This window comes from Schistocerca serialis, chromosome 2, assembly GCF_023864345.2.
Source record: "Schistocerca serialis cubense isolate TAMUIC-IGC-003099 chromosome 2, iqSchSeri2.2, whole genome shotgun sequence".
NCBI classification, from domain to species: domain Eukaryota; kingdom Metazoa; phylum Arthropoda; class Insecta; order Orthoptera; family Acrididae; genus Schistocerca; species Schistocerca serialis.
The window spans coordinates 153,803,364-153,875,452 of NC_064639.1; the positions used below are offsets into that span (position 1 = coordinate 153,803,364).

At 41.4% G+C, this 72,089-nt stretch overlaps 1 protein-coding gene across 1 annotated transcript; it reads left to right on the top strand.

The window, feature by feature from the left end:
- The first annotated feature begins 632 nt into the window (after positions 1 to 632).
- On the top strand, positions 633 to 38,712 carry LOC126455816 (uncharacterized). Its single transcript, XM_050091577.1, has 5 exons — positions 633 to 748; positions 4,551 to 5,284; positions 17,922 to 18,036; positions 29,678 to 29,803; positions 37,799 to 38,712. The coding sequence occupies exons 1-5, from the start codon at positions 737 to 739 to the stop codon at positions 38,432 to 38,434; spliced, it is 1,623 nt and encodes a 540-aa protein (XP_049947534.1). The 5' UTR covers positions 633 to 736; the 3' UTR covers positions 38,435 to 38,712.
- The last annotated feature ends 33,377 nt before the right edge of the window (positions 38,713 to 72,089 follow it).

Sequence of the window (72,089 nt, forward strand, 5' to 3'; positions counted from 1 at the left end):
AACATCTGAGGTCATCAGTCCCCTAGACTTAGAAGTACATAAACCTGACTAACCTAAGGGCATCACACACATCCATGCCCGAGGCGGGATTCGAACCTGCGACCGTAGCAGCAGCGCGGTTCCGGAGTGAAGCTCTTAGAACACGGTCGGCCACAGCGGCCGGGTTACATATATGTGTATTTGAATATGCATGCCTGTACCAGTTTCTTCGGCGCTTCATAGTCTATTTCACATGTGCATTTGCCATCATGGTACTTCCTAGGATGTAACTAGCAACTATATCTTTCATTCCTGTTGCCCGTTATAAAGGTGTCATACCAGCAGTTATTTATAACAACGAAGGTACTACTGACTGACATTCAGCCACTCTCTCTTTATACGTAACACAGTGTCTAGCAGCTAGCCGATAAATGAGACATTCTACGTACATACTGTAAAAACTTGTAATTAGGAGAAGGTGAGATGACGGCCATCCACCGTTGAGAATCTCCGAGGTTTCATTATCATAAGCGTGTCCACGACGTTTTGCTCGTCAGCGAGAGAAACGAGCAGACGCAGCCAGGTGAACAATACTGGTCCTCTGGCGCCTGGAGGCAGGCGGCGGCATGTAACAACAGGTGCCGGGAGAAAGCGCGCGGAGGGACCGACCGCTCTCCGCCGCAGCTCCTATAAAAGGGGCGCCGTCGTCGGAAGAGGCATCAGTCATTCGTTGCATCCGGCACACACACGAGCAGCGATGAGGATCGTGGTAAGTCACCGGCAAGTCAGAGTCTAAGAACTGGCAATCGACATGGTGCATGTCGTGGAGTAGCCGCTATTCATAGGAATTATCACTCTGGACATCTATCAAAAGTGTAGCAGAACTTAAAATACTAGAGTTAAAACCCACACGAATCATGAGATCGTAGTTTCTCCATATGGGTGCAACGTCCAGCTGGAGTGACTAGAGCTCGATAGAAATGCTAAAAAAAATGTAATTAGTCTTTAAGCGAAAATCCAAAATTCATATAAATCCGTGATAATAGGGATCGCTCATGTAAAAAGGTCGCACTTTTTTACGTTTTTGTTCCCAACAGAGAAAGAAAGAATCGTTTGGCAATTTTGATTGGGGACCACGGGTGGTTGGTTGTGTCTCGTATAGAATGGGGTTTTCTTCGTCCGCGCACAACTTCCACTTTGCTCGAGGTGTGTGAGAGTTGTATCTTAAATGTATTTGTTGAGCGTAATTGATTGTGATAGATTTTAGTATAGTGTGTTTTAATGTTTGTGGTTTATCACGATGACAATAGAAAGTATGTGAACACTGTGCTGCCACGTAGCCTATTCCTCTCGAATGCCGCGAAGGAGACCGCCAGGCTTCGCCATTAACAGAGTCACATGTGCACACGAGACGTCGGGCTTGTTTCGGATTCAGTCCCGGGCGATGGCGTAAAGACTAGTGACGAAGAATTTTACGCCGCTGTCTCCCTTCCGCTTGCCCGCAGCTCGTGGTCTAGTGGCTAGCGTTGCTGTCTCTGCATGACAGGGTCCCGGGTTCGGTTCCCGGCCGGGATGGGAATTTTCTCTGCCAGGGGACTGGGTGTTTGTGTTGTCCTCATCATATCATCATCATTCGTGACAGTGGCTAGACTCGACGGTGTCAAAATTTGCGCTGATGACCGCACAGCTGAGCGCACCATAAACATCATCATTCCTTCCGCTTACTGGCTGAAGAACACCGGTGGTAAAAATTTCTTCCAGCACAAGGAGTTATAAAATGTCAAATCAAAAACACTTTCAGCCTTCTACATCACCAGTTTTATATCATTTTTGCGACCGGTTTCGGCGTTTCCATACGCCATCTTCAGGCCTCCTGACCGATGTGCAGGAAGGATCCCGACTCATGAATAATCGAAATAGGGACCACAGTAGAGACACTGGTGACCGTAGACTTCGTTTTTAACAACGCGGTTCCTTCTTGCATCAAACGCAATTTCAATTTCCCTAATGTTTTGCTATACTTGTGCCAAGAATGACTTAACAAAGCAGTATGTTGTGTTTGCCGATACTGGAGGTTTCCAGATGAAGTAGATATTTTTTGTAGCACATGTGAATTCATTTTCTTCAGCGGATAACAGTAAATAAGGAAGCGACCTTGTTACTTGTTCCAAATGTAAAGGACGCTGAGATATTTGCGATGAAACGCTTGCAGAATTATTCAAATACAGGGCAAGGAATAGGCCGAAGGAAATGATCCGGAATTTGTCTGAGGTGATGTGGGATATCCCAAAATATGCAAACTAGACTAACCGGATATAAATATGAATCTTTTTTCCTCCCCAACACATTTTAAGTATCTTAATCACAACGCCGACTCGCTTAGTACACATTTCGAGATGTTTTCCGCCAAGTCGCTTCGAACATCTACATCTACACTGCTTAACGTGTTGCAGAGGGCACTTTGTGTACGTCTCTTAACTTCCACCCATTTCAATTCCACTCGCGAACGGCATAAAGAAAGAAGGTTATTACTAAGACGTGTATGAGCTCGAATCTCACTAACTTTATTTTAATGGTCTTTTCGCGAGATATACCTGAGAAATAGCAATATATTGTTTATTTCTTCTTGGAACGTACGCAGACGGCACTTTAACTGTAAGCCACTCGGCGGTGCGGATCGTTACTCTTGAAGCGGCTGACAATGGAAATGGCTGAGCATCTCCGTTACGCTCGCTGCCCTTATTTCTATTTGCTCTATAAACCCTATATTGTGCGGATCCTAACCTAACGAGCAATATTCAAGTATTCATTAAACTAGGGTTTCGTAAGCTGCGTCCTTGTGGGTACCCTACACTTCCCGAGGATTGTTCTAACGTATCTTAGTCTGCTATCTGGCCGATCTATGATCGTATTTAGGTGGTCGTTCCACTTTAAATCTCTCTGTACGTACAATATGCACATTTTGTTGACGTAACTGCTTACAGATACTGTTCTACAATCGTGCAGTCATACAATAAACGGGTTCCCGGGTTCGATTCCCGGCGGGGTCAGGGATTTTCTCTGCCTCGTGATGGCTGGGTGTTGTGTGATGTCCTTAGGTTAGTTAGGTTTAAGTAGTTCTAAGTTCTAGGGGACTGATGACCATAGATGTTAAGTCTCATAGTGCTCAGAGCCATTTGAACCATACAATAAAGGGTTTTCCTGTTATTTTTTCCCGAAGACGTTGCATTTACGTTGATGATCAAATCCAATTAAACAACGTAAGGAAAGTTCAAAAGAATTTTTATTAGTTTCTGAGAGAAAACATTAGTCAATAACAAGGAATTTTGGTTTTGGAAATAGAAAGGACAGTTAGCCAAATTAGTTGGGCTATTTTTTATTGACCGAACCACTTACGGAAATGAACCGGAAGCCTTAGTGTGACTCGCCATAACGTATTTACGGTACACACCGCTAATTTTTTTCAGCCAATGAAATAGTAATTTTATAGATGATGCCGACACGATCAGGAATGAATCATCTTTAAAGGAATCATGTGTCGTAAGGAATTACAGGTACACGTAACAAAATAACCAAAAATGACAATAGCTTCGGCGAGGAAGGTTCCCCCCCCCCCCCCCCCCCCCCTCTTCCCACAAAAATATGAAAACGTGATACGTCGCATTACATTTTGGCACCATTCATAAATGAAACCCTTTTTAGTTTTATTTTACGGGATTACAGAGCATCAGCAGCCTCTACGTTGTCTGCCATGAGTGACAATATTCCATATATTCATCTATGCGTTCAGTATAATAAATTATCAAGTAGCGAAGTAGCGCCTTTTAGAAAGATAAATTTTCTTTACTTTATTAACTAAATAAGTTATGGTACTGTTGTCGTAACTGAACATATGCCAGCATGACTGCTGAATGCGTTAAAATCAACCTAAGTCTTTCAAGGATGATTTCATTTTATCCGTTACAAAATGGTTGCCGGAAGCCTTCATTGTAAAAAAAAGAAAAAAAATCATTCACCTAATTTGTAATAGCTGCGACTCTTTATTGCAAAGACTTCCGCTCTAAAGCTCCTTTTATTGAAGTATGACTCATATATGTAGTACCAATTGATAATTTAGCCCAGAACTGGTTTGTAGCCCATTTTTCACTCTTACTGCGAGCTGTTGTCACAATCGTTAGGGTACCTAAACACACTTCCAGAGCCTGTCTCAGATTTGTACTGCCACTGAATTTTCCCCATACGATTTACACTGTTAGTTCCATGCGGTATTTTCTATTGTCGTACACATATTCGTTACTTTCGAGGTTCTGTAATCTTAGCGGTCAGCACTGCCATCATTTCATAATGTTATTTCATTCATTTCATACCCACCGACTTATTAATTTCAGTGTATTTAATTCATTTCACTTCATAGCGCCTTAAAGACGCCGCTCGTAATGGAATTAATTTCTAATCACATTAAAAAATGTTTTGACGGTGAAAACGAATCAATACGAAGGAATATTATTTCTTCCAAATCTTAATCTACGAGTATTTCTACATCAATTACATCTTTTCTTCTTTTGTTGCAGTCGACTTTAGTTTTTCTGGCGGTGTGTACCGTGTCCCTTGCAAAGGAAGATGGCACTAAGAAAGAAGGAGGCAAGGCGGCGAAGAACGAAAAGCGAGGGCTGTTCGGCCTGGGAGACGGCGGCTTCGGCGGCGGATACGGCGGCGGCTTCGGAGGCGGCCACGACTTTGGAGGCGGCTTCGGCGGCGGCGGCTTCGGAGGCGGACACGGAGGAGACCTGGGTGGAGGCTTCGGAGGCGGCTACGGGGGAGGACTCGGCGGAGGCTTCGGAGGCGGAGTTGGCGTCAGCGAAGGCAAGATCAAGGCCATCACCATCACCAAGGAAGTGCCCGTGCCTGTTCCACAGCCGTACCCCGTCACAGTGGAGAAGAAGGTCCCCTACCCTGTGAAGGTCCCCGTGAAGGTCCCCGTGGACAGGCCGTACCCCGTCCCTGTGCCGAAGCCGTACCCTGTCCCTGTTGAGAAGCCGGTGCCCTACCCGGTGAGTGTACCCAAGCCTGTCCCTGTGCCCGTGCCCCACCCTGTGGTGGTGAAGCAGCCTGTGCCAGTCGTCGTTAAGGACAGTGGGTACGGAGGCGGCTTCGGCGGAGGTTTCGGCGGAGGTCTTGGCGGAGGCCACGGCAGCTTCGGCGGAGGATTCGGAGGATCGTCTTTCGGTGGTCACGGAGGATACGGAGGTGGCGGCTTCGGTGGACACGGAGGGTTTGGCGGTGGCAGCTTCGGCGGTCACCACTAGTACAATGTCAGCAGATCACCCTATCTGCTGGTAGCGACTCATCATCTAGTCTTCTTACACTGACCAGAAAGGCTTGTAAATTTTAATATTTTTCTATGAAATAAATGATATTTACAAATGATTTGGTGTTGTAATGCATTCCACATCTTACAGAGCCACGGTCCACATTATGTAATTCATTATGAATACCTCTTCTTGCCTGTTCAGATGAATTATTATATAACTTGTGCACATCATCTGATGATGACTGGCGTATAGGACGAAACCTGTGTGGCTACTGTGACCCTGGCTTGAAAAATATAAGAAAAAAATTTTCATTCCATATCTTTCTGTTAAGATACGAATTACTTTTAATATTACTTCTTTTACGTTTACCATTAGCTGGCAAACGTCTTTCGGTTGACGTATGGGAACATTATCTCAAAAGCAGCAACCAACCAATAGTTTTCGTTACTCTTTGTTCATCAACGGTGCGGAGACAGTCATCGGTTTCAGATTTGAACACAAGAATAAGATTTTCAGATTTATTGGAAGCTCATCTGAGCAAGGCTCATGCTTTGTTCTTTTAATTATACAAGGCGTTTAAAAGAGATGTTATATATGTAAAACAATAAATGGTAGCCAAGATCGCAGGAATTCTTGCGACCTTGGCTACCAGTCTATTATTTTACAACCATCTAGATCGCTCCCACATGAGCACAATGTGCTCCCTACAAAAATTGTGTTATATATACCTACAAGAGGCAGCATTGGTCTGAAGTATAAGCAAAGTATTGTATTGGTATGTCCGGAAACAAACGCCTGTTGACGTATGCACCAATCTGACCTCTCATTCCCGTGTGTGTGTTGCGCAGAAGTACTGTAGGCAATGCTGCGTGGGGTAGGACGTATCCTCAAAGATCCTTCATACCTTCTTCGCAATGAATCAGGCACTCATTCAGATATACTTCGCTCATTTCGGACTGCGTCACAGCCATTGGTCATACGCTACTGTAACGTCCGCGCATTGTCTATGGGTTGAGCATTCACCAATGCCTTTAAATTTCTCAGTGACCAGAAATCCAACAGATTCGTTGTTCCTGACCTACGTATGAAATCCATCTCCCCTGAAAAGTTGCGCTGAGTTAATGTCGCACGATACCTAAAGATAGAGTTGTTTCCCGCCGTTACAAAGCACAGGGTAACGTTCTCCAATAGCGCTAGTAATTCATCGCACACAAATCGGCGACACGCAGCACCTATTAATATGTTTGGTAATGCGTATGGTTCTATGTTACCGACAATTCCTTTCATACACTGATACGAAGGCGATCCTGATGCTTTACCACCACGTCTGCTTGAGGATTTGCGCATGTCCACGCGTGCGACTGTGATAATTTTCTGTGCAACCTCTTTTGAATCCTGTCACTTTTGTAAGCAAAATACACGATCTTCACCCCGTATCTCAAATGGAACTGGTCTTCGGACAATTATAGGTACTTTTCTTCTAGCGTCGACCAATATTACGTCCTGTAGCAATATGCGTCAGTTTTTTTAAACGCCTGGTACTGTACCCTGAGATGAAAAGTCTGAGTGAAATGACCGGCAGTCGAAGTGTTATGCGCAACACTCACGATTGTTAATTGAGTGGCGTCACGTACGTAAATAAATAGTGGGATATCAGGATTGGCTCATCATAAATGTTGTGCAAAGTGCATAATTTATTAAACATTATGGTTCTATTAGTACAACAAATTATAACATACGAATTATTCCATGATGCCAATGATAAATTACTAAAGCTGCAGAATTTGTGATGAAGCAAATCACTTTAGAGCGTCAGTTTATCGTTACATGTTGGACTAGGGTATCTGCGTGCAGCTCCGTTGCTGTATTGCAGCTTTCTCTACATGCAATGGATATAGCGAAGTAGTTGCTTGGTTATATATATCATATATTCAGTGTACTGTAGTAGAAAAGATTATGGCATTAAAGAAACACTCACCTGTAGAACTCGTCTTTCGTCTGCGTAATAATCAAAAACTGCACTGGTTAACACACGTACAGATGATTAAAAAATGACTCTGAGCACTATGTGACTTAACTGAGGTTATCAGTCGCCTAGAACGTGGCGCTAATTAAACCTAACTAACCTAAGGACATCACACACATCCATGCCCGAGGCAGGATTCGAACCTGCGACCGTAGTGGTCGCTCGGCTCCAGACTGTAGCGCCTAGAGCCGCACGGCCACTCCGGCCGGCTACAGATGATTCAAATTCGAAACTAGTTTATATGTTGTATTTTATCTGATACTTGACGTAGTTCCAGAAGAATGTACTCAGGTCACCGAACGGGATGATTTGGATACAAAGGAAGCACAATACACGAAGAAAAATTCAATCTTGTTTTAGTACAAGATTACGTCTTTCCGTACCCGAATAATGTATTTAGTGTTTTCTACAACGATTTAGCATTGCTGAATGCAACTACTTTTCTTGACAATGTCTATTATGAAGTGTTTCACTGTTCTACCTCTTCCGATGACGCTCATAAATTACTGAAAGGTCGTCGAAACACTTTACAGAACTACCGAATATATAATACGTTAAGAAGACGATTTATTACGAAGCCGTTCCGATATGTGGTAAGTCTTCTATTCAAGATTTTCCAGAGTAACCACTATCATACTTTTACCATACATGTAGCCGCCACTGGCTATTGATGAGTAAGTGTTCTACCTCGTTCGTAATTGCATGTACTGCTTTCTCTTAAGGAATACTTGTCATATGTCATTCATTAGGTGCATGAGACCTACAACGCTAGAAAGGTTAATCGCAAACTCTATTATTCTTGCTCTGTGCTTGTTTGTGATATAAGGAACAGTCTGTTAATCTATCCTCAGTGTGACAGAGGTGGTATACTACACATTGAAGAGTTACTGAACTCGTCTTTCATTTGAATAATAATCGAAAGCTATATTGGCTAACACACAAATCGATGATTCAAATTTTAAATTCATTAATAGATTATATCTGATCTGATGCTTCAAGAAATAACACCAGTTTTCTTCTATCACGTCTAATTTTTAGTAGTAGAACGTACGTCGCGTAAAACTCTTCACTGTGAAAATGTGTAACAGTTTGGTAATTCCAACATGGTGCCTAAATAAATAATTTTTTCTTGTTATAGGAATCATTTTGAAAATCAAACAATGGTGCAAACATTTATTTCATACAAAAAGCAAGATGTGTCCGATCAATGAATGCGTCGATAGCTCCACACAACGCCTCTGTTATTTGAATCCTCTTCTGCAGTATTTCCACGTCATGTGAAAGGTTCATCTTGCTCACCAGGGTTCCCTGGAAAGCGATTTAAATGACTATGCAGCCGCTCTGCATCTGTGTTGATACTAGGGCTACATCATTTAAAATGAAAGAGCATGTATTCAGCCTTGTGAACATACGTGGCTGCCTTATCATTCGGAAGCAAATTTTTCAAGACAAGAGCGTCTCAAATATGTAATATATGACTAAAAAATTAATAAATTACTTAATGAGTAGCTTCATCAGAACTCCTTGCAAAATTCTAGCTTTCTTCTTTTTTTGACATATATTCAGGTTGTACTGACCAGTTTAATCCAAACCTTTCCACAAACAGCTGAAACTTTCATGTAATGGCAACACGTGAACTTGAATTTACTATCCTCTTTGTGAAAGAGGTGGTATATTGTATAGCAAAGAGTGCCTGTGCGACGATAGACAAAGACTATTACACGACTGAATATTGTTTGGTGCCTTTCAGTTGCTGTATTTTAATATCTTCACTGAAAATTAACCGTTATCACTACCATCTCGGAAGGAAGTCGCTAACTGAAACAGTTTTGTTAACTTGTTACTGTATCTTTGTTTTTCCTTTCCTAACTCACGTTAGCTTCTTTTCCTGTTAATTTCTGACGTCATTAATACTGAAAGAACTTACTATACAGCCTCTCCTACGCTCTTTCATTAAACAAGTGGTACTGTGGGAAAAGTCTCTACTATGCTCGGGATCTTTTTTGCACAGATGGTGGTAGGCTTTTGTAATTATCAATGGAAATTTTCTGTTTCCTAAAGTTAAGTCAAATAGTTCAACATGCATTTACAGGTGCTGTCAGAACATTTACAACAACGAGTGGTTCCCAAAACTAAATAGTTTAGGATTTAGTTCAAATGTCAAAAACACACTCACTGTAGAGGAACTGAAGCAATAGTTTGCGGTAAAGGAAAATTATTACTCTCCCGCTTTCATCGCAGGTATACATGGAAAACGAGCCTTTCTATTAATTATTTTTACTACTGTGAAACAATGGCGACCGAATGGGAAACTAACACTGACCAATGTAAACCTTACCCAGTTCAACCACAAAAGTTTCGAAACACCCGCATTACCGAAGCGATTCTCTTCTGCTCTTAAGAGCAGGGAGGGGTGGAGGAGATGCGTCGAGTTTGAAGTGACCAACCAAAATCCCTCACTCCGTCCTATCAGTTACATCCGCGTCCGAGCAGTATCTTCTGTTGTGTCTTCCACCACACTGCCAGAGAACGGTTCCTGCGTTTAAAAGGCAGAAATGTCCAACCACTGTGTCGCTCCAGGTTTCGCCTTTGCATGTTTCTCATGGCCTGTTCGCTTCTCTGTATCAAACGAAGTTAAATAGAGAACGATTCCTCTGTTTAGGGAAGTACGGAGCAGGGGCAGGGGCAGGGGGCGGGGGTAGTGAAATTCAATGAATCTCAAACTGCCGTTGAATCCGAAACTGCCAACCAACTCTCTCGTCCCGTTCTTGTTCTGGCCCATTCCCTGCTCTGTCTCCATGCTACGATAATTTTCAAACACCCACATATTAATCGACAATCACTCATCGAGAAAAGACCAAAGAAAATTCAAATAGCGTCCATAAGAATAAATGAAATGAGATCCTTAACTGGTTCCATCTTTCACACAGCTTTCAGTGTACGTGTGTGGTTCGAAAATCACCAGGATGGGTTTACCGAGCCGACGGTTGTGGCCGAGCGGTTCTAGGCGCTTCAGTGCGGAACCGCGCTGCTGCTGCGGTCGCAGGTTCGAATCCTGCCTCGGGCATGGATGTGTGATGTCCTTAGGTTAGTTAGGTTTGAGTAGTTCTAAGTCTAGGGGAGTGATGACCCCATAGTGCTTAGAGCCACGAGTTTACAGAACTTCTCTTGTCTCCAAACTCCATGGATTTAAGCCCAGTTGAGAATGTGCGGATCACCACGATCAGACTCTTCGCGCCGTAGATCCTCAACCGTCAAACTTAGCGCAAATGGCTACGTCACTGTTGTCGACATGGTTGCACGTCCCTGTCATTACCTTCCAGTACCTGATTAATTCTCTTGCACGTCCACGCCGGAAAATATGGTTATTTACAGTTTAGACAGGTTATCACATAAATTTGACAGGGTAGTGTATCTTTCATATTGGTTTATCTTTCAGTTTTGGTCATGTTCGAATCTCTCTTTCACTTTCGTCATTGTGTATTTGAAATACAGTCCAAATAACAGTGACGACAAACTGTGTCTTTACCTTACAACTCACTCTTTGTTTCTTGATTTTCAATTTTTTTATAACTCTCGCTATTTTTGAATACTACTGCACATATACGAATAGTTTTATCTGTATTCTTCATGAACATTATTGATCTTTCGCACAAGTATGTAGAGGACATTTCATACATCAGTAAATGCCCTCAACGTTTTGGTTTTGCTTCCAAATTTGCTTCGGGTAACCGACTGGCTAATGCAGATAATGTGACCGTGAAAGCGACAGTGCGACCGGAACGCAGCGCAGACATCCTGCTGCAGATTTACGCAGCGTGCCGCTGCCGCCAGGCGGGGAAAGCGCGACCGTTGGTTACGCGCTCTGGTGTGTACGCAAGTGGTACCAACCGACTGCACATCTAACACACCTGCTGCCTCTCAAAGATGTGTGTCAGCGAGCGGGCTGTCCACAGCGACACGAGTAGGGCCCACTTCACACTAGTCGGGCACGACACGGCCGTGGTATCGAGAGCCAATTGCTGGCTTTCACATCTAGATTTCCACACGGAACTTGCTTTGAATATGTTCGAGAGATAATCCTTCTCACAACTTCCGCCATCAACTATGGACGAATATCCTTTGTAGTCCGAATACATCGAATTTGATGGGTTCGCAGTTCGAATATGTTTACCATTAGTAGCTTGGGGCAGCGTGGAAAATTGAAGACAGCGTATCGGTCCATAATGAAGAGTCTGTTGATATTAATTGTGACACTGTCGCAGAAAGACATGTATCTTCATCGAAGGGAAGAGAACTTTCGTAAATGGCAGTCGGTTTTCATGCGACGAATCCACTGAAAGTAAAAGTTTAAAACTTGGACATTTTATGTATTTATCACTGTAGGCATAGTAACATCTTTAAATGAAATCCTGATTTTGTCGTCTACCATTGTTCATCTCGAACAAGGAAGCAATTCAACAGAATTTGGAAGCTTTTACAATAGTCCGTCGAAAGCAAAGTTTAATTTTACATTCATTTATTGTCTTATTCTAGTATCATATACGATATGTATATACTGCTTACTTATAAGACATGAACTGAATTAATTGTTTGCCTTTTATGTGTGGGCTGCTGCAGGAACATAGCAGATGACTTTCCAAAGCAAACGGTCGCAACTGAGGGAAAATTCGTATATATTGAAGCTTTCTGTACGTTGATGGTTAAAATAACACGACGGATTGATACTAGGCCTGCAATGATCGCTAGTAGGCCGTTTTCCTATCCTATAGTGTTTGACAGTAAGCTAAACTGTCACGAACTCCCTCGGATTACGATCGCGGCATTGATGCCATCAACAACTCGCATTTACTTCTGAAAGAAGACAGCTATCACTGTCACCACCACTCAGAAATCTATGTTTTCTTCTGCCTCTATTTCACTCGCAGCAATGCATTGTGTAAAACTTAGCAAAGGGTAAGTAAGCTACACTCCATCACACGTTTTCAATACCAGATTTGAAAAAAAAAATGTTCATATGTGTGTGAAAACTTATGGGACTTAGCTGCTTAGGTCATCAGTCCCTAAGCTTACAGACTACTTAACCTAAATTAGCCGGCCGATGTGGCCGAGCGGTTCTAGGCGCTTCAGTGTAGAACCGCGCGACTACTACGGTCGCAGGTTCGATTCCTGCCTCGGGCATGGATGTGTGTGATGTCGTTAGGTTAGTTAGGTTTAAGTAATTCTAAGTTCTAGGGGACTGATGATCTCAGATGTTTAAGTCCCATAGCGCTCAGAGCCATTTGAACCATTTTTGAACCTAAATTATCCTAAGGACAAACACACACACCCATACCCGAGAGATGACTCGAACATCCACCGGGACCAGCCGCCAGATTTGTACATGAAATGCAAATGCTTGAGAAATGTCATTATTTCACAGTGACTCTTACGAATTATGAAAACGTATATGGTTTATTATGAACCCAGGATTCCATACTACCGCACGTGAAAAAAATTTATTTCTCAACCGAATACATTCTTGAAAATCGGTGAGAAACATTACCTAACTAATAAACTCACGTGCCTTTTCTGTTTTGTCAAGGAAAATAATGAAAAAATAGGTTCATAAAACGATGTGGCCTAATCTTATATACCGTCAAGTATTTGTACAACTTGAAAATGGAAGATCTCTTCCCCCTTCACCTTCAACCCCCCTCCGCCCTCCATCATGTCGTGCCTTGCCGTGTACAACAGTAGCCTGGTAAGTGCGGAACTGCCACGCGGCATGTCGCGTTTTGACGGCTTCAAGACAAGTGTGAAAGGGGCCTAACTTTCCGTGAATTTCCGGCACATTATGTTGCCTCAAGTGGTAGTAAAGTATAGCTGGTGAACCAAAATACACGACCCGCAATTAAAAATCCAATAGCAAATAGACGAGTGAAAATCATTTGTTGATGTTTTGAGTATATAACCCGGCTGGTTCATCGAGTCGAACTGTGCATATTCGGCCCATACCACTTCAGTTCCGTTCCAGAGTTCGTAAACCATAGTGGCACGGCAGTTCCTCGGTGACCCTTGGGGAGATTTCCGAATGACCATTTTAAATATCCACCGTAGGCTGTCAGATTTTTTTACAGAAAATGTACCTTTTTTATACAAGATGTACCTTTACGCTAAATTACTCGCCAAAATCGGCCTGTGGCTATTTTCAGATGCCTCTATTAACAATACCAAGAAAATAAAACTGTAAGGAACCTAATTAACTCGGCACATTAAATTTGATCTTTCATTACTTACAGCTGTGTTGATGATATTGTAGAGCAGAGACTTTTCTCTGGTCTACCACAAGGCGCGCAGTAGAAACAGCTGGTACGCTGTTCTGTCTTCTTGACAAAGAGAGACTGACGCTATAAAATATAATTCGTACTTACAATGAGATTCATATTTTACGCATACTTACGAGTCGTTTGACTGATGTCTCTGGTCGCTCCGAATAGTATTCCGGAATTAATCAGTAATTCAAATTCGTGAAACAAATTTGTCCCGGCATTTGGAGATCACAGTAGGCTCCCTTATCAGTGGTCTCTTGTCTCGTGTGGGCGGAGGAGTTTTCCGAGCCTTGATTTAATCTTCATAGTAATTCGCAACATGAAGACTATTCACTCGGTCTAAGGCGCTGCAGTCATGGACTGTGCGGCTGGTCCCGGCGGAGGTTCGAGTCGTCCCTCGGGCATGGGTGTGCGTGTTTGTCCTTAGGGTAATTTAGGTTAAGTAGTGTGTAAGCTTAGGGACTGATGACCTTAGCAGTTAAGTCCCGTAAGATTTCACCCACAACAACAACACAACTATTCACTAAGGCTCGTCGAGTTATTAATTTGAATTTCTCGTCACGGCTTCCATGAGACGCAGGGACGTTAGATGATCCCATCATTCAGGGGACCCCAGCCTCTGAACCGTGAGACCAGACCTTACTGGCCGGAATAGATCGGAACTTTCCCCTCCGAACTTTCCCCCTGTTTAAGTTGACCATGGGCCTCTGTTTCTGTCGGTCGACGCATGCTGATGTCGTAAAGCACTTATTTAATGTCATCACACTTTGCATATTATAATTGCTCTTACACTCTTACGGTTGTTTCGATGATATCTGTGTCATACTCATAAACTTCATTCTGCTACACTGGAGCAGACCCTCATCAGCTTTTAACTTTAGACCTCTCCTTACTCTCACTGAACACCTTTGTTCAACTTATACCATCTGCAAACTTCAATAATCTAACTGCATCCCCTCTGATTTCCAATTCTAGTACGTTGTCGCGCCTCTACGGAGACATTCCGCCACACCTCCACGACTTCTCCCAAAGGAATTCCAGCCCTCTCCCTCACCTAGACCATGAAGTCCGTCGACACATTTACACGTCCTACCCGCTATAAATTCAACATCCATTCCGCTACATCAGCAGCCTCTTCCCGTTCCATACTTCCATAACTCTTTTCCCCTTCTTCCCCTTACTTCCTAAATCCTTTCTCTCTTTATTGACACCGTTTACTGCCCCTTCCTTCTTGTCTCGCAAAATCCACTCCTTCTCTGTCGGTTTGTTGTTGTTGTGGTCTTCAGTCCTGAGACTGGTTTGATGCTGCTCTCCATGCTACTCTAACCTGTGCAAGCTTCTTCATCTCCCAGTACCTACTGCAACCTACATCCTTCTGAATCTGCTTAGTGTATTCATCTCTTGGTCTCCCTCTACGATTTTTACCCTCCACACTGCCCTCCAATACTAAACTGGTGATCCGTTGATGCCTCAGAACAAGTCCTACCAACCGATCCCTTCTTCTGGTCATGTTGTGCCACAAACTTCTCTTCTCCCCAATCCTATTCAATACTTCCTCATTAGTTATGTGGTCTACCCATCTAATCTTCAGCATTCTTCTGTAGCACCACATTTCGAAAGCTTCTATTCTCTTCTTGTCCAAACTATTTATCGTCCATGTTTCACTTCCATACATGGCTACACTCCAAACAAATACTTTCAGAAACGACTTCCTGACACTTAAATCTGTACTCGATGTTAACAAATTTCTCTTCTTCAGAAACGCTTTCCTTGCCATTGCCAGTCTACATTTTATATCCTCTCTACTTCGACCATCATCAGTTATTTTGCTCCCCAAATAGCAAAACTCCTTTACTACTTTAAGTGTCTCATTTCCTAATCTAATTCCCTCAGCATCACCCGACGTAATTCCACTACATTCCATTATCCTCGTTTTGCTTTTGTTGATGTTCATCTTATATCCTCCTTTCAAGACGCTATCCATTCCATTCAACTGCTCTTCCAAGTCCTTTGCTGTCTCTGACAGAATTACAATGTCATCGGCGAACCTCAAAGTTTTTATGTCTTCTCCATGGATTTTAATACCTACTCCAAATTTTTCTTTTGTTTCCTTTACTGCTTGCTCAATATACAGATTGAATAACATCGGGTAGAGGCTACAACCCAGTCTTACTCCCTTCCCAACAACTGCTTCCGTTTCATGTCCCTCGACTCTTATAACCGCCATCTGGTTTCTGTACAATTTGTAAATAGCCTTTACTGCGCATCAATCCACACTCCCATCCTCTTCAGTACACAGCATTCTCCCCTTCAACGACAGACAAGCTTTCCCAGGCGAGGACGTTCCAGTTTAATGGCAGTGAAACATTTATTTTAAATACGAGTGTTTCACATCTTGTTTCAAATCTGCTCTAACGGTTTTTCGTTTTGCCACTACGGTTTTGAATTCAAAACGTAGAAAACTATTTCTCTTTTATATATAAACATATATTAGAAAGAAAATTTTTAATTACGTTAGTAAGCTGAAAAGAACTGTAGGGTGGATAGAAGCAGTAAAGAAAGACGCCAACAAAATAGGTGTTACAGAAGAAATAATACGTGACAGGAATAACTTTAGGATACTTCTAGAAATCGCAAATTTTGAAGAAGATGCGCCAAAACTTCGGCCCAAGAGAGTGTGGACAGATGAGCAGAGACGAGCAGTTGGCGAGAAAATGAAGAAGTACTGGGAAGAACGGAAGAAAAAGAAACACCATAAGTCTTAAGTTGTATGCGATCCATAGCTGGCCAAATTCATAATAAAAAAAAAAAACATATGTTAAGTCCACGTCTAAAAATTTTTAGTTATTCCTAAATATCGCATCATATTAGTGTTTCTTCCGTTTCTTGTTCACAAACCAGGAACGTACATGTAACATACAAGTTACGTGTTGTTAATAAACGGTTTCTAAGTCCTTACTTAATGTATTTAGCAGCACAATGTGTTCTTTGCTTCTATATATGTAAATGCAGTCGTTGTAAAGACGCGGGAACCGACAAATCTCAAAGAATATTCATAGACAGCCACATTTTGCGTCGAGTCCACTCTCTAAGAATATTCCATCTGCGGTGCTGGCTCTTGTACATTTATTACGACAATGTTCTCTGCTGTGGGCGGGAAAGAAAGCGTTGTGCTGCTAAATGTATTAACCAAGGACTTAGAAGCCGTTCGTTAAGAGCAGTTTAGTTACATGACGTGTTACATGAAGATGCGATACTGCAGTGATTGCGTTGTTCAGAAATGCATTACAAAGTTCCTGCAAGGAAGACTGCAACGTATTTCTGAGCATCACAGGCACTGCCATACCGTTCTTATCCACCGAATCGAGGCAAACGACTTTCAAGTGAAATGCCTCGTTCTTAAGGGAAAATACATACTCAATGTACGAGGGTTGGAACGTCAACAGTGGCGACTGTTTATTTACAGCTCGTACAAAATATATAGGTGTTTCAAAGTTTTACTGACCTTCAAAGTAGTCACCACCATTTTGTATAGCCCGTTGCCAGCGACGTGGAAGTCGTAGGATACTCTTTGATGCCAGCTGTGCTGACTTCGAGCAGCGCAGGCTGTTGCCCAACGAATTTATAGCATTTCTGTAGCGAATGCCGTGAAGTGTTTCCTTCAGTTTAGAAATCGAGTTGAACTCACGAGGGTTTAAGTCAGGGGCGTGCAGTAAATAGTATAGCACTTAGCAGCCCCATCAGTCAAACAAGTCAATAACAGCTTGCAGCCGGCCGGGGTGGCCAAGCGGTTCTGGCGCTACAGTCTGGAACCGCGCGACCGCTGTGGTCGCAGGTTCGAATCTTGCCTCGGGCATGGATGTGTGTGATGTCCTTAGGTTAGTTAGATTTTAGTAGTTCTAAATTCTAGCTGACTGATGGCCTCAGCAGTTAAGTCCCATAGTGCTCAGAGCCATTTGAACCATTTTTTTAATTCGTATCTTATTAGCCTGCCATTTTTCTTGTCAGTGTTTTCCAATGTCCACCTCTTTGTCGATTCGGTGGAACCCCTCCTCATTGATAAATGATCTAATTTCCAACATCGTTCTACAGCATTGCATCTCATATGCTTCGATTATCTTCTATTACAGTTTTCGCAGAGTCCAAAATTCACTTCCATACAAATCTATATTAGCAGAATGCACCAAAGTTCCAGTGTACTGCCTGGATTACTCAGTCTGTAATAGCATTTCCTTTGCAGGTCTAGACTGCGGATTCATGTATAAACGAGCCACATAGTTTTAATCTGCACAGCAGAGAGAAAGATCCAATCTATAAACACAGACTTGCAGCAAAGAATAAAAATGTTACCTTACCAGTAGTTGATTATTCTCCGCAGTCCGAGTCTTTCTCACAATCTCTACACAGAGTAACTGACGTAAAAAGCGCCAAGCCATTGACAACGGAGACTTCCAATAATGACGAGAAATGTTCCGGGCAAAGGGCATTTGTGATAATGGATCACATAATGGATGTGTGTGGTTTTGAAGGGATACCAACTGCTTATTATGCATTTTTAATAAAGAGCTTCACAATATCTACACTGAATGCCTAACTGATTTTTGTATGTGTAGATGTCCAAAATTTTGTACGCATGTATGTTGCTGGTGAGTTTATTTTTGGTGATATTGGTATCAGTAACGTTAATTTTCATCTGAATGCTCAATTATTTGTAGGATGCATTCAAAACTCTGTCCTCTTCGTCTACAGTTTTTACCCTCAACAGCTCCCACCACACCATGGAAGTTCTATCCTGATGTCTTAACAGATGATGTGTCATCCTATCCCTTCTTTTTGTCAGTGTTTCCCACATATTCTTTTCCTCGCCGATTCTACGGGAACCTGCTCATTTCTTATGTTATCAGTCCATCTAATTTCCAACTTTCCTCTGTAGCACCAATTCCCAAATCCTTCGATTCCTTTCTGTTCCGATTTTTCCACAATCTATAACTACGTTACAATACTGTGATCAAGCGTACATTGTCAGAAATTTCTTCCTCAAACATATGTTTCAAATGTTCAAATGTGTCTGAAATCTTATGGGACTTAAATGCTAAGGTCTTCAGTCCCTAAGCTTACACACTACTTAACCTAAATTATCCTAAGGTCACACACACACACACACACCCATGCCCGAGGGAGGATTCGAACCTCCGTCGGGACCAGCCGCACAGTCCATGACTGTAGCGCCTGAGACCGCTCGGCTAATACCGCGCGGCTGTGTTTCATACTAGTAGAATTCTGAATTCTCTTGGTCGGGAATGTACATTCTTGAAAGTTGTAGTCTGCCTTTGAAGTTATTCTTGCTCCGTCTGTCATGGGTTATTCTGCTGCCCCGGTAGCAGAAATCCTTATCTTCTTCGTGATATGATGTTAAATTTCTCGCTGTTCTCATTTATGCTACTACTTGTTACTTTCGTCTTTCTTCCATTTACTCTCAATCCATATTCTGTACTCATTGAGGATAGCAATGTTATCAGCGAAACTTACCATTGATACGCTTTCACTCTGAATTTTAATCCCACTCTTAAACCTTTCTTTGAATGAGCCGTGCTGCTGCTTGCGTCGGTGCTATTTGTAGGTTTCCGCCCCCTGTTGTTTCTCGTGTTCACTGGTGCCACTTGGTTTCGCAAGCGTTGCCTGTCCGCTAGTGGCAGCAGCGGCGGTTATCGATATATTGTAACTGTTGTCCTACCTTTGGGGTGACGTGGCTGATTTTTCGGGTCGTTTGAGTGGGCCAGTTCGGTTGGGGACTCAGGAGGAACCAGGTCCGCGCAGGGGGATAAACACGCCGGGACCGCCGGCGGCACGCTTGGACTGTCGGATGGAGGGGGTGTGGTCACAAGGGTGCACGACCTCGTCATAAGCCAGATCCAGTAAGCTTTAAGATGCGTGCATTTCAATCCAAGTAGAGCGTAGTCAGTTGCCCCTGTGGGCCCCATAGTACGTGTGTGATGTTGTGACAGATTATCATCGCGCCATCATGTGCAGTTTGGTGGATCTGCGTACTGTATAGTACTTGAAGACCCTACTGTATTAAAAGCACTTGGCTCATTGATTAGATGGTGTGGTTACTCAACTGTGAATTAATAAAGCAGTGAAGAGATTTGTTTCATTCTGCCAACCATCATCAGAGTTGTCACAGTGAGTTCAGTGTGCGTTTGTGTGCCTACTGAATTTGATGTCACTCATTTGGTACATGTGGTTGCTGATTCTGGTTGGTTACATTTCGGTTTTGCCTCACACCCAAATCGAGTAGAGTTTTAGTTGCTGTTAGTTTGTCTGGTGTTCTGTACTGTGACTTGTTTGTGCAGATTTTCGGGTTTGTGGAATCGGACGGAAATCTGGTAGTGATTCCTTTCTCGTTTCGGGCGCTCTAAACACAGTACTGTTTGGTTCAAATGGCACTGAGCGCTATGGGACTTAACATCTGAGGTCAACAGTCCCCTAGAACTTAGAACTACTTAAACCTAACTAACCTAAGGACATCACACACATCCATGCCCGAGGCAGGACTCGAACCTACGACCGTAGCGGTCGCGCGATTCCAGATTGAAGCGCCTAGAACCACTCGACGAAATCGGCCGGCCCTCATCGGACTGCTAGAACCATGAAACCTCAGCCCAGAAACCTAGCGCAGCTGGCTGCGGCTCTGGAGCGAACAGGGCTCTGCGTCCCTGTCTATATATGAATACTCTGCAGTTGACAATTGATTGCCTGGGAAAGGGTTCATTTAACCACCTTCAACCTGTTTCTCTACCGTTCCACTATCTAACAGTGCGCGGGATCAAAAAACACTTAAATATTTCAGAGAGAACTCCGATTTCTCTTATTTTATAATTTAGATGGCTGCTAACAAAATATTGTCACACTCTGAGGACAAAGTTGGTGATTGAAATTTCATGACAAGGAATCTTCCAGGACCTTATTGACTCTCTTCCTGTTCGTCCGCACCGTAAAGGCGGAAGTGAAAATACTGATGGCCTGGAATACCGATAGAAAAACAGTAGCCACACGATGACAGCATCCACGGCGAAGCGTCGAGGCAACGATTAAAAACGACCTTGTGTTATTTACACATTTTGACCACAATCTATGTGATCACATTAGAAAATTCCACGGTCATATCCACAGTTTGTGAGCGACCTTTAGGATTAACGACCTTCGGAGTGCCGTAGTGTAAGCCTTCCACAGATCCTGCAACTGCCTGCAACCAACACCGACATAAATGTCTCATGTTAAGCCAAACCCGCATTAAAAATCCTATTTTTTCTCGAAATGCTTCTCCATCTGGCGCTCACAATCCTGTTACTTGCATTTCTGGGCAAAAACTGTGTATACCATGAATTTGGGCGAAATCGGTGATGACGAACAGGCACGATCCCGTTGTGAGATGCACCCCGAGCAAACGAGCAGTGGACAAAAGCTCAGAAAGTCGCTGGGAGAAGCGTCTGTCGTTAATAAAACGAGAAGAAGGAAATCTGACCTGCCAAGTGCAGAACGGCTAAACACAGCTGTGATGTCCTCAATTTTGCAATATCTAGAAGTGATCGACGAATAACAGTCAAGCCCCTCAGTGCTCAACTTGAGACATCTCGGTGGATAGAGCTGACACGCTTGTCCACCATTTACCGTATGGAAACGTTTATGCTCGCTGGGTTCCTGGAAGCACAACTGAAGAGCCTGAGACAAAAGATGGAACGTTAGTGCCGGATTGATTACTCGTTATGAGACTAATGGTGATGATTTATTGTCAAACATTCTAGCAGGCTATTAAACAAACATTCAGCACTTTGGGCCCAAAACAGAATGACAGTCCATGGAGTGGCATCACACAATATCTCCTTTGAAGAAGTAGTTCAAAGTAGTATCCTCAGCTGATAAAGTCATGGCTACATTCTTCTGGGGTCCTGAAGTCGTTATTTTGATCGACTTCCGTCCTCACGGTCAAACGATGAGGTCTGAAGTTCGTTGTGACCTGAGCTGTGCATGGCTCGTCTTCATGCCATTTGTTGTTTGTCACCTTTTCTTACGGTACTGCCGTTAGTTTTCTTATTCCATTTATTGGTGTCACTAATTTCCTCCCATACCTGCCTGTGAGTGGCAGCAGCAGCGCTTATCGATAAGTGCACCGTTGTACCATCTCTGGAGCGACCGGTAGTATTTCCGGATCGTCGTGTGCCTGTGTCAGTTGGAGATGGACCAGCAGTGCAGTTGCGGCACGGAACAGCAGTCGGGGAGGAAGCAGCTTTGGGCACCGAGCTCCAGTGTGGTACAGACAGCCAGTAGTTGCCGACTGCTGGCGACACACATGTACTGTCCGGCTGAAGAAGACTGGAGCGGCAACGACCGTTGGTTGGTCGTCTGGTAGGTTATCTCATCGGCCGACGTGTATTGATCTTTTGACCATTTCCGGGTGTTGGGAGTTGGTCGGTTGGAGGCAGAGCAGCGATGATGTCTCCGTGGCGCGTTTTAAAGCCAGAGCCGCTGGCGCCGTGCAGTCGCGGTTGGAGTTTTGAGGCGCTTCCTGCCAGGGTTACGAGGTTCGTCGCCCACAGATCCCGGACACTAAAGTTGAGCGCTCACATAATCTACCATCAAGCCTCAACTGCTATCAATTCTCTTCGTTTCATCGTGGTTGTCGCTTTCTGGCAGATTCCCGCTAGTAACAACGTGTGTGCACTGAAGTCGGCTAGTATTGCAGCCATCTTCCTCTGTCGTGTTTAACTTAATTTAATTCGTTACTTCATTAATGAAGTGTACCACCGGTATCTTTGGCCTTGTGACCGTTGAAATTCCGGTGACCTGCCCTGGTCGTTGACTTAGTTTTCGGCAGTGTATTTTCTTCGTCATGTTGATGGTGCCCAGTGCGGTGTGTTGGTGGTTTTGGGCGTTTATTCTGACTTGGCTGGATTGTGCACCAGTATCTAGAACGTTGTGCTATTGACATCTTGTTGTCGCTTTGCTGGTCACGTGGAGCAGAACTGATCGCATTGGTTGGTTCGTCGGCTGGCTTTCGGTTGGGTTGCCTTCCGATTAAGAGGCTTTTTCACCTAAACGTGCGTTAGTGTTACCTTTCCAGGCCGATCCTTGAAACCTTCTGAGAGCCACTCCCTGTGTTTTACATAGTGATTTCATTTGTAGTCTTAAGTACTCCATGTGGCCTTCAGCTGAGTTTCATCTTATTAAAATTTCAAGGCTTTACTTCTTAGGCCTTAAGCCGTAAAAAAATTGTTTCTTGTTTGGTATGTGGCCTTCAGCCGAGTTCCATCCTTTCAAAATTAAAATTGAAAATTCCTTGTGTCTAGGCCTTAAGCCATAAATTTTTTTCAAGTTAGTATGTGGCCTTCAGCCGAGTTTTCAGCCTTTTCAAATCAAAAGTCGAAAAATTTTGTCTAGGCCTTAAGCCGTAAGACGAATTTTCTAGTTTGTACGTGGCCTTCAGCCAAGGCTTACAGCTTAAATTAAAAACTGGACATTTCTTTGCCTGGTCTTTAAGCCGTGAGATTGTTAGGGTTTCGTACGTGGCCTTCATCCAAATTTTATGTGAAGCATTTTAGGATAAAACCTTTAGCCTATTCTAGTTGAAATTTAGAAGCTCTTCCCTTTAGGCATTAAGCTGTAAAATTGTTTTCTGCATGGTGTGTGGCCTTCAGCCGAGTTTTAATCTCTCTTAAATAAAAGAATTCAAAATCCTTGTCTTGTCCCTTAAGTCATAAGATTGTGATTCTTTAGTATGAGACTTTCAGCCGAGTTTTACACGAAATATTTTAAGATAAGGCCTTCAGCCTTTAAATTGAAAGCTCTTCTTTCTAGCCCTTGAGCCGTTAAATCGTTTTGTTGATATGCGGCCTTCAGCCGTATTCTCAGCCTATTTAGATTAAACTTTGAAAATCTTTGTCTCGGCTTAAGCCGTAACAATGTTCTTGATTAATGTGTGGCCTTCAGCCGACTTCTATGGATAAATTTAAGCTAAGGCTTTCAGCCTCTTTATATTGAACATAATTTTTTTTCTAAAGAAGTGAAACCTCCAGAAGAACTCCTGTACTTCAATTCCTTGCTTAGATCTTGTTCCTTGGATTTTCGATGTGGCCTTCAGCCGATCTGAATAAAATCAAAGGAGGTCTTTCGTTAAAACCTTGAGAGTTTTTGATTCTTGTTTGTGTGACTGTTTGTTTTAACAAATAAAATTTGTATGTGGAGTGCAACTGACAGTAACTTATTTTGGCCCCTTCCACAAATATAACCTCATCCGCTCTGTCCTGCTAGCCCAGGGATGTCATGACCCTCTTAGGAATTGAAGAAATGTTAAGCGTGTTCGTGGCCACCAAAATCCGAACGCGTCTTTCCTTTTCCACGATAATGCAAGGCAACCGAGAGGAGACAACAAAACTTTAGTGGACTATGCTAAGTCAGTCACCCTTGAACACTGAGCACGGATATCGGACCGTATGACTTCCTCTCTTTGGTCCACTGAAGAATGGACTTCGCGGAAAGCACTACGGCATGGATGGGGAAACCATTGATGCAGCGGAGACTTAGCTGAGACTCAGATCAGTACGGCTGTGCCACTACGTTGTGCAGTCTCTCACATTAAGATGGCGTAAGACCATAGAAATGAAAGGAGGTTACTTTGTCAAATAGGGCTTTCTAGCCAAAGAACTGAGGAATAATCCTGTTTATTTAAATCACGAGTAAAACCATCCTGATTTAAGAAAACGCATGTTGCATTACATACTGAATGATCATTATACAATAAGTGGTAGGATATCAGAAGACTTGCATATAGATGCAGTAAAGATTTAGCAATTCTGATTTCAAAAACTGAGGCAGTAATGTAAAATTAAATTTTACTCACAAGGGAACCTCCCCATCGCACCCCCCTCAGATTTAGTTATAAGTTGGCACTGTGGATAGGCCTTGAATAAAGGAACCTAGATCAATGGAGAAAACAGGAATAAGTTGTGTGGAACTATGAAGAAAATAAGTAAAATATACAAACTGAGTAGTCCATGCACAAGATAGGCAACATCAAGGACAGTGTGAGCTCAGGAGCGCCGTGGTCCCGTGGTTAGCATGAGCAGCTGCGGAACGACAGGTCCTTGGTTCACGTCTTTCCTCGAGTGAAAAGTTTAATTTTTTATTTTCAGACAATTATTATCTGCCCGTCTATTATGTTTTCATCACTTTTTTGGGAGTCATTATCACATCCACAAGAAAACCTAAATCAGGCAAGGTAGAAGAATCTTTTCACCCATTCGCCAAGTGTACAAGTTAGGTGGGTCGACTACATATTCCTGGCATGTGACGCACATGCTGTCATCACTGTCGTATAGAATATATCAGACGTGTTTTCCTGTGGAGGAATCTGTTGACCTATGACCTTGCGATCAAATGTTTTCGGTTCCCATTGGAGAGGCACGTCCTTTCGTCTACTAATCGCACAGTATTGCGGTGTGGTCGCAAAACACAGACACTAAACTTATTGCAGTGAACAGAGACGTCAATGAACGAACGGACAGATCATAACTTTGCGAAAATAAAGGAAGTAAACTTTTCACCCGAGGGAAGACTTGAACGAAGGACGTCTCATTCCGCAGCTGCTCACGCTAACCTCGTGACCATAGCGCTCCGGCGCACGTATTATCCATGATGTTGCCTATCTTGCGCATGGACTACTCAGTTTGTATATTTTGCTTATGTTTTTCATAGTTCCACACAACTTCTTCCTGTTTTCTCGATTGATCTGTTTTCAGTTTTTCAAGGCCTATCCACTGTGCCAACTTATAACTAAATCTGAGGGGGGTGCGATGGGGAGGTTCCCTTGTCAGGGCATTCCATTACGAAAGCTTGAATAACCAAACGTTTCAATGGGACTACTAAAAAAACGATGTACTTAAATTCTCAGCACTAGAGTGCTGCTATATATATGACTTAAACTGATGCAAAAATTTGCGCAGTAACAGAACTGGAACAAATAAGAAGCAATACAAATGCGACCATGATAATACATTTATTGACTATCTACAATAAAAATTAAACAACTGAGTTTCATCCATATAAATTTAAAGTTGTGGTTGTGAAACAGAGATTAGCTTTTGTAAAGAGGTGTACATCAAAAAGAGCTCAAATGAAATTTTCAAAACTTTTAAAGTGCTAAAATAAAACAAGGAACACATTTTCTTCATTATAAGCAGTGCCAGGTAGTCGTTTTCTTCTTTTTAACCGAATTAGAAGGAAAAAAAATTACCGATGTTGTAGAAAGGGTCATGAACCACAAATAATAAAATTCCTTGTTAAATAGTTATGTTTCGATCATTTGCATAACTCTAGGACTGCCTACTAAGTGCTTCTACTAATAACATACAATCGAAACTGCCTTACAGAAATACAAGGTAGTCAAAGCGCTGCAACTGGAAATTTGAAGATAAAGAGAAAGAGAGAATGAGAGAGCGAGAGAGAGAGAAACACGGGAGGGGGGAAGGAGAAGAGATATCCTCTGCAAGATAACGAGACCTTCACGTGTCATGCCTTCAGAAGTGGTAAAACACGTTATCTGATGCAAGAACGCATCATGTCTGCTAACGTACACATACACACACTCACACACGCATACACACACAAAATGTATTTCTGTTAATTTAAAAAAGGTTATACGCAGTCTTTGCAAGCATGAAAAATTGTAATAAACGATCACTATAAAACCGAAAATAACAGCGACACACACCACGTGTATCGCTCACTTGTCACACGTTATGCCTTTCATAAAAATAAATTAAATATTACATTCAGTATAATCACCGACGCGCATCGTGAATGCTACAGAAGATCTTAGCGTCTACTTCAACCAAATAGTACTACTAGCAAAAGTAGGGGATATTGAAATAACCGATCAATCAGTCAACAGACAGCAAACAATCGATATCGACAAAATTTCTTCATTCAGTCTCACTCGCAGGACTCTTATATCTGAATCCATGATTAACAATTGACAGAAACTTCTTACTAGGATAAATTATTTTTGTTTTCATCATGTCTCTCCGATGATAGTGTCGAATAATAACAAAATATATGAAGGTATTTAAATAAACGCCATCGACGTAAGAGAAAAGAAATTAATATTACAAACTTAGGTTGATGTCAACAATTTTACATAACACCCGTGTCTTGGAAATTAAATATGTTTCTACCTGTGTTGTGAAAAACATATTCGCCGAAACACAGCAATCAAATAGCCATTTGAACTTCAAACGAACACGTTATACAATAATTAACACTGAAAGTTGAAAGATACTCATCGGTTAATGACAGCTCCCATATTTGTGCCTGTTTATTATTAAAGCATTGATGGTCGACTGTGAGCATTTTTTTTATTTATCTCAATAATATAACAGTTTCGAACAAGATGATCAACAATATTAACAGTTTCGAACAAGATGATCAAATGCATCTCGGGAATAGCTATCTGTGCCATGCAACTTTATGCTCAATAATAACGTTCTGCTGATGAACATACCGTACTGGTCAAGACAACAAACTTCTTATATAAGAACAATCAGTGGAGTTCAAACACTATGGGGATGTACATATCTATCAAATATTAGCAGCGCTGATAAATTACACTGACAAAATTGGAACTCAGTATCTATTTTCTGTTCCCCTGAACAGTGCTATTAATAAATTCTTCTTCGTTGGTTGAACCACCCAACGCAGTGTCATATAAATGTAAAAAGAGTATGATAAGCTCCGGCTATCAATCATTGTTACGCCTGGGAGTAAACGACCACAGCATTCCGTTTATGACCATGAACAGTCATTGTGGTGCCTACTAGGTAATTTTTTATCACATTACAAAGGAATACTGTGATGTACCAAGTATTCTCAACATTTAGCTTTTCACATTATTAACTGAGAAGCATTCTAAATGTTATGTTAAAATGCATCAGCTCAGTACGGTTATAACATGATACGTTCGCTGAAAGAGATCCAAAATAGGTCGGTTTCAGCGAACAAAGCCCTCGTTGTAAGATTTTTGATGTTTTGTTTGCAATAATCAATTAAAATAACTAGCACGCAAGATCATTTCTCTGGACCTAAAAATATTCACTCTGATTTGCTTTATCACCTGTTAGAAGTTTTATTTCGAATTATTTTGGCACTTTTATGAAAGTGTAAATTGTTATTGTGACACACTGTACAAGGTGTTACAAAAAGGTACGGCCAAACTTTCAGGAAACATTTTTCACACACAAATAAAGAAAAGATGTTATGTGGACATGTTCCGTGTTAGAGCTCATTTTAGTTTCGTCAGTATGTACTGTACTTCCTCGATTCACCCACCAGTTGGCCCAGTGGAAGGAAGGTAATGTTGACTTCGGTGCTTGTGTTGACATGCGACTCGTTGCTCTACAGTACTACCATCAAGCACATCAGTACGTAGCATCAACAGGTTAGTGTTCATCACGAACGTGGTTTTGCCGTCAGTGCAATGTTTACAAATACGGAGTTTGCAGATGCCCATTTGATGTATGGATTAGCACTGAGCAATAGCCGTGATGCGGTACGTTTGTATCGAGACAGATTTCCAGAACGAAGGTGTCCCGACAGGAAGATGTTCGATGCAATTGATCGGCGTCTTAGGGAGCACTGAACGTTCCAGCCTATGACTCGCGACTGGGGAAGACCTAGAACGAAGACACCTGCAATGGACGAGGCAATTCTTCGTGCAGTTGACGATAATCCTAATGTCAGCGCCAGGGAAGTTACTGCTGTATAAGGTAACGTTGACCACGTCACTGTATGGAGAGTGCTACAGGAGAACCAGTTGCTTCCGTACCATGTACAGCGTGCGCAGGTACTATCAGCAGCTGATTGGCCTCCACTGGTACACTTCTGCGAATGGTTCATCCAAGAATGTGTCAATCCTCTTTTCAGTGCAAATGTTCTCTTTATGGATGAGGCCTGATTCCAACGTGATCAAATTGTAAATTTTCTCAATCAACATGTGTGGGCTGACGAGAATCCGGACGCAGTTGTGCGATCACGTCATCAACACAGATTTTCTGTGAACGTTTGGGCAGGGATTGTTGGTGATGTCTTGATTGGGTCCCATGTTCTTCCACCTACGCTCAATGGAGCACGTTATCATGATTTCATACGGGATACTCTACCTGTGCTGCTAGAACATGTGCCTTTACAAGTACGACACAACACGTGGTTCATGCACGATGGAGCTTATGCACATTTCAGCCGAAGTGTTCGTACGCTTCTCAACAACAGGTTTGGTGACGGATGAATTGGTAGAGGCGGACCAATTCCATGGTCTCCACGCTCTCCTGACCTCAACCCTCTTGACTTTCATTTATGGGGGCATTTGAAAGCGCTTGTCTACGCAACCCCGGTACCAAATGTAGAGACTCTTCGTGCTCGTACTGTGGACGGCTGTGATACAATACGCCATTCTCCAGGGCTGCATCAGCGCATCAGGGATTCCATGCGACGGAGGGTGGATGCATGTATCCTCGCTAACGGAGAATATTTTGAACATTTCCTGTAACAAAGTGTTTGAAGTGACGCTGGTACGTTCTGTTGCTGTGTGTTTCCATTCCATGATTAATGTGATTTGAAGAGGAGTAATAAAATGAGCTCTAACATGGAAAGTAAGCGTTACCGGACACATGTCCACATAACATATTTCCTTTCGTTGTGTGTGTGGAATGTTTCGTGAAAGTTTGGCCGTAACTTTTTGTAACACCTTGTATACAAATATTTTGAACCGCGTAGATACAAGCCTTGTAATTGTTCTCAACATTCTCTTGCAATTACGGCTTCGTGTGCCTGGAGAGGACGCCATAGTCAGTGTTACTGTGCCTTGGAGCCAAGGCCTCTCCTTCAGCAGCGGTGTAACCTTTACACAAGAGCTGCGACCCGCGAGATCGAGAACAGTTAAGCCACGTAGTATGGGGTAAGACGAGCTTGTGCGCGTCAGAGTGTAACTCCTGCGTCCGGAGCGGGCAGACAACACGCCGGCGGATTTTCGCAATTTCAGTATAAAAGAGGCACCGTCCACTCCACGTTCATCAGTGAGGTCCATCTTTCTACTGGATTACTGCTACTGTGCGACGATGAAGACTCCGGTACGTACTGCGGCAACTGAGTAGGGACCTGAAGTGGTATTCTCTGCCTAAATTGTACATTCGTGATTAAAATTTATTTTCTGAGGAATGTTGGTAAGGCTGTGAAAACTGTTGAAGAAGCAACACTGACGTAAAAGTTTTTCACTGTTCTGAAGACACTAACTTTTGTTTGTTGCTTGTATGCTTGTGGAGTTGATTGCCATACACTGTCGAAAGATGTGTGATGGAGATGATGTAGCACATCAGAAACATTTACCATCGTATTCACATGAGGGATGGTTCGCTAGAAGAATGACGTTACTTTCCTTGTCCAAAAAATTTGAATACGTCAAATTTTAGTCTCTTGGTTCTTACCCAGTGTTTGAGATGGGGAAAGGTAATATGTTTCCTGAGTCGTACCGGAACTTTGTCTCTTGGAGTCTTCAAAAATAAGGCACTACGTCACTCTTACAAGCTGTCCCATTAGCGTTTGTAGAGTTGTATGACGCTCTCATGCTAATCACCTACATGACGATCAGCTTAAGTAAATTTCCGATCTGCTCTCTCTCTTCCATTAATACAGTTCGGTGAGTTTCGCAGGCCCATGAACAATGAGAATAGTCCTTATGAGGGAATTGTAAGCTATATATTTTCCTGATGAATTACGCATCGTTAAGATGTCTCCGGTGCTGTCTGCTACCGCCGAGATCGGCTTTAGCATTGAGCCCCACGCACAGTACTAAGGAATAATTCCAACGTGGTGGTTTGTACGGGATCTCTGTGGTTGTCGGATTACGCTATCTTAGTGTTTTTCCTATAAAACGTAGTTTCGAAATTGGCTACACCAGACGACGACTTATGTGTTGCTTCGGGCTGCATTCGTGTCAAATGTATACGCCTAGATACTCTATGGCTGTTGGTGGTTCTACTGGCTCATCTTAGTTCGTCTGGGAAACTGGGAAACGCCATACAAGATGTCACTACATTATCGTACAGCTACGTTCGCTTCAGCCAGATCCCAGTGAGGGGTTCCAAATTGAGAGGGTTTTATCTCCTTACAGTTTTCTTCCTGCCAAAATTGGGAAGGGTGGGTTGTTTCAAAATTCGGCTCATTGCAGAGCTCATATCTTTCCAGCGACTTGGAAACAGGACAGACACCGCTCCGAGTTGAAACTATTTGAGACTACCTGCCCAAATACATAATTAACAGCTAAAAGTTCTTCTGATGGGGCAGCTGCATCTGTACAAGTTCATTCTGTGGCCGATTGTGTACACAGTCAAAGACTGTGGATTTAGCAACTGTTCTGCGGTTTCTTCATTTTTCAGAATTAACAAATGAGGAAATACCTTGCCAGGACAGTAAATAGGAACAGCTTAAAATTTATGGCTATGACAACACTGCCCCTGCAAATATGTGTAGTTAATACTAGTGTGTGTGCAAGTAATACATTTCATTCACTACCTCAGACAGTAGGAATACCTGCTGTGTCATCCGATCCCTTGTTAAATTCTAATTAAAAGAGGATTTGGGAGGAAATTTTAAGTTACAGCATTTGCCTTAAAATTGTGGAAGCCTTCCGAAAACTTCTGTCAAACGTAGTGGAACTATTTTTAAACTGAAAATGCCTGGCAGATTAAAACTTTGTGCCGGACCAGAACTCAGATCTAGGACCTTTGCCTTAAGCCAGGTCTAGCGATTTAGGAATCACAGCACGACTCACGACCTGACTACACATCTCCCTTCGCTACTACATCTACTTCTACCTTTCAAATATCACAAAGCTATCTTGCATAACTTCCTGGACTAGCAGTTGTGGAAGAAAGTTGGCGGTTGCTTATTTAACGGCTTCCAGGGGCAGGAAAACTTGATTTTCAGTATTTCATATTATTATTGACATAATTTCAAAATTGAAATATGCTGTGAGATACTACTCATCAAGAAGTATAATCTTACGTCGAACTTCTAACATAGTACTGCAAGTGTAACAGTTAGAAACTGTGTATATGTGTTCAGACAGTGTAATTAATAGGGCACAAATACCCAAACTACGTTTTCCCAATATTTGAGAATGAGAGTAGTTTGGGACTTCCAATGAACTTTAAACATAATTTTAAACCTTTAGGAACTTCGAGCATAATTTTAAAAGCAGTTTATCACAGACACTCCACCAACTCCACCGCCCTCCACCATTCTCCCCCCCCCCCCTCCCCCCGCCCCCACATAAACTTGTGTAAGCAAAAAAATTCTTGCTCACTACATTTTCGCCGACGGAGTAAAACTTCAGTACCGGGCACGACACTTTAATTTATAACTTATTTCCTACGATGATAGGCCGGCAAGCAACGCACACATACTTATAGGACAAGAACAAAAACCATTAGGAAGGTCGCACAGAAAGTACATTAAACTACAATTATTAAGCTTCAAAATAATATATTTATTTTTTAACATTGTCACCGTTAAGAGCAACATATTTCTCCCAGCATGTAACAAGTTTATTCCTTCCGTCATGGAAGAATTCTAAAAAAATGGTTCAAATGGCTCTGAGCACTAGGGGACTTAAAATCTATGATCATCAGTCCCCTAGAACTTAGAACTACTTAAACCTAACTAACCTAAGGACATCACACAACACCCATGCATCACGAGGCAGAGAAAATCCCTGACCCCGCCGGGAATCGAACCTGGGAACGCGGGCGCGGGAAGCGAGAACGCTACGGCATGACCACGAGCTGCGGCCTGGAAGAATTCTTCCGACTGTCTTCGACCCCAGGACTTAACTGCTCCTTTCACCTCATCGTTTGAGGTAGAGGTGGAAGACAGGAATTACAAGGCGCAAGACTGAGGGATTACGGAGGCTGTGGAATGGATTCAAACTTCCGATTTTGTAGAGCCTCTTCAGTTGGGCGCGAGGTACATGGACGAGCGTTGTCATGTTGGAAGATTATTGGCGCCAGACTTACTCTAAAACGACAAACTCGACGTAGGAGGAGGTTTAGTCTTTACGTACTGAGAAGAATTTGCCGGCGCCCCTTGTACCAGCAGTCGGTTTAAAAATGGTTCAAATGGCTCTAAGCACTATGGGACTTAACATCTGAGGTCACCAGTCCTCTAGACTTAGAAGTACTTAAACCTAACTAACCTAACGACATCACACACATCCATGCCCGAGGCAGGATTCTAACCTGCGACCGTAGCAGCCGCGTGGTTCCGGACTGAAGCGCCTAGAACCGCTAGACCACACAGGCCGGCCGAGCAGTCGGTCACGTAAACTCGATGAGTATACCAAAACAGTGAAATTAATTTTTTGTAGGTGGTTCTGTTTTGAACTTTCTCTCTTGAGGAGAAGACGGATGTCGATATTATGCACTCCGTCTTTTCTCTTCTGAGTCTCATTGACGGACCTATGACTCGTCCCCCGTCACAAAATTCGAAAGGAAGTCCTTTGCTTCGTCACTGCAGCGCTGGAAAAATTGCTCGTACCATTCTATTCGACTCTGTCTGTGTCGTCTATGAAACGGCGTGGTGCTAATCCTTTACGATTTCCAAATTGATCAATAATGAACCCTACACGTTCCTTGGACATTCCAATATGGTTTGAAATACGATTCTAAGTGATTCGCCGGTCGTTCTGAGTCGAATTGTCTACGAGTTTGCAATGTTTATCACCTGTGGCAGTAACGGTCGTCCCCTATGTGCTTCATCGACATTTATGGCTTTTCCAGGTTCGCAACCACGGAGTATTTAAGTTGTGTCTTAGTTACGAAAACATATTCAGCGATCCAGACAAGTATTTGCTTCATTTTAATTCCAGTCTTGGATCACAAGATTATTAATTTCGAATTTGCAGCATGCTAGAGGTGAAAAAAGGTCCATAACTGGCGTTGTATTTGAAATAAATGGTTGTAGCTTCGTTATAAGATGCACTGAGAATTTTCTATTTTTATTTTCTTGACGGTGACTAGTTCTCGAATGTCCGACCTATGTGGTGTAATTTGCCAATTGTCTTATTAAGTCGTCCATATACCGCATTGATTACTGCAGGGGTAGTCTCTGTACATGGGATATTGCCTATGTTTGTCACAGTTACTGCACGGATGGTTTGAAAATGGACACAAGTATCCGTAACTAGTCACCATCAAGAGATAAAAAATACATATTTGTCAAGGCCTCTTATGACGAAGCTACAAACGTCTACGTCCTTCATTAACTTCAGTCGGTAATTACCGTCTTCGTTGCCAACAGCCTTGCCCCAGTGATAACACCTGTTCCCATCAAATCACAGAAGTTTAACGCTTTCAGTCTTGGCTAGTACTTGAATAGGTGACTATCCGGGTCCGCCGAGCACTCTTGGAAAGCAAGGTACACTCAGCCCTTGTGAGGCCAAATGAGGAGCTACTTGACTGAGAAGTAGCCGCTTCGATCATGAAGACTGACAACTTCAGGGACAACTGTGTGCTGACCTTATGCCCCTCTATATCCGCATCCAGTGACGCCTATAGACTGAGACTGACACGGCGGTCGATCAGTAACGTTGGCCTTCAGAGGCCTATTCGGACGTTGAGATTTGTCTTAATGACCTTCTTCAGACCTAAGTAGATATTTTGTTGTTGCAAATGCAACACGTTTCTACTCAGGACTGAAGATGGTCATTACCGTCTGAAATTAATTACCTGATTTCTAGTAAATATTGTGATCCCAGATTCGAAAATAAGTAACGAAATTATACTGCCCTCCTATTTACAGTAGACGTGTCAATACCATCGCCAGCATATACAGCCTTTAAACGACGATGTATCTCACTAGGAGTCACTTTTTCACCAGTTAAGAATTTGATAACAACACGCTGTTTAACTCGCGCTGACATATAACTAGAATACATCTCTATACTTCCGGTATTAAAAAATGCCTTAGATTAACGCAACACCTTCAAACTGCGGATATGTGCAGAGGAAGAAGCCACCTTCCACAGTACACGTAGCGCGTTTCTCAAAGTCATGTAGGTGCGCTCTACAAGCGTGTATGCATTATTTTTCACCTTACCCCCGCACTAATTCTAATCACAACAAATTGTGCAAACATTTTCCGCATGTATCATTGGACGACATATAGTTCAGGAGATATAATGTCAGAAACATTTAGATGCATAAACAATTAGCTTTTGCCCAAAACGGATCGAAAGTTACCCAGATTTTAGTAATGAAAGAAATTTTTGAAGCGGCTTCCAACAACCTTTCGACATAGTTTGAATTTTTTCTAAACGTTTTATCGCTTACGCACTTAATGGCAAATATTTAACACATTAACTCAAGTTGCTTTAAACAGGAGAGTTTCATTTTTGAAAAAAAAAAGAAAGTGAGTTTACCAGCTGCATAGAACCACAGCCTAAAGGATTGTTTCCAGAACGAATCTTGGTTCTGCAGCGGGGTATGCGCTAATCTGAATCTTGGTGGCAGTTTGAAATCATATGAAGGACCTGAATCTAAGTCCAAGACCTTGCCTTTCAAAGGGCAAGTGCTCTACCAGCTGAACTACCTAAGAAGATTCAGGACCCAACCTTACCTCTTTACTTCTGCCAGCACCCCTATTACCTTTCGAAATTGTCTATGCGATGGTATGTCGTAGAGAATACTGTCAAGATCATATTTGTATTTTTTTTTAGCATGAAATACGAATAGAATCACAGTGAATCATAGCCCCAAGCTCATATCATACGGATTTAGTAATTATTTTCTTACGACATGGTCTTCCTTTATATATCTTCGTGGTCTTGGGAACTGTATCAGGAGCTGCAGGTGCTACACACCATGACATTGACTCCTTTATTTTGTAGGCAGTGATACTGCTTTGAAGTACGCAAACGTTTTCTGCACTTGTCAGTAAATATCCAATGATAATCATGTCCCAGATCTGTTTCTAATGACTACTTTAATCTAAAATAATAGACATTTACCTTCTCTAAGCGCATGTAATTTGGCCGCAAATAAGAACCGGAGATCTGCTATCTTGAGGGCTCTGCAGTTTTCTGAATTTTCGTGAAGAAACAGAGCATAGATGCATTTCACGCTATCGCTCTTTGTATACCAGTGTTAATCGCAAGAGAGGTGTTGATTAGTCGGCGCGAAAATTATAGCAAGCGATCACAAAATATGTTCCTCTATTCGTTATTTAGATAGTTCTTTAGAGCCCTGCATCTGTCGTTTGAGTCTTTTGACAGGCTACAACAATCCATAGCCCAATTTTCCTCACCACGTTTGGGACTACCTTGCAGTTTCTAGTGCATCTTCACGTGAGAAATTGTTAAATTTAGGCCAGACTTGTAGTACTACCGTGTTTCTGTCTGGGGAAGAGACAGAGATCGCAAAAGAGTAAGGACTGCTTTTCTTCAAAGCGAAAAACTGTCAGGTGCTAAACCTTTACGCATTAGACTGTTTCGCTACAGTACGTAAAGTGTTCAGTATGTAAAGTCACGTCTTCTCTAAATAAACATCGTTGGAATATCGATGCATTACGTTTTTATAAAATATTGCTCTTGGCAGTTCTGATTTATGATTAATTCATGATTACTTGGTTATATCGATGTATCGTATCCGCTAGGCAGAATAATTTCCCTTATAATTTCTTTCCCCATATCCGTTGTGTTTAGAACATATTAAAACTTCACTACGTATTGTGAACGTTTTCCGGTTTCTCGACATCGTTTGTCTACGAAAACTTCATATTATTTGTCGCATGGAGGGAGACATATATCAAGAAACTCCTATAAAAAAAACCGAAAGAGTTAGGTTGTAGGAGATACCAGATGAATCGAGGAACCATTTACAAAGGATACTCATAGGTACAAAGACAGCACAGTGAACTTTAAGGAAGAAATTGAGAATTGGCAGTAAAACGGCCGGTGGTTTATTTAATTGAAATACCGATTCACGCTGTGGATAAATACTGTCGAAGATACTGAATGCAAAGCGTATTCTACTGAATAGAGGGGCAGATGAATTTGCGTTTCTCGTGAGACGTTAAATGCTTTTACTGACTCACATTTATGGCGACAGTGCTTCAAACCATCTTCTGGCCAACCAAATCTATATTTTCTATGGTTTTGCTCGCTCGCTTGAGGCCAACGACTGGTGGATCTCTTTGTAAAAGACACGGCGGAATTCCTTCCACAATCCGACAAAATGCTCAGCTTCTGCAGCTCTCACCATCGACTGAATTCACAACACTGGTCTTCCTTCTTTTAAGATTACCAGACAATTCACTGCAATTAAGTCCGTCTCTCTCCCATACGGGATCAGAGTCGACAGTGAGATCTACTTCATCTTTTTACTATGGCGCGACTAGTTGCGCGAATGAACCCCTCCATTAGCGAATGATTCTTGTCAGTGCTCGCGGTTGATGGTGTCCCGCTATGTCGTTTGTTTTAATGATTGTATGTCTACATCCTTCATCCACCTGTACACTAGCGTGGCTGAGGAATTGTGGTCACAGAACACAGACATTCTATGAAGTGATAGTGCGTGCAGTGGAAGTGTATTTCGTGGAAGCAGTCAATGACATTTCAAAGAAAGTGACACTTCTTGTCCCTATCAGCCCTACTTATTCACAGTTAAAGTTATTGTAATGAAGGTATAATCGTTCGAAATATATAGTGTAACGATGAAAAAATTTGACTGATTACAATTGTACGTGTACTTCAATTCATTTACAGATTTAGGGGCAATACCACGTTACTAGGGGAAGTGGGTAGCCCTTCGTGTTTGTTAAAGTAACTGTGTAGGCTTTCAAGGCCAGAGTCAACAGGACCCGTGGTACAGCAGACCAAGAATAAGGTCACTGTACCCGCTGACAAAACATTGGCTTCATTGATAGTGATTTGCAATATGGTGTGATACCATACCAGATAACTTTCTTGTGGACGCACCCCTTTGTTTGATCGAATTCATGTTGCAAGGAAAATGTTACTGGAATTTAACCTACAGAGGTGATTATATGTTAATACATGTATGCATTTACAGGTGTGTGCTGTACTTCTTTCATTGTTCCTCCTGGTGAGAGGAGAAGACGCAGAACCGAAAACAGAAGGAAGGGACAGCAAGACGCAGAAGCGAGGATTACTAGGCCTAGGTTTTGGGGGATACGATACTGGTTATATTGGACATGGTGGATACTACGGATCAAGCTATGGCGGATATGGCGGCTACGGAGGATACGGCGGGTATGGCGGATACAACGCCTATGGAGGATACACAGGCTTCCCCAGTAGCTACGGCGTGAAGACGGTGACCATCACGAAGCCTGTCCCCGTGCCGTATCCGGTGACCGTGGAGAGGAAGGTCCCCGTGCCTGTCAAGGTTCCAGTCACGGTGCCCGTGGTGAGGCCATACCCTGTCAAGGTACCCCAGCCATACCCTGTGCCCGTACCCAAGCCGGTACCCTACCCAGTTTCCGTGCCAAAGGCAGTGCCCGTGCCAATCCCGCAGCCCGTAGTGGTCAAGCAGCCAGTCCCAGTTGTCGTCAAGAGCACGGGCTTTGGAGGACTCTACGGTGGCTTTGGACACTCTGGATATGGCACCAGCTACGGTAGCTACCTAGGACACTCGGGATATGGCAGCCTTGACTACTTTGGTACCAGTGGCTTCGGTCACCACTGATGTACTGGAAAACATAGAGTTTAACACACAGTTTCTATAAATGCTCACATCTAAGCGTGTGTCACACCGGCTGCAACATCAGCTTATCAACTAATTACTACTCTTGTACTGTCTGCAACCATGAACTGCATTACTACTAAAAGATGAAAGCCAATTGTCAGTGTACAGATTGTTGTTTGCCGATAATATTAATCCACTGTCAAGTGAAACATTTGTATTAAATTTAGTGTAATCATATAAATAGAGTAAGGATATGTGTTGTAAATTACTAAATAAACTGATACAATGAATATACATAGGTTTATACTAAAAAATGATGTCCTATTTGAATTACAATACATGCCAGTGTTTTTCATTCTCCCAATTATAAGAGAACAATAACTCTACCTTTCAATCTTCGGATAAATTATACTTCTTAATTCACTTTTTTCTTTACCCATTAATGTAATAGCCGACCGGAGTGGCCGTGCGGTTCTAGGCACTACCGTCTGGAGCCGAGCCACCGCTACGGTCGCAGGCTCGAATCCTGCCTCGGGCATGGATGTCTGTGATGTCCTTAGGTTAGTTGGGTTTGATTAGTTCTAAGTTCTAAGCGACTGATGACCTCAGAAGTTAAGTCGCATAGTGCTCAGAGCCATTTGAACCATTTGAACCATTAATGTAATACGTCATTCTTAGCGGGAAGGTAATTTTTTTTATTGCTTCAAAATTTTTCAAAGTTCGGTTCAAACTCATTTCTACTAAAGTGTGGGTTACATCGCGTATAATTCTGAAACTAGTAAATCCTTTTAAAATTTATTTAAAAAATTACACTTATAATTGTAACGTTCTTTACAAAACTTGTTTTTAATACAATGAATGATTGCCTGAACTGAAAAATGGATACATAACTGGAGTTTTCGTGTAGTGTCTTGTAAGTGCAAGTGGTGTAATTACTCCGTATTATTTTCGGCAAAACTTAAAACGAACTGATTGGGCAATGCAACTCCCAATACCGCTAAAGAAATACAGTCGCTGCAAAATACATTCAGGCCTTCAGGCACTGAATCCTCTGGCCCTGTTAAAAACTGTCTTAGCTGTAAAGCAGCAACGGTGAAACGCGATAAATTCTGGTCTCTCATAAAGAATATAAAAATGGTAACTACAGGCTCAGCAGTGTGCAATACTGGCAGTAATACTTGGGAGTTTTCTTTTGGATGATAAATGAAAACAATTCTGAAAAATCCAACGTCTTTGAAAAACATGTGACCAGGACAGGGAGGTGAATTACTAACACTGATTTTTAGTTAAATCATATGGTAAGTAAAGTATGGCTTTTCAAAACATCTGACAACTGAAATTACATTACTCAGAAAATTGCATCATATTTACTAATTGATCCACAAACACCAACTCGCTAAAAGGGTATAAATACAAATCATCAAATTAGATACAGCTGTGTTAACAAATCTTAGAAACATTACAAAAGGGAAATATCTAACTAGCAGATACAACAAATCAGTTTATGTACATTCTGGGGTTACTCAACAATTGACAATTATCAGCCAAATCATCTATATCAACGCGCTGGCAAAACTAAAGTCATAAATATTTAACATCTTTACCTTGCTTGCGTGAAGACTTTAGGTTCCACTTTCTATTTCCAATAATACATGTACTCATAAATCCTACATTATAATCTAACACTTGGTGGCTTCAAAGAGAACACTATATAAACTGCCTATTCCACACTCTTTCCATCACAGACAGCTACCTACTGTACACCAAGCGCGATCTTACTTTGACACTACAGTCTCGGACTAGAAGCAATATCTTTGGCTCTGTGGTCGTGCACGGTCAGCGATCCGCTTTATAAGGCCTGTCAGAGACATATATCATTTATAATATAACAGTTTAATTTTAGTTTACATTAGCATCATTATCATATTCTGGTGCCACATACAACTGTGCCCCAGTAGATTCCTTTCCTCTTTTTTTCAATTTTTAAAAGACGCAAAATTGTTAATAAATTAAACAAACTCAGTTCCTTTCATAATACTACGTGTTTCGTGGTAGAATATTTTCTTCCGTTTCAAGATACAGTATAATGCACGACCGAAGAAAGTCGGCTTAATTGCTCACAAGTTACGTAACTATTTTTAAAAATATACGGAATTTTTCTCAACATGAAACTATATTCTCCAAGTAACTGTAATATATTATATAGTACTTAAATATGTAGAGTCCACGATATTAAAAAACGCTACGCAAAAAACAACTAGACGCCTCACAACAAACACTGTAGAAAATAACAGAATCTGCTTATGGTGGTTTTAGCGTTCCTTCCTTCATTTGATTCTAAATCAGTAAGAAGATTGAGAGACCAACCAGGAAACATACTGTATTCCTACGTGCAGTACCCTCTAGGTACAACACTATCCCCTAGTGTTTCTACCAGAACATCCGACTTTCCACCAGACGTAACTATCATAAAAGCATTAAGTCCACAGAAATATATTTGCATCATTACTCTGCTTTACGTTGTAACCGCTACCTTGTAATGTAGGGAATACTAATGTTCCTTCAGGGAGTACTTCATATTTTTGATGCTTCCCGCGTGTTTACAGATACTATTAGCACACTAAGAAGCGCAATAAACTCATTGTGACGATTTTTAAACATTTGCATTTCACAGTGTTACTTAACGTGACCTTTACGTAGTTTCTTCATCTGTTCATGAAGTATTAAGAATCGGCCGGTGGCTGAGAAGGCATACTGTATTTCATTTACGGTCTACATCGGCTTATTTGTAGATTTTGTAGGTTTCTTATATTGCTAACATCTTTTTTTTTAATTACGTGTGCTCATCTGATACGATGTTGTCCACAAGCTGTAATTTTTTTCCTGTTTTTTAGTTTATTACTACTTGTAAATTTCTGGCTTAAGCTATTCCTAGTTGAAAAACATTTTATGTTAGCCTCTTTGTGTAATAGGTACAGATTATTTTATATTAAAATATCAGGAAATATTAGCGCGCGGTAAATGTGTTTGTACTGAATTTAGGTTGGTTAGGAAAAATTTAATTAGAAATGTGTGTGTGAATATAAAGCTTACGCAGCACCTTTCACTAACAAAGACATGGATGGCTATCACAGACATTAGTTTCGAAAGAAATGTTTATTTAGCCGTAGCAAGCTTCAGGCTTATGTTAGACCTCAAACGACAGCATCAGTTTCATCTGCGTTGTTTATGTTACGATTAACGTGCTGATTACTGAAAATTTCGTGATCCGGAGAGAATTCTAGCGCTCTGATAATGCAAATGATATGAGCCGTCGCAAACACCTGTTGAAATTTTTTTTAAAAGTATAACACTAACAGGTACCATTTGCTTCCAAAGTGCCTATTGCTTTAAACTCAGTATTTCCAAATATGATAGTCACTGTGTACACTATGCACTGACAGTTACAGCAACGTTGCTGGTTACTGCAGCCTGTTTGAGATGTTTAGTGCAGTAGTGTACCACTGTAATGCTCAGTTCACAGAACACACTAGCTTAAGAAGAATTGTCATTATCACCATTAGCCATTCAACATGCACTGTTGCACAGTTTAACAATACGTACCCTCCTTTAAGTAGTACTTGTCTTTTCTAATCCATCTAAAAATGTTGCCCATTACTTCATTTTCATTCAGTCATATTTATTTCTTCCACTGGGTTTGTTGCCTGATACATTTGTTTTTTTTCCTGTCCCTCGCGTCATTTCCAACAAATATTAGTCCCTTGATTACCTTAAGTTTGTTATTGGTTTTCACATTAAATGTCCATGCCTCATGGTCTCAGTGGCAATGCGCACTGGCATTAAACTTCGTTTTCTAGACATATAGGGAGACTGGAGATCGTCCCTTCGCTTAGCAACAGCACACCTGGATATTTTTACTCTTTTTTTCATTTATTTTGCTACATATAAAACCTCTTAAATGGTTTCCGTGACTTCTTTGACAGTTTGCGTGATTAAAATTTTTTGATTCTATTTTATTAAATTATTTTATTTTTTAGAATAACTTCGCAAATTCCGTTATTATATTGTTATTCGCTGTTACTCGCTGCTTCGCTCGCATATAGGTAGTTTGGTATCATGAGTGATGATGAGTAGGCGAGTTAGTAATTTTCAGGATATGTCTGCGCCTATTGTGGCGTAGAGAAGTACGTATAAAATATGTAAGCAGTGCCAGTATGTAAGTACATAATGAATTTGTTTCTATTATTTTGCTGTGCGTCGAATCCGAAAACATGCTTTATACGTTCTAATTATGTTTAAAGTATGCCTTGAGTCATTACATTCGTGTAGATGGAGAATGTTTAGGTGTTTCTCTGGCTCATCAAGTAGTGGATGTGAGATTTTGCCACCAGAGCAACACATACCAACCGTCCGTTTCTCCCCTCCATTTCAATGCGTTATGATGCCTACAGTATTTATCTATCCCTCTATGTCGACTAATTTATAATGTACGTAGATAGTTAATAGAACAAAAACAAATGCAGCCTCACCAATTGCCTCCCACGTTCCACATTTAAAAGCACGCCCCTCTGTTTGTCGTACAGCCTTTAAATGAAGCCTGTGATGCAAGTTTTCAAGCGTCTTGAATGCTGTAAGAGATTACCGACGATCAGGGTCTAAAATGCGACGGTCTTGTGACTGTTCTAATGTCTCTATATCTCTTAAGGCTACCTGACTTTCTGCATCCAAGTTCCGGCGAACATGAGATTGCTCTGAGGGTTATTGCATTCGAGTAACTTTCACAGCATGAGCTCTCTTAGAACTAGGCGCTAAATCAGACTTACGTTTGCGAGACTTACAGTAACAGTTTTAAATATGGCTCTCGAGCTTACCGCCGATTTTATTTTTGCATCTACAACAAAACTCAGGTGGTGTAGTATTTCAGCATCGTAAACCACAAACACAGTAACATTCGATTTGCACTATCGCGGAATAATCTATAGGCACTAAGAGTCACCGACCATTGCGCCAGCGTGGCATTCACGTATACCATATTTAAAAATGTTTGTAATACTCAAAAAGATGCAGCTTTCTAAAGAAGCCTATGCTCTTCTTCTGGGCTCAGGCTACCTCCATACAAAATACCATGGGCATCGGTTGAGTGCTAGAGTCGTGGAACGAATCAGAGTTAGTTGCTTTCGTACTAATAATGCTGGTATTAGTATGGAAGCATGGATTAAACACATTGTGAACTGAATAACCATTGAACCATTTTACTTAAAACATACCAACTAATAAAATCGTTTTCACAAATATGGTAAAGTTTAACAGTCAAGCTGCTAGATTTGTTACCAAAAGGTTTGATCAGAATGCATGTACACTCCTGGAAATTGAAATAAGAACACCGTGAATTCATTGTCCCAGGAAGGGGAAACTTTATTGACACGTTCCTGGGGTCAGATACATCACATGATTACACTGACAGAACCACAGGCACATAGACACAGGCAACAGAGCATGCACAATGTCGGCACTAGTACAGTGTATATCCACCTTTCGCAGCAATGTAGGCTGCTATTCTCCCATGGAGACGATCGTAGAGATGCTGGATGTAGTCCTGTGGAACGGCTTGCCATGCCATTTCCACCTGGCGCCTCAGTTGGACCAGCGTTCGGGCTGGACGTGCAGACCGCGTGAGACGACGTTTCATCCAGTCCCAAACATGCTCAATGGGGGGCAGATCCGGAGATCTTGCTGGCCAGGGTAGTTGACTTACACCTTCTAGAGCACGTTGGGTGGCACGGGATACATGCGGACGCGCATTGTCCTGGTGGAACAGCAAGTTCCCTTGCCGGTCTAGGAATGGTAGAACGATGGGTTCGATGACGGTTTGGATGTACCGTGCACTATTCAGTGTCCCCTCGACGATCACCAGTGGTGTACGGCCAGTGTAGGAGATCGCTCCCCACACCATGATGCCGGGTGTTGGCCCTGTGTGCCTCGGTCGTATGCAGTCCTGATTGTGGCGCTCACCTGCACGGCGCCAAACGCGCATACGACCATCATTGGCACCAAGGCAGAAACGACTCTCATCGCTGAAGACGACACGTCTCCATTCGTCCCTCCATTCACGCCTGTCGCGACACCACTGGAGGCGGGCTGCACGATGTTGGGGCGTGAGCGGAAGACGGCCTAACGGTGTGCGGGACCGTAGCCCAGCTTCATGGAGACGGTTGCGAATGGTCCTCGCCGATACCCCAGGAGCAACAGTGTCCCTAATTTGCTGGGAAGTGGCGGTGCGGTCCCCTACGGCACTGCGTAGGATCCTACGGTCTTGGCGTGCATCCGTGCGTCGCTGCGGTCCGGTCCCAGGTCGACGAGCACGTGCACCTTCCGCCGACCACTGGCGACAACATCGATGTACTGTGGAGACCTCACGCCCCACGTGTTGAGCAATTCGGCGGTACGTCCACCCGGCCTCCCGCATGCCCACTATACGCCCTCGCTCAAAGTCCGTCAACTGCACATACGGTTCACGTCCACGCTGTCGCGGCATGCTACCAGTGTTAAAGACTGCGATGGAGCTCCGTATGCCACGGCAAACTGGCTGACACTGACGGCGGCGGTGCACAAATGCTGCGCAGCTAGCGCCATTCGACGGCCAACTCCGCGGTTCCTGGTGTGTCGGCTGTGCCGTGCGTGTGATCATTGCTTGTACAGCCCTCTCGCAGTGTCCGGAGCAAGTATGGTGGGTCTGACACACCGGTGTCAATGTGTTCTTTTTTCCATTTCCAGGAGTGTATTACAAGAAAAGCTTCGTGAACTCAGATGGGAATCTGTGGAGCGAGGACGACGCTCTTTTCGCGAGGCACTATTGCGGAACTTTAGAGGACCGGCATCGGAGGCCGATTGCAGATCTATTTTATGGATGGTCGTTTTTCCCTCGCTCTGTTTGCCAGTGGAACATGAAAGATAATGTCTAGTTGTGGTACATGGCACCCTTCGCCATGCAGTGTATGGTGGCTTGAGTAGTGTGTATGTACACGTTGGAAAGTTGATCGACGAGCAGCTCTTGTATGGGTTCAAAGGATGCAATGGAGAAGCGGCACAACGCATCTCAGAATTGTTGCTATACTCTGTGTATTGTTTTCCACGCTTTGAAGATTTTTACCTTCTTGTGAAAGTATTTTCACAGAAACAAAGGTATTTGGTGTAACAAACAGAATAAATCCTAATATTCCTGAACAACCTCTGAAATTTTGATGATGGAGTTCGTGTCACGCTGTAGAAGACGCCATCCATATTAATTATTAGTGCCCTAGTGTGATTTCCACTAAATGTCACCACGAAACCAAAAGTTTTACCTCCTCCTTAACTTACTTTTGTCGTCAAAACGTTATCAAATTGGTGATTACATATGGAAAATATTTTAAGTGTAACAAGTAAAAAAAAAAAAAAAAAAAAAACCTTGGTCACTGCAGATATGAAGTACCAGTTGTAATTAAAAATCAGCTTTTACAAAACGGTAAAATGTGAATGGCGAGGGGATGGAGGGTTATTTTTCAGTAGAAATCGAAGTATGTCACACATTCAAATAACGTTATAAACACATCTACGTCTACATGAGCACCCCTCAAAGCATGTGGTGGAGAGTACTTCCGGTATCACGAATTGCCCCCCTCCCTCCCCCCCCTTATCTATTCCACTCGCGTATGGCGCGTGGGAAGAACAACTACCAGTAACCCTTTGTATCAGCTCTAATTTCTCGATTTTTCTCTTTGTGGTCATTTCGCAAAACGTGTGTGGGAGGAAGTAATACTTTTTCCGACTCTTCCCATAGAGTACTCTCTCAAAATTTCAGTACTTATCCTACACCACGTGGAATCCACAGCTGAGATACACATTATACATATAGAAACAGTAGGGGGGGGGGGGGGTCAAGGGATAGGGAAGGAACTACTGATATCAGTTGCATCGGTACATAAGCGGAATCAGTGGCGGGGAGTGAAAATGTGTGTCGAAGTGGGATTCGAATCCGGTATCTCCGGCTTATTAGGCAGTCCCGTTAAGTTCTGCGCCACTGGGGCATAGTGTGTATCATACTTGCGTGGAACATCGCGGCTCGCCTCACGTCCGACCCACATTCCCATCTAGTGCCACCTTTCTGCAGTCTCCATCTATGTCCTCAGTGCTCGATAATTTGAGATTCCTCTAGGAGGTCGAACGTACTTGTGCATCCTCAAACAACAGACGTCGCGCGTTCAGATAATTGATTCACCTCGATGAGCAATGAGTCCACCACCTTCAGTGGAGATGCATAAGTACGTTGGATCCCCTGTGGAGATCTCAAAGTAGTGAGCGTGGAGGATTTGGACGAGAACTGTGGACAGATGGCGCTAGCTGCGAATGTGTGTCGGCTGAGGGATGAGCCCAGATAATGTGCGCAGTTGCTATAACCACAGCCGTCGGGTGGAGCAGTGGTTAAAACAACTGTCTAATAAGTAGGAGATCACGCGTTCGAATCCTCGTCCACCATACATTTTCACTCGTCGCCACTGATTCCGCATAAAATCCTGACGCTGCTGACATCAGTAGCTCTTTCCCTTTTCTTTCCTTTCTCTTCCCTCTGCCTTCAGTTCACATAATGATAAACCTCTGCCTGATGCACAGCGTCCCTCTTGTAGCGTCTGCCAGTGGTGAGGTTGTTGAGCATCCATGTATTTCTCTCGCGCCGACTAAATGATCCCTCGACGAAAACGGCCGCTTTTCGTTTGATCTTCTTTTACTGTTCTATCAGCCCTACATTGTAAGGGGCCCAGACTGATGAACAATACTTAAGAATCGGGCGAACAACCCCTTTGTAAGCCACTTCCTTCGTGGTTGAGTTACATTTCCTCAATATTCTTCCTGTGATTGTCTGGCACCGGCTTTTCCTGATATTTTTTATGTGGTCATTCCATTTAACGTAGCTCTGAATAGTTACTTCTAAGTTTCCAGAAATTTCTCATCAATAATTTGGTTGTACAGTAGCAGATTTTTTCCTCTGTATGCGCCGTACGTCACAATTCTTCACGTTCATGGTCAACTGCCAGTGCCTGCTCCACTTATCAGTCCGCTGTAGGTCATTCTGCATATAGTTACCGTCTTCTTGCGTTGCTACTTTCTTCAAGAAAACCCCATCATCTGGGAAAAGACTTTAAGAGCTACCGCCGCTTTCTACTAGATCACTTATATGCTCTGTAAACAGTAACGCTCTTATCACAGGTCCTAAAATTGAAATTGTGGCTGTGCAGTTATGCACATGGGAAGACAACGAAACATCACCAGGTTCTGAATACTGGAAATTACAACATAATTAGCTTAAAGAAAAAAGGATGAACAGTAAGCTGTAGACAGCATTACAAGCCTAGCTAAATATAATATTTAATGAAATTTTTAAAAAAACTGGACGTATTAGCGTGTGTTTGAATGCCTGAGGTGCAAATAAGGTTGTACTCGGCATTTGTTGCACTGAAATTCTTTCAAGAATCAGTTTTTGTTCTTCTTTTTGTCAAGAAGAGGGCATAACGATATGTCTGGTAATTACGATATTCTCTCTAAGTGCTCCCCAGATGTAGCTGAAATATTCAGCAACCTCGAGCAGCGAGAGATGTGAAAGTGACTATGAGTTTGTACCGAGGGAGTGTCGTTAGCTTCGTGGTACAGCTAAAATTATGTAAGTATGCATGCTCTGTGCAGAAGTTCGCATATGATATTGTTATGTATATGAAAGTTTCTACTCCGGAAAACTGTTGCAGAGTACTGGAGCGACAGTAGATGTACAATGATTGGTGCAAGTTTTGACAGTTAATCTAAAACCCAAGCAAATATGACGTACCGTAAGTAGATAGACGTTGGGCACCACGTATAGATTTTTTACTAAACGCTCGTCATCCTACGTTCGTGCTGTCGAACTGAACGAAACAGTTATTAAAAAATGAGAACATGTTTTCGTTGTCTCAATGTAACCGACATTATCGTCCCGAGAAAATCAGCAACTGTTTTCTTCACTCTCAGTTGCACATTTTTAATATCTTGACACGTTTCGATCACTTTAGAATATGATGAGATCCAAAACAAAGTAAAACTAAATACGTAGGTCTGATTTTTACAATAAGCAGCAAAGAATTGTGCATAAATGTAGAATTTACCTAAGTACTGTCCTCAGCAAACCATCTAGTCTGCTTGGAACGTATAACTAAGTACTGTGTTTTCCAACAGCGGTCAGTGTTTTAAATAGCTATCTGGTGGAGGTAAGGGAGAGGGGAGGCGACAAGAGAGAAAGAAGGTGGGAGGCGGAAAAATGGAGAGAGCGTGATTAGGAGAGGAGTTTAGTAAGAGGAGTCTCCCTAAAATCATAAAAAGCGTAATCATCATCATCAAGACTGATTACGCCTTTCAGCGTTCAGTCTGGTGCATAGCCCCTTTATAAAATTTCTCCATGATCCCCTATTCAGTGCTAACATTGGTGCCTCTTCTGATGTTAAACCTATTACTTCAAAATCATTCTTAATCGAATCCAGGTACCATCTCCTTGGTCTGCCCCGATTCCTCCTACCCTCTACTGCTGAAACCATAAGTCTCTTGGATAACCTTGCTTCTCCAATGCGTGTAACATGACCCCACCATCTAAGCCTGTTCGCCCCGACTGCTACATCTATGGAGTTCATTCCCAGTTTTTCTTTGATTTCCTCATTGCGGACACCCTCCTGCCATTGTTCCCATCTACTAGTACCTGCAATCATCCTAGCTTCTTTCATATCCGTAACCTCAACCTTGTTGATAAGGTAACCTGAATCCACCCAGCTTTCGCTCCCATACAGCAAAGTCGGTCGAAAGATTGAACGGTGCACAGATAACTTAGTCTTGGTACTGACTTCCTTCTTGCAGAAGAGAGTAGATCGTAGCTGAGCGCTCACTGCATTAGCCTTGCTACACCTCGCTTCCAGTTCTTTCACTATGTTGCCATCCTGTGAGAATATGCATCCTAAGTACTTGAAACCGTCCACCTGTTCTAACTTTGTTCCTCCTATTTGGCACTCAATCCGTTTATATTTCTTTCCCACTGACAATACTTTCGTTTTGGAGATGCTAATCTTCATACCATAGTCCTTACATTTCTGATCTAGCTCTGAAATATTACTCTGCAAACTTTCAATCGAATCTGCCATCACAACTAAGTCATTCGCATATGCAAGACTGCTTATTTTGTGTTCACATATCTTAATCTCACCCAGCCAGTCTATTGTTTTCAACATATGATCCATAAATAATATGAACAACAGTGGAGACAGGTTGCAGCCTTGTCTTACCCCTGAAACTACTCTGAACCATGAACTCAATTTACCGTGAACTCTAACTGCTACCTGACTTTCCATGTGAAGACCTTTAATTGCTTACAAAAGTTTGCCACCTATTCCATAATCTCGTAGAACAGACAATAACTTCCTCCTAGGAACCCGGTCATATGCCTTTTCTAGATCTATAAAACATAGATACAATTCTCTGTTCCACTCATAACACATCTCCAATAATTTGCCGTAAGCTGAAGATCTGGTCCTGACAGCCTCTAAGAGGCCTAAACCCACACTGATTTTCATCCAATTGGTCCTCAACTAATACTCGCACATTCCTTTCAACAATACTTGAGAAGATTTTACCCACAACGCTGATTAAAGACATACATCTGTAGTTGTTACAATCTTTTCTGTTTCCATGTTTAAAGATTGGTGTGATTACTGCTTTTGTCCAGTTTGATGGAACCTGTTCCGACTCTCAGGTCATTTCAATTATCCTGTGTAGCCATTTAAGACCTGACATTCCACTGTATTTGATGAGTTCCGACTTAATTTCATCCACCCCAGCTGCTTTATTGCACTGCAATCTATTGACCATTTTCTCCACTTCCTCAAATGTGATGCTATTTCCATCATCATTCCTATCCCATTCTACCTCGAAATCTGAAACATTACTGATCGTATTTTCACCTACATTGAGCAACTCTTCAAAATATTCCCTCCATCTGCCCAAGGCATCCACAGGATTCACCAGCAGTTTTCCTGACCTGTCCAAAATACTTGTCATTTCCTTCTTACCTCCCTTTCGAAGACTGCTAATTACACTCCAGAATGGTTTTCCAGCAGCTTGACCCATAGTCTCCAACCTGTTTCCAAAGTCTTCCCAAGATTTCTTCTTGGATGTTGCAGTTATCTGTTTGGCTTTGTTTCTTTCTTCAACATAACTCTCTCTGTCTACGTGAGTTCTAGTGTGTAGCCATTTTTGATACGCCTTCTTTTTCCTTTTACAGGCTGCCTTCACTGTGTCATTCCACCAAGCTGTTTGCTTCATCCTACTTTTACACACCACTGTTCCAAGACATTCTTTAGCCACTTCTAGTACTGTGTCCCTGTACCTTGTCCATTCCTTTTCCAATGACTGTAATTGACTACATTCAACTAACTGGTACCTTTCTGAGATTGCTGTTATGTACTTGTGCCTGATTTCCTTATCATGAAGTTTCTCTACTCTTATCCTCCTACATATGGACCTGACCTCCTGCACTTTCGGCCTCACAATCCCAATTTCACTGCAGATTAAATAATGATCAGTGTCATCAAAGAATCCCCTGAATACACGTGTGTCCCTCACAGCCTTCCTGAATTCCTGATCTGTTATTATATAGTCAATGACAGGTCTGGTTCCCTGCCTTCCCAAGTATACCGCTGAATGATCTTATGTTTAAAAAAGGGGTTTGTGATTACTAAGCCCATACTGGCACAGATATCCCAGAGTTGTTTCCCGTTCCTGTTGGCCTCCATATCCTCTCCAAATTTACCCATAACCTTTTCATACCCTTCTGTTCGATTTCCAATCCTGGCGTTAAAATCACCCATGAGCAGAACACTGTCCTTGTCCTTTACTCTAACAACTACATCACTGACTGCCTTATAAAAACTATCCATCTTATCTTGATCTGCCCCTTCACAATGCGATTATACTGACACAATCCTAATTTTTTTGCTAGACACTGTCAAATCTATCCACATCAGTCGTTCGTTTACTTACCTTATTGCAACTACGCTGGGTTCCATTTCTTTCCTGATGTAAAGCCCTACACCCCATTGTGCTATTCCTGCTTTGACTCCTGACAGGTAGACCTTGTATTCTCCCACTTCCCCTTCTTTCTCACCCCTTACCCGAATGTCACTAACAGCTAAAACGTCCAGCCCCATCTTACTTGCAGCCTCTGCCAGCTCTACCTTCTTCCCAGAGTAGCCCCCATTACCATTTCTTTGCCAAGTCGTATCTTAGGAGTCCCTGGTTTGTCAGTTATGTTGCCAGCATCATATTTATAGTACCAGGAAAGCGGGTTGCTAGCCTTACTTGCCCCGAATCCCATTGGGTTTTACTCCTAACGGTTGAGGGACTAGCAGGTGGATTTGGTAGTCTTTGCCGTGTGAGCACAAAGGTGACCACGACTCAGAATATGTCCGAGATGCCCAGCCTTATTCCAAAGTAACTGGTACCCCGACTGTCGGGACCACTTACTTGGCCACTCACACGTTGCCCGTGGTTCATGAACTAGGACATGACTACAGGAACCCACACCATGAACCAACAAGGTGTAATTACGAAAAAAAATTATGTACAGTTGTTTTTTACTTGTTGTAAAATATTAGACGATACATATTTAGTTTCACTTTCTTTTAGACATGAAGGTCATCAAAGTGATCGAAACATGCCATATAATTAAAAATGTGCAGTTGTGACTGAAGAATAAATGAAAATTGGTGTAAACTTTCTCTGTTTCTTCGTAATGCTAATTCTTTAAACTTGCGTAATAGTGTATTACACAAAGAATGCCCTTTCTTAGCTGTTACAACAACGGTCCCATAACATCTCTGAACACTTCCATCACAGTAGACCGAATCATCACACCAAAGATCCGAGAAATTCGATGAACAATCGAATTTAAGACACTACAGTTTCCAAATTCTCCCAGTAATTCGCCTTTCTCAAGCCTCTTAGAGCGAATGTTGTGTGTTTCGTCCCCTTCATAAAGATTCGTAACGTTACACGCAGGTAATCAGTCGATCCAACTTAGCCAGGCCAAAATTGCAGGTTGGCAATAATTTTTTCAGGTGTTATGTTTATTTATGACATGTAAGGCAAGCCATCATTGGTTGGACCAAGAGAAAACTTAGTCCAGATCTTGTGATCCTCATGACTGCTGTTACTAAGAATCTGCTCCTTCCTGAAGAAAATACTGATTTTAACAAACAATTTGAATAAGGGCATTTTAAAGACCGGTGTGTGGAAAATACGAGCCTTGTATCGGACCAATAATATTTTAGTAACTACCTTCTATGTTGGATTCCGAACATCAGTTCTTGTAGATTAATTTTATTGGTCGTCTTTCTGCCCATTTTTTACATATCTTTTTCTCACGAACGAGTAGGAGTATCAAGTTTATGTGGAATATTATGGTCTATGGTTCAAATGGCTCTGAGCACTATGGGACTCAACTTCTGAGGTCATCAGTCCCCTAGAACTTAGAACTACTTAAACCTAACTAACCTAAGGACATCACACACATCCATGCCCGAGGCAGGATTCGAACCTGCGACCGTAGCGGTCGCGGGGTTCCAGACTGCAGCGCCTAGAACCGCTCGGCCACTCTGGCCGGCTATGGTCTATGGCCACTCGGCGATTTCAAAACTTTAAACTTCTGATCAATTCAATTGAAAGATACCGCTATAGATGTTATATATTTCGATATTCGCATACTCACTCGTCAAACACTATAGACGAACTGTCGATGTACATAAACAAGTTTGAGCGGGACCCCCAGAGTGGGAGTCATACTCACACTTGTGTCGTGTTTTGAATAACATTTTTATCATATTCTACGTTCTGATATGTTTTAAGATCGAGCAATAAGCATGCTTTACTGGTGGAGTGTTCTTTGCCCTCTTATCTTCAGCATAAAGCAGTGTAATCAAACTCTTTTTCAGTCAATTTAGGTTGTTCAGTAGCCAGATATTCACGATAAATGGAATGAATTAGTAAGTTTATTTCCAACAGGAACTATAAAAAAATACCTTACATAAACGCAAAAGAACGTATTAGAAAAACGTTTCATCAGTTTGATGACGTTTCGTGTTACAGCACGAGATGACGACTGCGGCTTGCTGTGTGCAAGCAGGAACTATGTCACTAATTCTTTTGATTAATATGTGAAACTGATATTATTCTTTCGCAATAAAAAGAAACGATAACTTTTAAGTCATGATTCTGTGTTCACTTTGAAGCACAGAAAATTACTTCAGTCATTCAGTCAAAGGTGACGAAGGAATTTATTTTCATCCTTTGGATAAAACAGTATACAAGCAGCCATTAGCTACCAATGAAGTCAATTATAGAATTTTTCGAGTAATATGTCTACAGTTTTTCATTCAACAGTCAGAGTCAGTTACACCTTAAAGAAATTGAGTTTTACATGAAGAGATTATGGGCTTGGGGGGGGGGGGGGGAGCAGAAAGCTACATCCCCCCCCCGAGGAAGATTCTTCGCTGATGTTTTGCCATAGCATTCCTCTGATATATTATGAAGTATCTACACTCCTGGAAATTGAAATAAGAACACCGTGAATTCATTGTCCCAGGAAGGGGAAACTTTATTGACACATTCCTGGGGTCAGATACATCACATGATCACACTGACAGAACCACAGGCACATAGACACAGGCAACAGAGCATGCACAATGTCGGCACTAGTACAGTGTATATCCACCTTTCGCAGCAATGCAGGCTGCTATTCTCCCATGGAGACGATCGTAGAGATGCTGGATGTAGTCCTGTGGAACGGCTTGCCATGCCATTTCCACCTGGCGCCTCAGTTGGACCAGCGTTCGTGCTGGACGTGCAGACCGCGTGAGACGACGCTTCATCCAGTCCCAAACATGCTCAATGGGGGACAGATCCGGAGATCTTGCTGGCCAGCACGTTTGGTGGCACGGGATACATGCGGACGCGCATTGTCCTGTTGGAACAGCAAGTTCCCTTGCCGGTCTAGGAATGGTAGAACGATGGGTTCGATGACGGTTTGGATGTACCGTGCACTATTCAGTGTCCCCTCGACGATCACCAGTGGTGTACGGCCAGTGTAGGAGATCGCTCCCCACACCATGATGCCGGGTGTTGGCCCTGCGTGCCTCGGTCGTATGCAGTCCTGATTGTGGCGCTCACCTGCACGGCGCCAAACACGCATACGACCATCATTGGCACCAAGGCAGAAGCGACTCTCATCGCTGAAGACGACACGTCTCCATTCGTCCCTCCATTCACGCCTGTCGCGACACCACTGGAGGCGGGCTGCACGATGTTGGCGCGTGAGCGGAAGACGGCCTGACGGTGTGCGGGACCGTAGCCCAGCTTCATGGAGACGGTTGCGAATGGTCCTCGCCGATACCCCAGGAGCAACAGTGTCCCTAATTTGCTGGGAAGTGGCGGTGCGGTCCCCTACGGCACTGCGTAGGATCCTACGGTCTTGGCGTGCATCCGTGCGTCGCTGCGGTCCGGTCCCAGGTCGACGGGCACGTGCACCTTCCGCCGACCACTGGCGACAACATCGATGTACTGTGGAGACCTCACGCCCCACGTGTTGAGCAATTCGGCGGTACGTCCACCCGGCCTCCCGCATGCCCACTATACGCCCTCGCTCAAAGTCCGTCAACTGCACATACGGTTCACGTCCACGCTGTCGCGGCATGCTACCAGTGTTAAAGACTGCGATGGAGCTCCGTATGCCACGGCAAACTGGCTGACACTGACGGCGGCGGTGCACAAATGCTGCGCAGCTAGCGCCATTCGACGGCCAACACCGCGGTTCCTAGTGTGTCGGCTGTGCCGTGCGTGTTATCATTGCTTGTACAGCCCTCTCGCAGTGTCCGGAGCAAGTATGGTGGGTCTGACACACCGGTGTCAATGTGTTCTTTTTTCCATTTCCAGGAGTGTATTTAGTGTCTGCGTATTATGATTGCAACTCGTTTTGAGAAAGATATCTATGTGGTGCGAAAATTGGCAGTCGATCCTCGGTAAGGAAAATGTGACGTCATCAATTCAAGTGCTAAAACGAATCCGTTAAACTACGGTTAAACGATAAGTCAGTGAAATTGAAAGGCCTTAAATTGAGCTAAATACCTAGAAATTACAATTACGAACAGCTTAAATTGTGAAGAACACATAGCAAATGTGCGGAAGGTGAACGACAGACTCGATTTATCGGCAGAATACTTAGAAGATGCAACAGCTCTACTAAAGAGACTGCCTACACTGCGTTTGTCCTTCCTCTTTTGGTGTAATGCTGAGCGGTGTGAGATCCTTACCAGATAGGGTTATCGGAGTACATCGAGAAAGTCCAAAGAAGAGTAGCACGTTTTGCATTATCGACTAATAGGTTAGAGATTGTCATAGACATGATACAGGGTTTCGAGTGGACATCTTAAAAGAAAGATGTTTGTCGTTGCGGCAGGATCTCGCGAAATTTCAATCACAAACCTTCTCCTCTGAATGCGAGAATAATTTGTTGACGCCGACCTACATAGCAAGAAACGATCATCACAATAAAAAAAGAGATATGGAAGGTTATAGATGTTCGTTTTTTCGCGCGCTTTTCGCGAGTGGAATAATAATTACTGCGCACCTGGTAATGAACCCTCTGCCAGGCACTTATGTCTGATTTGCCGAGTAACTATGTACATGTAGATGTAGATGCATGGTGAGGGTTTGTGTAGTGTGATGTTGTATTTGTGCTGTTATGAACAATGAGAATGAAAATTTGGAAACCGAACTGCTTTCATACCAACACTAAGGGTATTAAAGAGCTTATCGTCTCCATCAGGTAGTCAACAGTATCACATCGAAAATTTAAATTTCTGGTGGGCTGCTAACCCTAAACATGCATTATTCTATGACGTTTCTATGAAATTTGTTGCTGATTACATCTGAGTACTGCAAGGTCATTAGCGAAATAACCAAGAAACAACATACAGCAAATTTCAAATCTTAGGGGAAATCGACGCAGCTCTAACTGTCAATAAGCAGACTTATGTTAAAGCACAGGTGAGTGCAATGCGTGTTAGCTTCACTGAATAATAAAAGAATGATCGTTGAATTTGGCCAATGAGCACGACCATAACACCGTCAACTGTGGGAGCAAGAATACTATGTGTGCAGCAGGTTACATTTATTATTAGTGGGTCGCTGAACCAAGGGAACGTTGTAGGAGAGTTTGAAGGATCTTGTAAGTAAAATCAAGTCTGAATATTAAAGATCTTCATTTTCTCTAATTATGGGACACGGTACACAAGTAGTTTGCACAGAGAGCAACGTTTTCTAAAAATCTAGGTTGAATTCACACAAAAAAGAATCTGACTATGTGAGGAAGTACCAAATTATATGGAACAGTGCATGGGAAAAATGCTACAAGTTATCCTTATCCGAAGAGTCTTTGAGATAAAATTGCAAATCTTAAAAAAATGGGCAACACAAGTAGCGTAACAGAACAGTGCAATTTGCCCTAGCACAGATTGTAAATCTTAGATTTCCCCAAAATCAGCAAAGGGTGCGCCCATCAGCCCTAGAAGAAAGTGAGGAGAAAAACTACCAAGACAACTGAAACACGAAAGCACCGATGCTTCTCCATCCTCAGTTGTCTATTCTTCAAAATACTTCATATGCTTGCTCAATACTGCTACCAACGGGTTGGATGAGAATATCGCTTATTTCACCAAAAAAAAAAGAATAGAAAACTCAGGAACTCAGCAGAAATTTCTCACTGTTGGCATACAAGACACACTTTAACAAATACGAGGTTGATACGGGCCTAGAGCTGTGTCCTCTCTTGGTCTGTCTCTTTGTACCAAACAGCTTTGTACCAAGCAGCTAAATTTGATTGGGCGACCAAAATTTTGGAGTGAAAGCAATCGTAATGCTAATGATGGTCAGGTGGCGTCACAGACTCTCAGCCTTTAATGTGCCTCCAGAACAGGTTGAAATTTCACGCTATCTATTCTCTGGGAAGGCAACGGCCTTGCCATAGTGGAAACACCGGTTCCCGTGAAATCACCGAAGTTAAGCGCAGTCGGGTGTGGCCGGCATTTGGATGGGTGAACATCCAGCCGCCATGCACTGTTGCCATTTTTCTGGATGTACTCAGCCTCGTGATGCAGATTGAGGAGCTACTCGACCGCATAGTAGCGGCTCCGCTCAAAGAAAACCATCATAACGACCGGGAGAGCAGTTTGCTGACCACACGCCCCTCCTAACCGCACCCTCAATGAGGATGACACGGCGGTCGGATGGTCCTGATGGGCCACTTGTGCCTGAAGATGGAGTGCTTTATTCTCTGGGAAATGCACTGGTGGCACAGTGTTCTATGCCCTCAGCTTTGCCAGGTTCCGACTCTGCGACACAAAAGTATGAACAGGCCACAGACCCCGTGCCGTGAAACCTTGACCGTCTGCCTGAAGAGGATCGTCTCTCCTTATGCAATTTACTGATCACCTTAAGCTGACAGCAGGAGCCTGAGATCGCATTGAGAGTACCTTATCAGGACGAAAAGTGCAAAGCCTTCCTCTCAAGCTCACACGGAGTAGATTGGGGTAAATCTGCGGGTTGGGTCAGACTTCGCAACGCTTGTACATCAGTTTTAATAATCCAGCATTTGGTTACTTTGCAGAGCACGAAATAGCCTCTGTGCTTAACCCTTTGTTGCCGTAGTTTAGTTGTTGTCATGGTGTTAACGGCTGCGCAGTGCATAGGAATTGTTTTACATTATTTTCGTATAAATTTCTCTCTTGTGTAACTAAGCCATTACTCAAGCAATAATGGGGTATAAAGATTTTAACTTTATTCCATTGTATACTACGATGCATGTCTTCTGATATATTAACACATCGACATTCCTTCAAAGCGTTTCCATGTGCAGACGAAAGCTGCAGTCTCGTAATGTGGGACAAGTTGACGCTTCGCAGATGCGGTACAACTGCGCAGTGCGTAATCTTACCCCCATTCATTATAATTATCAGAATTTTCGTTGATATGGAGCTAAACAGTTTATGAACGTTACAGTTGCATCTTATAGATCGATAGTAGTCTTCAAAGACCCATTTTTTTTCTATTTTAGCGACTACAAAACGAAAATCGAACGGAAGTCAGGCATTCCAGAAATGCTGGAAGCTGGAAATGAAGGCTTGAAAAATGTGAAGTCTAAATGAAGAGTAGCGAGGGAGCTTGGAATAAATGAATCGCCTTAAAGAGGTACGAGGCTATTTTAAGTGTACTTTCATCTCTACATTTTTTATTTTGGAGACTGTTGTCTACGTAAAGATAAGCTTAAAATTAACACTCCTACCATTATTTTTTTCAGGGTTTTGGGGTAAACTTACTGGTATGATCCTGAAGAACTCATAATGATGACTGGGAACTGGAACTCGACGAACACTGCAAATCTTTGGACAGATGTTATTATGGTATGGCACTGAGAGATTTCAGGAGATTAGTTGATGGCTACTCTGAGAGGAACAACATAAAGACTAAAATTTGACAAAAAACACTAACATAGCCGCAAGGGACTGGGCTTAGATTTCAAGCAGAGGCGAATCGTTAGCCCATAAAAAACTAGTCTTAGACGTACGATGGGCTTCAACAGAGAGCAAATGAGCATCTTCTTTGATAATCTTTCTTCGCTAATGTAGAGGAATAAATTTGAACCTCATCACATATTTAACATGGATGAGTCGAGGATTACAACTGTTATCAAAAAAGTTCCGAAAATGAATTCAATATGCGGCAAAAAGCACATACGCAGAATTGCATCTAAAGAAAGAAGTCATATGATAACGGTTGTATGCTGTGTGGTAGCTGGGGGGAGTTCCCTCCGGGAATAATATTTCCTCAAGAAAGGATGAAGGAGAGTTTGGAGAATGGTGCCGCTCCTGGATCACTAATGACGTGTGAAACACGTATGTAACGCAGCAGCGATGGCGAGGCATTGTAGCATCTATGACCAGAGAGTATGCGCTTGACCGCGCGAGTGTTGCGAGCGGTTCTCAGTCAGTAGTAGTCTTTGCGAGTTAGTTGTCGCTATGCAGAGTAGCAGTCAGTCAGTCGTTGCGAGTCTGTAGCTCTGTCTAGTTGAGAGCAGTACTCAGTCTGTAGTCGTCATGCAGAGCGGTCGGTCAGTAGTAGCAGCCCAGTGCGGTTGTGTGATGTAGGCGGTCGGCAACAATGGTCAAGATGAGGAATAAGGTATACTGTTAATTAATATAATCATTAGATAATGAAAAATTTTATTTATTGTAATTATTCTCCAACAAGTCTCCCAATAATAATTTTTTATTTCAAAAGCATTTTCTCAAAAGTTTAATTTTTTTTGAACTAAAGATCTCGTTGCACTTCCCATTTCATTCCACTTCCTTTTGAAGAAAAATTTCACTAGAATTACAAAAAAAAGGAGAATATTATTATTTGCAATGTAGTTCCTCCAAGTGGTGCGCAACAACAAGAGCAGATATGTGACATCCATTTATTCTGAGGTAAGACTTTAATTCTGATTGTTTTTACACAGGGCCAAAAACCGATATTTCGGTTTAATTGAATTTTCTTGTCACTGAATGGACTTTAATTTTTTGAAGGATTTATAATTGAGTCAGATTGCGAATTTCACATTTGTTGCCATTGTCAGTACATTTGATTGTAGGCAGGTTACGCATAGAGCCATGTCCATCAGCATTTCTAATTAGTATCGTTATTTTCTTTTAAAATTTTTGTGGGGAGGTTACACTTGGCTCCCATTTCTATTAAGTATTGCTATATTTTCTTTTAAAAAAATTGCGGTGGGGAGGTTACACTTGGCGACACCCAGTCCAGGATCGTATTTCGTTGAGAGTCTTTTGAACAACAGTCAGATATCTGCTCTTGTTTGCTTAGATATAATTAGGATTTAGCGCAACGCTTTTAATAATATTGTGACTTTCTCTCTACAGGTCAACGGCAATTTGTTGCTTTGTTGTATTTGTGTGTTGCTTTTGCATTGTGTTGATTTGTTTTGTGAAAAATTTTGACTATTGTAAAAATGCCGCGAAAGACTGTGAATAGTGTATCGCGAAGTATTGTGAATGAAATTACCGACTTAAACAACCTGACCGATAGTAATTGTGATACGCAACGTAATGATGACAATCCTGCGTTCACTAACAATCAGTGCATTCCAACCATTAATGATGACTTTTACCTTAATGATGAACAAACGAACCCAATTGTCTCGTCTGTTAATTTGATGACAATTGATGACGCGGGACGCTCTATTGCAATGAGCGCTGCCGAGCTTAACACACCCGATTTGGAAAATTCAAGTAACATACAAACAAATTTTTCGAATGAAAATGGTCAGTGTAGTGAAAGTACGACGGATTTATTTAATTCCGAAATAGGGACTGACAGTGTATGTTTAACTGGCAAACCTTTTTGTAAATTACAGAATGACCAAATGGTCACGCAAAAAGAGACAATTCCAGATCGACCATTGAACAGCACAGAGAATAGAAATGCTAATTTTGAATCGGATCCAATTATGGCATTTTTGCGGGAAAATTTCAAACAACAGAACGAAAAACAAGACAAACTTAGTGAACAGGTCAGACAACAGAGTGAAGATTTTAAACAACTTAGGGAACAGAACAAACAAGATAACGAAAATCTTAAACAACAACTCAATGAACAGGTCAAACAACTTAGGGAAGATAACAAACACTTAAATGAAAAACTTGACAATAATGACGAAAATTTCAAACAACTTAGTGAACAAATTACAGCCGTTGCCGCGCAGTGCCATGACACTAAGGAACAGTTGCGCGTGGAAATTGAGGCTTGTTCACAAAAAAATAGCGAAGAAATAAAGTCGGTTGCGCAAGAATTAAGGGAAATGCAAACAGCCGCGACAGATACACTCAGAGACGAAATTAGCGGAGTCGCCAAACAGTGCTCTGAAAAAGCTACACAATTACGGGACGAGTTTAGAGCAATGACGGTAGAACTTTCGCGCACTATGGACGCAAAGATAGACGCGAAATTCGAACAGCAGAACACTCAGATTAACGAGCGCTTTAGTCAGCACATACAGAACAGTAATACGCGTTTCCGCAGATTTATTCAAGATCAAAACAAAGTAAAACGACAAGTCATGGAAACAATCACTGCACAGAGACAAGAGGACAAACGTAAAATATTCGCGAAAGCGAAGACGTATGTAGACAATAATGTTACTACAGTGTCCGACAAAATTAATACCATAGAACAATTGAACGCGGAATTACAGGATGAAATTTCTGATCTTAAAGCAAAAACAGATACACACACAGTAAATATTCAAACAGTGACAGATAGATTCGAACAACTAGATCTAACACAGGATTGCGATGTCATCAAAGCTGATGTTAAAAAACTGAGCGAAACTACGCGCAAGTTGCAAAAACAGATTAATGCGTCTGATTCTAAAACCGATGATCAGGTTAAAATACTGACTGAAAAATGTGATGAATTGGCCAGTCGTATTGATGTTATCGAAAATACTAATGACAATAAATCAGACGATACTGCACCGGTTTCTTTTATCCAAACACCTGAATTTCAAAATTTACAGCTGACAATTAATGAAATCGATTCATCTAACAACACGTTACGTCGGAAGTTATCAAATTTACAACAAGAAGTAACAGAGATGAAAAACATGTCAGTTAATAACATACCACAACAGACGCCACTTTATGAACATGTGTCAGAGTCACGCAGCGTGTATAATGTGCGCAATTTACAGCAACTACGCGACTTAAAATCCGAAAAGCCACGCGACTTAAAATCTGAAAAGCTACGCAACTTGAAATCCGAAATGACACAGACGAACAGATTCACACACAAACCTGAACGTGTTATCAAACTGAGTGACGAGAACGTAGATTTCGAGCAATTTGCATTTGTAAGCAAATGTAAAGAATTTAATAATGACAGAACACAGATACACGATTTGCACTGTATACGACAATTTATCTTTGTACATTCACCGCTATTATCGGTAATGGAGAAACTAGCTTTGAACCAGATGCGACAATTTATTTTTGTATTTACAACAGCATTGCCTATAATGCAGAAACTAGAATTAGCACGGATACAACAATTTGCCTTTGAAATTTTACCGCTATTGCGTGCAACGCAAAAGCTAAAATTTATTTGCAGTGCGTAATGACCTCAGGGGATTCATTACGCTTTAGTGAATATGTGCCGTAGCGAGCATAGGGCCCCGAGCTGTAGTAGTGCTGTTTCATCTTTAGTTTTCTGCACTGCTGCCTTCTCTTCTACTATCCTTTATATCTATCCAAACTGCTCTTTAACTATTGCTCTTTGTAGTATTAAGAAACATGTAATGAATATCCGATGTGACAAACTTTTACCGAATGTGACAATTTTCAGTAGGCACTCCCGTAATGACAACTACCGCCGTAATTTTAATTACAGATAAAATCGTAATCATCAGTATGTGTAAAAGTAAAATTAACAGCAAACGCATTTTTTGGTAACAATAGATGTTTTTCACCACAATAGCATGAAAGTCAACCGCTTAGCATACGTAACCAACAATGCAGTCTACAAGGTCAACCAAACTTTAATGTTTCGCCGCGTGCACGTATAGTCCCAGCCCCAACAAATAGTAACGCATGGCAGCAAAGAAATAACTACGTACAGACAACACACTATTCCAACTCGCATCGCTATGCGCCGTATAGAAATTACTATCATGACAGACGTAAAAATGATGAGCACAATTTTCAGCGTACATTTAATAACAGTCGATCTTTTCAGCAGCAAGAACATTAGCAACAACACATTATCATGAATGATCCAGACAATAGGTGTCATCCATAGCGTAACACGTCAGTATGAAATAACAGAACAGTTCATACAGTGGATATGCCACAACATTCTCCCGTAAATAATAACACGTACGATAGAATTTAACCAGATACAGCACAGATTGCATACTACAGTAACGCAAACATTACTTTTGACAAGCAGAATTTTGCTCACGAGAATGTTATTTGAAGCATGCTTTGTTGAATGCTCCACTATTATCGCACCCAGATCTTACTAGAAATTTTTCCATTGCTACCGACAGTTCTAACACCGCTTTAGGCGTACACATTTTCCAGGAAATAGAAGAAGATGGTTCTACAGTAATTAAAAACATCGCATTTGCAAGTCGCATTTTGTCACCCGCTGAGCGAAATTATTCCGTTACAGAATTAGAAACATTATGTGTTGTATGGGCTTTTACGAGATTTCGGCACTTTCTTTATGGCAGACATACCACCGTCTACACAGACCACAGAGCAATACAATTTTTGCTTTCAGCTAAATTTACTCATGATAGATTAAGTAGATGGAAACTGTATTTACAGGAATTTAATTTTACGATTGTTCACATTCCCGGTACACAAAATGTTATAGCAGACGCACTATCGCGTTCTCTCGGCAACAATCAGCAAGACGTAGCAACCCACTTCTGCAAAGCAAATTTCAGTGTCATGTACATTCAGCAAGTTGCATTTGAAAATTTTATTTCATCGTCATTACAGGACATAGCACAAGAACAAAATAAGGACAATGTGTGGAAAGAAATTAAACACCTTTGGCAAGATAGGAAAAATGTTACGATTAGGAACCACTACACTGTACGCAATGACATTCTGTTTCGCCGCTCTCATCCTGACAGCAACATTTGGTTATTATGCATTCCTGACGAACTGGTTAACAAACTAATTTGGTACACTCATTTAAGTTACGCACATTACGGAGCACGAAAATGTTTTCTTATACTGAGACAGAACTGTTATTTTACCAACATGGAAAAACGTATACGACGAGTTTTAGCGTCTTGTAAAATTTGCCAGAAAGCTAAATCAGACACCACTTCACATATTCCTCCTTTATATCCCATTATACCTGTGAAATTAAGACACATGGCCGCAGTAGATATTTTTGGTCCGATTCCGAGAACTAACAGAGGTTTTTGCTACATTTTTGTCGCTGTTGAGCTCACTTCAAAATTTGTTACTTTCACTCCGTTACGCAAAGCTACTGCTAAAACTGTTTCGAAAGCATTTGTAAAACATTTTCTATTTCATGTAGGGCATGTAATGAAAGTAATTTCCGACAATGGATCACAATTTCGTAGTAGTATATGGACACGCATGTTACGAGCTAGAAACATTTCTCCGATCTATATATCCAAGTACCACGCTTCTTCGAACCCTTGTGAAAGATTAATGAAGGAAATTGGTAAGCTGTGCAGAATATACTGCCACAAAAGACATATTGATTGGGATACACACATACTCTCATTCCAAGATGTAATTAATTCCATTCCAAATGAATCCACTATGCTATCTCCGACTGTTATACTGAAAAACGTTGAACCACCGAACAAAATTAAAGAATTAATAGAATTCCCCAAAAATCGTCGCCTACGACACCACGAAATAATTGACATTGCGCTGAACAACATCAAACGTGCCGCAGAGCGCCGGAGAAGACAGCAAAAACAGGTTTGTACACGCCGCGACTTTCACGTTGGACAGAAGATATTAGTACGTACACACTATTTATCCAGCAAATTAAAAGGTAAGTGCAGTAAATTTGAACTTCTATACGCAGGTCCGTATCGGATTCGCAGCATCCCTCACCCCAATGTTGTACACGTCGAAACTTTGAGAACCAGAAAATCGAAAGGCAATCACCATATCTCAAACATTAAACCGTTTATTGAGTGAAACCACTGTATGATTCAACACACTATGATGCCATTTACTAATGCAATTAATTCACCTGACTACTTATTGATGATTATCGTATTTTTTGTTCTTGGCAAGTGCCCGGCAAGGTAAGGTTAGCAGGTCGCTCTTCTTGTCGTTACACATCAGACCGTGCATATTATTCCAGATGAATTTACACATTTACGACTATTTCTGCAATTATATTTATGTGACTACTTATTGATGATTATCGTATTTTTTTCTTGGCAAGTGCCCGGCAAGGTAAGGTTAGCAGGTCGCTTTTCTTGTCGTCACACATCAGACCGTGCATATTTTTCCAGATGAATTTACACATTTACGACTATTTCTGCAATTATATTTATGTGACTACTTATTGATGATTATCGTATTTTTTTTCTTGGCAAGTGCCCGGCAAGGTGAGGTTAGCAGGTCGCTTTTCTTGTCGTTACACATTAGACCGTGCACATTTTCCATTTTTTTTGTGTATATGACTGTACTCCAGTTTTGTTTGTATGCACTATGAAATAGTTAAGATATAACACACACCAGTCAACTTTGACATTTTTTTTTTTGCCTTATGACATCTCAACATCGTGACTGTTTCACATTTTTTTTGCTACTGCATTGTATTATTCTGTGTACATTTTTTCGCATCCGAACACTGTCAATGTCTTGGACATATTACGTTTTCTGTCATGTTATGCTGTATGGTTAATTGTGTCACCATAAACCAGTCATTATTTAGTGGGTATAGGATTTAAATGCAAGACATTAATCTTTGTTCATCAATTTCAGAAAGGAATGATGATTCTAAGAAATAAATTTAACATAAATGGGAATTTCACCTACGGAATAAACGAAAGGAGATGCAATAACTTTATGAGGAAGAGTAAAGGGATCAGGATTAACAAGCATTAACAAGACTATACTATACTCATCACAGAATAGCAGTCTTAACTAATTTTTTCTTTCAGAATACAAGGTGATTGATGCAGGCTGTCAGAGAGAACTACACATCTTAGTTTTAGTGATGAAATATGCTAGAGATAAGGAATAGTTATGTAATGAGTAATGAAGTGATTTTTTGCAGATGATAATGAATACTGATGAATAATGATGAAGGATATGGTATTATGAATAATGAAGTTTTTCTTTACAGGTGATGATAATGGTGAAGTTATGATGATATGGATAATGAAGTTTTTTTCTTTATGCTACTTAGTTATTTAAGTATTTGTTGCGGTTTGCTTTGACAGCAGGTGTTACATTGCATAGTAGGATGACGGAAAGTTTTGGAAAGGACAGCTATGGAACACATTTTATACACATTTCACTACTTGTTAATTCGAAGTTCACTACTTTTCAGCATAGTGTGCGTTTCTTCTTTCAGGTCAATAATCCGTTTTTGTATTTTTTCCAGGAGAAGTTTTTCATGACACTTACTAAACCTGTTACTTATTATACCTGTTCTAGTACTTGCATTTTTATATTTTTTACCCATTTGTGTTTATCATTTATAAATGTGATCACATGTACTGCCTTGTTACATAATCTTGCTACAGCTGACTCATGACGAATGACGTTACCTATCCTCATTTGCAGCAATAGGTCAAAAGCAAAAAGTATTATGCCTCAGCAATTAATTATCGATCCCAACGCAATGCATTGCTACCAAAAAAAAAATGTATTACCAGTCCCACATAATGTCACTAGTTTATGATAATTCTGAATAATACTGATCAACTCTGAATAGCATGTCACTCGAGTAATGACCTCTTAATGAGACTATATTCAAAATAATGCTTTGTCACTAGCTAATAACTGCCACTGTTTATTGTAATGCCTGTGATTACTAATGATTTGACTGTAATTAACTGATTTTTAATAATGACTTTGTAATGATCTGAATAATACTGAATGATGAACTATGTTTTATTCTATTCAATACTTGATGGCCACTGAGTGCCAATAATTAATGTCAATCAACGAAATTGTTATTAATTATGCCATTAATTAACTCTTGTTTTCAATGTTCATACTTTGTAATTGGAAATAAATGTGATTGTTTAATAATGCTTTGTAATTAGGAAAAGACTAATGATTCTTAATAGATTGGAATGACACATAATTAATTAACTATGGTACTGTTTAATAATGCTTTGTAATTAATTAAGGCTAATAATTCTTAGTATATTGAAATGACAAATGATTAATTAATTAACTGTAATTAGACAAATGATTAATTAACGACAAATGATTAATTAACTGTAATTAGACAAATGATTAATTAACGACAAATGATTAATTAACTGTAATTATACAAATGATTAATTAACTGTAATTAGACAAATGATTAATTAAAAACAAATGATTAATTAACTGTAATTAGGAGAAGGTTAATGATTCTTGATTATACTCTGTAACTGAAAGGAATGCGATTATTTCATAATATTTTGTAACCAGGAAAAGAAGGCTACTGATTCTATGTAAAACAATTAATGAACATTTTTCTGTAATACTACATACTTGGTACAGAAATGTTCAATAACTAGGCTGTGAATGCCACAAACTACTCATGAAGACTGTAATTGTCAATATTATGTGACTTGATGTCCTTCACCTCATAAGCTGACTACCCTGAATTACTGCAATGTCCATTTGTCCTGGTTATCCCAGTGATCATGGAGCACTATATTTGGTTTTGCACTAATTCTACGTTGGTGTGCCTTGTAAGAGTGTGGTGTTGACACGACATGCTGTCCACCACCATGAGCGATGAAGACATTATTATGGTCCCACTGTTTGGTGTACCTAATGTACTGCCAAAATGAAAACATGGAACATTACTACGACAGTTCAGTGTCTTGGCTACACTGATAAATTCTGATGGGAAAAGAACTTCAAGTTGTGTCACTTGGTGTTGTACTACTGTGGAAAGATATGGACTTTCAGAGCAGCTGTGTGCAATCTAAAGTGCTACAACCATGATGCAATCCTTCCCTTTCCTATCCTGATTCTTGTCACATAAAGAAAAAATTTTTTTGGTAATATCATTTATGTTCATAGGTTATACATTTTTCGATTCGCTAAACTCCAGTGTGAGTACACTTATGTCACTGGTCGACATGATGTTTGCCATTATGTTTATTTGTTGTGAAAATACTAAAGACATTTTTCAGTGCATGTGCACTTTGGACATGAATTTTTTTTTTTTTGCCATTATGTTTATTTGTTGTGAAAATGCTAAAGACATTTTTCAGTGCATGTACACTTGTCAACATAATATTTTTTGCCAGTCTGTTTATTTGTTCTGAATATGCTAAAGAATTTTTTCAGTGCCTGTGCACTTTATCTGTCAAAAAGTTTGTATATACTTTTCTGATTTGCTACTATGTTTTGTACTCACATTTTGTCTTTGTCTGATATATTTTGTACTTAGTGCGTGTGCACAACATTTACTTTATGTACTACATCTAATTATTCTTGCCAGTCTGTTTATTTGTTCTGCATATGCTAAAGAATTTTTTCAGTGCCTGTGCACTTTATCTGTCAAAAAGTTTGTATATACCTTTCTGATTTGCTACTATGTTTTGTACTCACATTTTGTCTTTGTCTGATATATTTTGTACTTAGTGCGTGTGCACAACATTTACTTTATGTACTACATCTAATTATTCTTGCCAGTCTGTTTATTTGTTCTGCATATGCTAAAGAATTTTTTCAGTGCCTGTGCACTTTATCTGTCAAAAAGTTTGTATATACTTTTTTCTGATTTGCTACTATGTTTTGTACTCACATTTTGTCTTTGTCTGATATATTTTGTACTTAGTGCGTGTGCACAACATTTACTTTATGTACTACATCTAATTATTCTTGCCAGTCTGTTTATTTGTTCTGCATATGCTAAAGAATTTTTTCAGTGCCTGTGCACTTTATCTGTCAAAAAGTTTGTATATACTTTTCTGATTTGCTACTATGTTTTGTACTCACATTTTGTCTTTGTCTGATATATTTTGTACTTAGTGCGTGTGCACAACATTTACTTTATGTACTACATCTAATTATTCTTGCCAGTCTGTTTATTTGTTCTGCATATGCTAAAGAATTTTTTCAGTGCCTGTGCACTTTATCTGTCAAAAAGTTTGTATATACTTTTTTCTGATTTGCTACTATGTTTAGTATTCACATTTTGTCCTTGTCTGATATATTTTGTACTTAGTGCGTGTGCACAACATTTAAATATTCTGTAAGTTGTAGGATTTTGTTAATTAAAGAAAAATTTTGCCGCGCTTGGCAAGTCCAAATGACTCACCATCGCTGCCAAATTTTTGCCCCCCGAGTGGAGGGTTATGAAACACGTGTGTAACGCAGCAGCGATGGCGAGGCATTGTAGCATCTATGACCAGAGAGTATGCGCTTGACCGCGCGAGTGTTGCGAGCGGTTCTCAGTCAGTAGTAGTCTTTGCGAGTTAGTTGTCGCTATGCAGAGTAGCAGTCAGTCAGTCGTTGCGAGTCTGTAGCTCTGTCTAGTTGAGAGCAGTACTCAGTCTGTAGTCGTCATGCAGAGCGGTCGGTCAGTAGTAGCAGCCCAGTGCGGTTGTGTGATGTAGGCGGTCGGCAACAATGGTCAAGATGAGGAATAAGGTATACTGTTAATTAATATAATCATTAGATAATGAAAAATTTTATTTATTGTAATTATTCTCCAACAAGTCTCCCAATAATAATTTTTTATTTCAAAAGCATTTTCTCAAAAGTTTAATTTTTTTTGAACTAAAGATCTCGTTGCACTTCCCATTTCATTCCACTTCCTTTTGAAGAAAAATTTCACTAGAATTACAAAAAAAAGGAGAATATTATTATTTGCAATGTAGTTCCTCCAAGTGGTGCGCAACAACAAGAGCAGATATGTGACATCCATTTATTCTGAGGTAAGACTTTAATTCTGATTGTTTTTACACAGGGCCAAAAACCGATATTTCGGTTTAATTGAATTTTCTTGTCACTGAATGGACTTTAATTTTTTGAAGGATTTATAATTGAGTCAGATTGCGAATTTCACATTTGTTGCCATTGTCAGTACATTTGATTGTAGGCAGGTTACGCATAGAGCCATGTCCATCAGCATTTCTAATTAGTATCGTTATTTTCTTTTAAAATTTTTGTGGGGAGGTTACACTTGGCTCCCATTTCTATTAAGTATTGCTATATTTTCTTTTAAAAAAATTGCGGTGGGGAGGTTACACTTGGCGACCCTGCCAGGATCGTATTTCGTTGGAAACACGTATGTAACGCAGCAGCGATGGCGAGGCATTGTAGCATCTGTGACCAGAGAGTATGCGCTTGACCGCGCGAGTGTTGCGAGCGGTTCTCAGTCAGTAGTAGTCTTTGCGAGTTAGTTGTCGCTATGCAGAGTAGCAGTCAGTCAGTCGTTGCGAGTCTGTAGCTCTGTCTAGTTGAGAGCAGTACTCAGTCTGTAGTCGTCATGCAGAGCGGTCGGTCAGTAGTAGCAGCCCAGTGCGGTTGTGTGATGTAGGCGGTCGGCAACAATGGTCAAGATGAGGAATAAGGTATACTGTTAATTAATATAATCATTAGATAATGAAAAATTTTATTTATTGTAATTATTCTCCAACAAGTCTCTCAATAATAATTTTTATTTCAAAAGCATTTTCTCAAAAGTTTAATTTTTTGAACTAAAGATCTCGTTGCACTTCCCATTTCATTCCACTTCTTTTGAAGAAAAATTCCACTAGAATTACAAAAAAAAGGAGAATATTATTATTTGCAATGCAGTTCCTCCAAGTGGTGCGCAACAACAAGAGCAGATATGTGACATCCATTTATTCTGAGGTAAGACTTTAATTCTGATTGTTTTTACACAGGGCCAAAGACCGATATTTCGGTTTAATTGAATTTTCTTGTCACTGAATGGACTTTAATTTTTTGAAGGATTTATAATTGAGTCAGATTGCGAATTTCACATTTGTTGCCATTGTCAGTACATTTGATTGTGGGCAGGTTACGCATAGAGCCATGTCCATCAGCATTTCTAATTAGTATCGTTATTTTCTTTTTAAAATTTTTGTGGGGAGGTTACACTTGGCTCCCATTTCTATTAAGTATTGCTATATTTTCTTTTAAAAATGGCGGTGGGGAGGTTACACTTGGCGACACCCAGTCCAGGATCGTATTTCGTTGAGAGTCTTTTGAGCGACAGTCAGATATCTGCTCTTATTTGCTTAGATAATTAGGATTTGGCGCAACGCTTTTAATAATATTGTGACTTTCTTTCTACAGGTCAACGGCAATTTGCTGCTTTGTTGTATTTGTGTGTTGCTTTTGCATTGTGCTTATTTGTTTTGTGAAAAATTTTGACTATTGTAAAAATGCCGCGAAAGACTGTGAATAGTGTATCGCGAAGTATTGTGAATGAAATTACCGACTTAAACAACGTGACCGATAGTAATTGTGATACGCAACGTAATGATGACAATCCTGCGTTCACTAACAATCAGTGCATTCCAACCACTAATGATGACTTTCACCTTAATGATGAACAAACGAACTCAATTGTCTCGTCTGTTAACTTGACGACAATTGATGACGCAGAATGCTCTATGGTAATGAGCGCTGTAGAGCTTAACACACCCGATTTGGAAAATTCAAGTAATGTACAGTCAAATCTGTCTAATGAAAATGAACAGATCACACAAAGTAGGACAGATGTATTTAATTCCGAAACAATG

What these genes read in the sequence shown, in the direction of transcription:
- LOC126455816 (XM_050091577.1), top strand. An exon ending in AGCTTCGGCGGTCACCACTA is followed by an intron (nt 5,285 to 17,921) that starts GTACAATGTCAG and finishes TAATCTGCACAG; the next exon opens with CAGAGAGAAAGATCCAATCT. An exon ending in GTGCGACGATGAAGACTCCG is followed by an intron (nt 29,804 to 37,798) that starts GTACGTACTGCG and finishes ATGCATTTACAG; the next exon opens with GTGTGTGCTGTACTTCTTTC.